We start from the raw sequence: 72,089 nt of genomic DNA on the forward strand, positions 1-72,089 counted from the left end.
AGTACTGGGAAATGCATTAAAACCTAAGAACTTGATAGAGCAGGCTAGAGAACTGTATGTCTAGGGACAGAGTGCAGTGATTTAGTTTATATTATGCTGTAATCTTAATGCACTTCGTTTAAACTAAGTTTGTTGAGGGATCAAGGACGAAGTTTAAATAGAGTTAGGCCCATTCAATTGAGGGATCTTGGTTTGGGTAGTTGTTTTCAGCATAAGAACACTAAAACAACATTAAATAGAGAAAAATATTTAGCAACATCAAAGTAGGATCAGTAGAATGACCCAACGCTTTTACTTGATTGTTTTTACCTCTTGCTTTTTGACATTTTTAATTTGTAGTTAATTAGAACTGTAGACAAAATCCCTTCTTAATATTTACTGGCTTTAAACAAATGTTTGCTCATTTGAATGCATATTTTCTGAATGAAACAAGTTCCATGTGATTCGATACTCGGTTCTTACTGTTTTATATTACTTGTGTGACTCAGTACACTTGCTGATTAGCATCACAGATTATTACCACAAACAAAGTTTTAATCTGACAAACAATGTGCAATTTCTGGAATTTGCCATAGTCAACCATCTTTCATCTAGCTTGACTGTGAAATCTCTAGTGGGTCAAACCTCTCTCGAGTTTATTGTCTCCTAGACCAAGAATAGTGTGTCACGTCGATCAAACTGAAGAACAGTGTGAGCATTTGCCTTTCTTTGTGCGTCTTCCTGACCTTGTTTAGTACTTGTGCATAAACTTGGCCAGATGCAAGCATTACAACTACTTCTCTCTCTTTTTTGTTGAACAATGCATTACACCTTAGATATGTTAATTTTACTAGCACATCTATTGGTAGATTTCTTGATTTCTTGAGTACTGAATTAATTTACTCAACAAGATTAGTGGTCATGTGTCCCCATCGTCGGCCACCATTCTAAGCGAGAGTTCATTTTTTTAGCGGAATCTCATCGACCGAATTAATTGCTCGGTCAACATCTGGTTCCTCCCTCAAAATGTTGTAGTAGTGATTGTACATAGGCTCTGTCCTTGCATATGCTGAGTAGTTATAAACATACAATTTCAATATTGTCAATAATACAAAGTGAAGTGATATTTAATAAGAAGAGAAAGAAGTTTGGCACTAACCCATGTTTATAATTTTTTTTATGGCATTATTCTTATACCTCCTCATGTAATTACGTGCAATGTGTTGAATGCATAACACATGCACAAAATTCTGTGTCATCCACCCACTATCATGTCTTGAGTAGAAAATTTTTATTGATGCGTGCCTATCTAAAATCAAACATAGACCATGTTGTAGGGGTGACATGCCTTTTTAAATTTTGGAGGAAGAAGAGCCATGCTCCCACTGATTCACTCTTGACAACAACAAAGGCTATTAGAAAGATTTTATTGTTGTCATGTTGTGCAATTGCCACAAGGAAGGTCCCCTTGTACTTACCTTACAACCATGTTCTATCAACCTGAACCACGAGCTTGCAATATTGAAACCTATCGATACACGTTCTGAAACTCCAAAAAAGACAATGGAACATGATGAAACCCTCTACTGCTTGACCTTCTTGTTGTGGCATTGGCAGTGTTTCCTTCTCCATGACCATATGAGGAAGAAATTGTTGCATAGCTTGCAACAATCTAAGTAAATCATGATACGATCTTTCCTAGTTGCTATAGATGTTTTCAATAAAAAATTTCTTTGCCAACCATGTTTTGAGGTACGTGGTGATGTATCCTTCAGTGTTTTTGATGTGTGCTATCAAGGCTAGCACTGAAATTGATGGATCATTTTCAATCAAGTTATGGATGCTTTTATTGATGAGCAAATACGACAGTTTTACATGATCTTGTGAGATTGATAGATTTGAACATGTATGGGGTTCACGGAGTTTTCTTATTTCCCACTGCTTACTTGCAAGGACTTATGATGTCCTATACCTCCAAGCACAACTATTGTCATCACAAATTACAATTAGCTTTGTTGGGTTCGATAGTTGTGTCTTATAGTTAGCTTCTTTGCTCACATGATACTACTGCAAAGCATGTTGTACTTCTTGTTTAGTCAAGAAACATATCCCTTCAAAGAAAGTCCCCATCGAATGTTGGACTTCTTCATGATCCAAGCTATGGCAGTATTCAGAATCTTGAAAATTGGATTCTTCTAAATTTTGCATTTGTTGTGGTATGTAGTATAATGGTACGGTTGTGATTAGTGAAACATGCTTATCTTCTTCCTCATCATCTTCCTCCTAGGGTTGATGGTATAGAACTTTGTCTTTGTCTTCACTAAAGGGACTAAGTTCTTCATTAGGTAAGTCAAGCTTTGTTGTAAACTCAGGCTCGTTTGGTTTGGTTGATGAGGTAAGCTCTACTACATGGGTACTCAAGTATGGGTGAAGTTGATCCTCAGTAGCATCAAATGCTTGTGAGTCTAAAAAATTGGTGGACAATGGTGCAGAAAGAAGTTGGGTAAAAGAAGATGTGTTTGGTTCAAATAAATTTTGTTGTGGTTGGGTTAAAGCAAAAGTGTCTTGGGTTGCATTGGATGTGTGTAAATAATGGGACTGAGGATAATATTGTGGTTGATGAGGTACTGGTTGAGGGTTTGGGGTGGGAAGTACATTCCTCTCCAGATCCCAAAATTGAACCTTTGTTTGTTCAAGTTGAGTTTTCAGATGTTGCAATGCTGGGACAATTTAAAATCGACCATGATTTAGTGACTACTTTGGTTGAAAGGTGGAGACCTAAGTTATGCATGTTTCATCTTCTTGTTGGTGAATGCACAATCACTTTAGAAAATAATGCTCTTCAACAAGGTTTACGTGTTGATGGTAGACCAGTTACTGGCCCAAGATATTATGATTGAGAACAAATGTGCATATAATATATAGATGTTGTTTCCCCAAAGAATGCATTGGTGGGATCAACACTTAAACTAAAATGGTTAAAAGAACACATGCTGACTCTCCCAGCAGAACCCACACCACTACAACTAGTAGCCCATTGTAGGGGATGCATTTTAGGACTGATTGGTGGGGTGTTGATGCTAGACAAGTCATGGAACAGAGTTCACCTGATGTATCTACCCTTGTTAGCAGATCTTGATCGGGATGGCCGATACAACTGGGGTCGACATTTTTAGCATATTTGTATAGAGAAATGTATAGGGTTATTTATCCCACATCCAAAAAATGGAAGGATTACAATGTTGTTACAGTCTTGGGCATGGTACCATATACCGTTCATTCAACCAAAGGTCAAACACCAACCGTCATATCCACTTGCAAATAGGTAAACAAAAAATTTCCACTCAAACAAAGTCCATTTTTGGTAATGTATTTGACAAACATATCACATTCACTAGATGGAGCGATAAAGGCCTACGATTTTCTGGAATCCTAAGCGGTGATGTGATAGGCTACAGGTCAAGATTTGACAACATGCATAACAAGGAGGTTGAATCCTTTGTTTTTTGTTTTATTTATTAAAACATCAATTACATTGTTTTCAAAATTACTAATGCTAATTATTTTCTATTTCATTGGATGCCTTACAGAGGTTTTGAGTCATTTCTTCTAGAAAATGCATACAAAGATTCCAAATGTAGCTTTAATCTATTTCCCAGTGGTAGTATGATATCAAACTGATAGGGTCATGCTCCAATTTGGACTTTGTCAAGACATACCAAATCCATCGCATAATCTTGACCAAGTCTATTATATTGACATGAGAGGACATAGTGGCACAAATTGGGCAGAGAAATATCAATGATGGATTGCAATTTGGAATGAAAGACACAAACATGTGTTAATCGGCCAACCAATTCTAGGAAAGATTGAACATATGAGTCACTACATGAATTGGTATCGAGCAAATTCAAAAATTTTCCAAACACGGTTTGCGACTTATCCAAACGTTGTTGCCACATCTGGTTCAACTTCAAACATGGAAATTGAACAACATCTTCCACATCAAAGTCCATCAGTCATTGTCAGCATGCATGATGAAGGACTACAATCACATGCTCAATCATATGAATTCACGCCACAACCTCATCATCATTAAGAAGATTATGGGTACAATCCTCAGTTCTTTAGTGCTAGAAGAGAAGACTTTATGAGCAATCTCATGGGTACAAATCTTCGAACACTGGAGTATGCTTATGCGTACACGCAAAGCATGTCCATACCTTCGTTTGTATCCTTTCACCAAAGTATTGCTGACAGTTCTTCCACTAATGACTTCGTCCAAGAAGAACAACTTGTTATTCCTGATGAACAACTTGAACCACAAGAACATGGATGAGTAGGTCGACAGCCGACAAGAAATAGGCAAACTCCCAAATGTGGGACTAGTGAACATATACGACATTAATTGCTTGCCCTTATTAATTATGTCTTATTTTGCTGATTGTCAGTTTGCCCTTGTTGATTAAATGAACACTGAACAATGCATTAATTAACTGAACACTGCATTTTTCCAACACAAATTGATTGAACATTCTTTTCTTCAAGACAATGTGATCCCATGTTTCTTTTCCCTATACGATTTAATCTCACATTGCTTGTTTCGAAATGATGTGACTGCGCAATGCTTTCTACAAGACGAGTTGACTAAACACTAATTTTTTTAATAGCGCAACCCAAATGTAATTAATTAAGACTCAATCTAAACTATTTATATTATTGGTGCGATCTCAACCGTTGGTATGAGTCACGTGAAAACAATAGATCACCTAATATATATAGCAATAGGGGGTTAGATGCAACTCAACACCTTTGTGTGATACTCATCTTATCCCATCATTTTCAAATGAGTTGTGAATCATGCAGGTTTTGATGATGCCAAAAAGAATTTACTTGATAATGGTTGTCATCATCAAAAAAGGGGGAGAATGTGAATGTATGAATACAGGTTTTTGTAGACAAAGGATCAAGCTGAATGTTTTGATGATGCCAAAGGTTCACATGCGTCTCAAAGCTTTATTCAAGACAAAGAAATTAAAGATATTCAAGATGGATGATCAAGACAGTCTCTAGAGTCTTAAAAAGGGTATATTAAATAGGAAGGGAATTCCAATTGAAGTAGCAAAAGGTTTGGCCAAAGAAATTTAAGTTAAAAAGTCTTTTTCAACAAATTTACTCTCTGGTAATCGATTACCAGTGGCCAAAATTGATTTACAACAGCTACTAAATATTTGAATTCAAATTTTAGACTGTGTAATCGATTACACAATATTGGTAATCGATTACCAACAATTAATAAACGTTTTAATTCAAATATTAAAACCTATAATCGATTACAAAAATCCTGTAATCGATTACCAGAGGAGATTTTCAGGAAATAACTTCCAAGAGTCACATCTATTCAAATGGTTTTATGAATGGCCATCAAAGGTCTATTTTTTATATGTGACTTGGAAACACGAATTGTTAGAGAATTTTGATTGCTCAAAAAGTTTTATCCTCTCAAAAGATTAAAGAGAGTTTTTCTGAATTAAAATGTCTTATCCTCTCGAAGATTCCTTGGTCAAACACTTGCATATTCAATAAGGAATTGTGATTGATCTTCATTGTACAATCTATCTCTTTCAAGAGAGATTTCTTCTTCTCTTCTTCTTACTTCTAAAAAGGGATTAAGAGACCGAGGGTCTCTTGTTGTAAAGGAATTCTGAACACAAAGGAAGGATTGTCCTTGTGTGTTCAGAACTTGTAAAAGGATTTTACAAGAGAGTGGAAAATCTCAAGTAGGTTGCTTGAGGACTGGACGTAGGCACGGGAAGTGGCCGAACCTGTATAAATCAAGTTTGCATTTCTCTCTTCCCTTAAACTTCTTTTATTTATTACTATTTATCTTTGGTTTGAAAGAAGTTTATTTTGAATTGTCTTTTGAGTAATTCATATTAAGGGTGCATTGTTAATCTAAAAAGAGAGAGTAAAATTTTAATTGGGGAATAGTTCTTGTTATCTTAATTCAACCCCCCCCCCCCCCTTCTTAAGATAATTGAGGCCATTTGTCTAACAGTTTTTTATGATGCCAAAGTATAATCAAACAAGATTGCTTCAAGAAACATTTAAGGTTAAGCAAACAGAGATTGCTTCAAGATTAAATCAAGACCAAGAAAACAAAGATCAAGAAGAAAGCTAAGTCTTAGTCTATCTTTGTTAAAAGAGTCTCTTACTGATTGCAAAGATTTGACGTGACAACATAGTTTTTAAATTGATTATAAAAGGGTTTCAAAATATTTTTAACATTTTCTGAAAAGAAAAAAACATTTTTCCATTGGCAATCGATTATCAGAAGCAAAATTATTTTAAAAAGCTTTTTCAGAAAGTTTGAAATTTTGAAATTTGAAATTTGAATTCAAATTTCAAACTTTCTGAAAAAACTATTTAAAATAATTTTGCTTCTAGTAATCGATTTCAAGTGGAAAAATGTCTTTTTTAGAAAATTTTAAAAATATTTTAAATCCTTTTTATAATCAATTTAAAAACTATGTTGTGAGGTTAAACCTTTGCAATCACTAAGAGACTCTTTTAACAAAGATAAACTAAGACTTAGTTTTCTTTTTTATCTTTGTTTTCTTGGTCTTGATTTAATCTTGAAGCAATCTTTGTTTGCTTAACCTTGAATGTTTCTTGAAGCAATCTTGTTTGATTATACTTTGGCATCATCAAAAACCTGTATTCATACATTCACATTCTTTCCCTTTTTTGATGATGACAATCATTATCAAGTAAATTCTTTTTGGCATCATCAAAACCTGCATGATTCACATTCTCTCCCTTTTTGATGATGATAACCATTATCATGTAAATTCTTTTTGGCATCATCAAAGCCTGCATGATTCACACGATTTATTTTTTTTACAAAGACTCGTTCATCATGGACAGTAATCCATGAGAGTTTCTCGACATTGATGATTAAGACCTCCCATATTTGTCATTCTCTAGTTCTAACCTAAATCTATCATTCTCCAGTTCAACAACACTTATTCCTGGTCCCACTGGGGTCGTACAAGTAGCCATGATGAATCGACAATCTAGGGAGCCACTCTCAACTCAAGAATTCATAATGTGTGCCCACCAAGTAACCCAACGTGAATTTAACAGGAATCCATGGTTATATGCTTTAGATTTCGTTCAATCACAAGGTAAGGTTAACTACCATAAAACATTTGTTGTATTTGATACACCTAAACATTCAATTAATTGTTGAATTTGTATAATTGTAGGATTGGTAAATGTTGATGACACACCTCACGGGACACTGTTAGGGTTTATTGTCAAAACTTGTACTCCAACGGTTTTGGTGACATGAGAGTTACGCTCAAGGTAGTCAAGTTTAATTCGGTCTCTAATGATTACATTGTTATTTTTTGAATATTCATTCATAAGAGTTTTAATTTTAGGATCATATAGGGACTATTCGAGGGCGAGCCCTGGTGCAGCGGTAAAGTTGTGCCTTGGTGACTTGTTGGTCATGGGTTCGAATCCGGAAACAGCCTCTTTGCATATGGAAGGGTAAGGCTGCGTACAACATCCCTCCCCCATACCTTCGCATAGCGAAGAGCCTCTGGGCAATGGGGTACGAAGTTTTATAGGGACTATTGGTTCCACTTTAAAACAAACAATCATAGATTATAAAGATTTTAGCCCGTATATGACGGACATTCACATTGGTTCTAACTTAGTTCTACGAGAGGTAAGTTTCTTACTCTTGTTGTTAATTTCTTACTTTCTATGTCGTATAAAGTTTATTTTTTATTGAACTAAATGGTATACTCTACAGGCGGTTGTGTTTTGTTCCTTTCCTCCTCACTCCAAATGTTATTTGAATATTACACTGCACAATGTTGTCAAGGTAACATTTTTGCATTTTAGGTTACGAATAATTTTGGTATTCACAAATTTGCATTGTATGCCCATATGTTGTTAATATTTAACATAGGTTTTTCTAAAAAAGAATTGACCTCTTGTAAAAAAGTATGTATTTTGTGCGTGCAACATGTCATGAAGTATGTTTCAACAATGACTTGATTGTTTATGTTTGTTTTCTAAGGAACTGATTATGTATGTTTTAGGAATTTAATGTGTAATTTTTTTTTTATGTGTAATCTTGTTTTATTTTATGGATTATCATTTAAGTTCAATCGCAATGTCTTTTTTAATAATAGTAGTAATTCCAATTTACATTAAGTTTTACTATTTAATATGACATATTAACTAATAATTAGCTAGTCACATTATAAAAGGAGATTACTAAGGATTTGGAAAAATAAATATTGAGAGGGATGACACATCAGTAAAATTGTCTGGTTTCACTTAAGGATTAATTATTTTTTTTAAAATACTATTGTAGATTAATTCATATTTTAAGTACTCATAATTTTACATCAATCATCAATGAAAATTATTAAAATTGAACATGTCTTATTTATTTAATTTGTTTAGGTAAAATAATTAGATCGCTTAAATATATGCATTTATTTTTATAAATATTTAATTAAATTATATTTATATTGAGTATTTAAATATGTGAATTTTTCTTAAATGCTATTATAGATAAATTATATTTTTTTATAAAATATATATAAATTAGTAAACTAAAAAAATTAAAACAAAAAAATTTAAAAAAGCTGTAAGATTTTTTTTTTTTAAAAAAAAATAAAATACCAAAAAAAGACACATTATGAAATGTGTTTTTTTTGTAAAAAAAAAACACCTTACAATAACGGTTCTTTGGGAACCAATTAGGAACTCATTTCATGTAAAAAAGCAAGGTGAAAAATCGGTTTGGAGAACCGATTTCTCATCATGAATAGTATTTTGTGTAATTTGTGTAAACCATTTTTGGGTTATATTATTTGGATAATTTTTTTTTTGAAAAATTTCAAATACTTATGCAACACTAGTTTGGTATATAATAATTTTTAAAATATCACTTTTGTAAAAAAAAAAAAAGAAGTCCTAATAACAGGTCATGGGTCAATGTATAATACAAACGGTCAATGAATGAAATTTAACAGCAAAATCAAAATTATAATTTTTTTTAAAATTGGTAAAGTAAAATCACTAAATTGAGGAACCAAAATTACAGATTAAAAATTATAAAAAGACTAAAAATACAATTTAGCCTTCTTGTTTTTAAAGAATTGTCAATATAGTTTTTTTTTCGTTTTTTAAGGCCGAAAACTGTTTTAAAATAGTATGCAAACATGTCCTAGTTGAGTATTCCATATAGTAACTTAAATGTTAATACATTGTAAGTGTAAACATGTTTACAGTCAATTAATTAAATATTAACATATCACTTTTAAATGTAGTTATTATAAAACTTTTTAATTATATATAAATTTATGATTAGATCACAATTAGAAGGAAAAGATTTATGTTGTGCATTTCAATCAAATTCATATTGAATACTGGCTTATGTACTAAAAAATTTTCTCTACTCGTGATTTTTTATTTGAAACATAATGAAGAATATCTCTTGGTTCATACCACGCGCTCGGTAATGACGGGAACTACAATTAGCTAAATGCTTATTCGCTGTTTTCAAGCGGCATTTATTCAGATTTGATTTTGCTTTTTTATCTTTCGCTGTTCGTCCATACATAATATTCATTATTCAGAGGGAAGAGTTTCATATTTTCATAAATCATAATTGGTGTGTGATTGGGCGACAGTAAAGCATGAAAGATTCAAGGCCATTTAAGTAGTGGACATGTGTGATTGTGCGACAGTAAAGCATGAAAGATTCAAGGCCATTTAAGGGGACATGCTAGGTGCACCCAGCAACATTGCTGGTGCACCCAACAATTAAGTGAATGGACAAAATTGTTATTGCGTTAAATAAAATAATTCTTCTTCCAGAAGAACAATTTGTGTTCGACCGGAAGAACCTTCTTTCGGAAGAACAATTTGTGTTACTGGAAGAACTTTCTTCCGGAAGAACAATTTGTGATACCGGAAGAACCTTTCTATCGAAAGAACCTTCTTCCGAAAAGCTTTCCGAAAAAAGTTCTTCCGGTAACACAAATTGTTCTTCCGGTAGAACACAAATTGTTCTTCCGAAAGAAGATTCTTCCGGAAAGCTTCCGGAAGAACTTTCTTCCAAAAGCTTTCCGGAAGAACTTTCTTCTGGAAGAAGAATTATTTTTTTTAACGCAAGGACAATTTTGTCCATTCACTTAATTGCTGGGTGCACCTAACATGTCCCCCATTTGAGTAGTGGACATTTGGGTCAGTTGCTCCGAACGAAAATAGAACAAAACCCTATTAATTTCCTAACTTACACAAGCTTAAATATAGAGGTCAAAATCAAGAAAGTCTAACTCAATTGACTGAACATGATATGTAAGTGTTATAAATTCTATAGTATCATGTTCAATTCCTACATATTAAAAAAATAGAGGTAAAAAATGGCTAGTCTTGCCCTAGCTCATTCTTGATTCTCCATTTACAACAGTGTTGTCTTCGCACCAAGCAACGAATTGAAGCACTAATTGAACTGTGAGAGGAGAAAATGCTCACAACCATACCCATATTGCCAAAGCAGAAACAGTTGGGTTATATTGCACAGAAGCTGTATAATGGAATAAATTCTATTTCAAGAATTATGCAACTGCATAATGGAGAGTCAAAAAATGCATTAAGTTGACTGTTGAGTACAATTTGTACAATATGAAATAAACATACATATGATATACACCTCAAAATCTGGGACTACAAACATGTGAGTAATGAATATAAATGAGCCAACTGCCAATATTTGTTTTAGCTGCCTTCAAATCTCCACACTAGGTCAGCAAGCCAATTTTCCTATCTCCACAGCTTCAATTCTTTCACCCCCTCTGTTTATTAACATCAATACATGTATGGCCAAACTGCATTCCAACCTTCATAAAGGAGTTATGGTTCAGAGCACATCAAGCTTTCCACTTTGCACAAGCTCAGCCCAGAAAAACATAGGCTAAAGAGCTGAATGAGAAAATTTAGTTATGATACAACCTTCCATGTTCCTAAAACAGCATCAGTCCTCATCAAGGGCAAGATCAGCAGGGTCTCCTATCCAGGGCCTCCCTTCCCTCCACCGGAATTTTATTCTTAGTTTGCCATTTGCATCTACACCTACAACCTGTCCCTTGCTGGCATGTGTCTCCATTCCCCATCCCCATCGCGGGGTCACCAGTCCATCTCTGATCCTTACCTTGTCCCCAACTTTAAATGGCCTAACCCTTTCCATTTCCCACGCCTTACAAAGCCATAGCCTCTCCGTAAAACAGAACGCCACCCACAAATCCTCGTCTGCCATCCGATGCACCACCCCAATGCTTGAATGACTCACTTCCCCCCAATGGTGGGTTGGGGTTGAAATTGATGCTTTAACCCTAACCCAGTCTCCAATACAGAGCTCCTTCTCTTCTACCACCTTCACTTCTGATGGGTCCAACATCCATGTTTTGGATCCTGCTGGTGTGTATATCCGAAGCTTTCCATCAGCATCAATTGCTTGTATCGTCCCAATACTAGCATGGGTATGCCCTGACCATCCAAATCTCGGTTGCTTTACATATTGTTTTACTCTAACCTTCTGTCCAACAGAGAGTTTGTCAAATCTTTCAAGATGGGAACTTGGTCCTACCCACTTTTCTTGCTCCCCACAAAATCCAACAAAAATGCTTCTGTCCAATTCATCTCCTTCATACCCTATTCCTTGAACGACACCAACACTACCTGGTCCAATTGATTTCCAATTATTTGCATTGTCGTTCAACCTCACCCACTCTCCCACTTCAAACATTTGTTCAATCTCAAGGTCTGAAGGATCTCCTCTCCACAGTCCTGGCAGACCGAAAAATGCGACCCTGACTTCTCCATCAGCATGAATACTGGTTATAACCCCTTGAGATTCAGGCTGAGCTCCTCTCCAACCCCACCTTGGTTCAACCAAACCAGTTCGGAACCTAACATACTGCCCAACTTTAAAGCTAGGAACCTTTTCAACATCTGTATAATGAGTGATCCACTTCCCTTTGCGAAAACAGCAAGCCAACTCCAAGTATCCAGAATCCTGTACACTATGCACAACAGCTAAACTTTCTCTCCCAACACTATTCCAGTCATAGCTTGGTCTGGTTCCCAGGCTTGGTTTTGACCGTACCCAATCCCCAACTTCAAATCCTGGAAGCCGTTCTGCATCTCCAGGTGAAACTTTCCACAAGCTCTGCCTACCAGTGACCCTCACCTACAAAGAAACCAGCAAAATCACTTATTTGTAATATCAGGATGAAATCACTAATAACATTGTTGATGAAATGCTTTATATCAAGTTTATCTAATCCCATAGTTACAATGGTCAAATATTTTAGTCTAATTTTCTCATATAGTTTAGGCAGGGATTCCAGCAAAGCTAAATATGAGGTGGTTTTCTTACTCTGTTAAGTAGTGAAAGACTCAGTTTGGTATGGAAGACACTTCAGATGTTATAGTTACCTTAAAGTCATTAAAGGTGTAGAATCACGCATAAAACTAGAAGAAAAAACTAAGCTTACATTGAGAGCACCATCCATGTCAATTCTCACTATTTTTCCAACAGTAGCTGCTGATTCATTTGACCACCCAAGCCGTGGCTGAGTAACAGATGGCATCAGATGAATTTCTTGGCCCACCTCAAATGGAGGAACCTTCTCCACATCAGTGACTGAGCAAGAAAAGGGCTTACTTCTGAAACAAAAAGCAACACCCATATCGCCATCCTCCTCCAAGCTATGAATTACCCCAATACTAGTCCTTGTAATATCCTCCCATCCATATTTTGGAGAAGACACTGAAGCTTTCACTCTCACCCAATCTCCCACCTGCTTTGGACAAATCAACAATTAAATAGAGCCAACCAATAATAAGGCATCTGATATTAAATATATAGAACGAACAAACTAAAAAGGTAGCAAATGATCAACTTTAACAGAATGAATTGCTACCTTGAAATCTTCCACCTTCTCCATATCTGATGGATCAGCTTGCCATGGTATGGGTCTATTTGGTATCTCTATTATTAAGAGACCGTCATTCTCAATCTCACTTATTCTTCCGACACTATGATGTGTCTCACCACCCCATGCATATCTAGGTTCTGCAACAGATCGTTTCACACATACCCGGTCCCCAATCTGTAAGACAAATTTTGTTAATACAAGTCATGTAAAGACAGGAAACAAATAAACGTCATAGAATGAAAATTATCTGCATTTTTCTTACCCTAAAAGGAGCAACATGCTCAACCTCCTCTGGTTCACAATGCCATGGATTTGGAAGATAGCTCAGTTCTATTAACAGACTACTGTCTGGTCGGATACAATATACGATGCCAATGCTTCCTGGTGTCACAGATCCTAGTCCATGCTTTGCAGATGTAAGAGTTGGACGAATACGAACCCAGTCTCCAACCTTGAATTCCTCAACACGTTCCATCTCTGCTGGGTCAGCTTTCCATCCTCTTGATGCTCCAGGAAATCCAACACGGAGGATTCCATCATCGTCAACGCATAATACTGTCCCAATGCTGTCACGTGACTGCCCACGCCAACCAAATCTAACATAGACAAACAGTCATCAATATTGAAGGCAAATGCAAAAACATCAAGGATTGCAAGCATGCCATGCACAAGGTTCTAATTAACATAATTTGATAGTAAAGCATATTGTCTTCTACATTATCATTCCGTTATCTTGTATACTTTCTTTAAACAAAAACCTTGAGTAGAGAATATATAACAGCATAATAAATCCATCAAACAAAAAGATTTAAAAAATAGCAGGATGCCACCAAACTAATTAGGCCCGCCAGTCTCCAGCCACATGATATCCCGAAGCAATTGTAATAAGACCTATATGGAAGAAGCATCAGAAGTGGGTGATACCACTAAGCCACCAGAGTCCTCTGGCATTTAATTTCAATATCTTGCTTCCAGAATCTTATTAGTCTCCTTTTAGCCAGATTTTACTACTCAACCTCCTTCACGAAGGACGAGACTGCCTCTACCTCATCATGAATTAAGACAAATGAGCTGTTACAAGTTCAAAGACCAAATAAATTGCAGTTTAATTTTTATCAGTACTTAACCTAATTCCTAGTATAAATAGGGGTTAGTATAGTCTTTTGCATCGCAACACATTAAACCATATTAATCTAATAACCTATTATTTTGATTCTTTGTTTTCCCTTTTTTTCCTTCCTTATCTATAGGCCCTATATTTTAACGATGATAATACAGCAGTATCATCCTCTGCAACTAGTCCTGTCACTATTCTCATGTCAAGTTTCTTTGGAACTCTTGTTTGACATACTCTGTTCTGTTAATCCACAGAGAAATTTAGTTTACCCAATGTTCTAGTCAAAAGAAATAATAAACCAAAAGAATTGTTATTAACAAAGATCAAAGAAACTCCCCAACATTAGACATATAACATAAATAAGCCATTACATAAAAATAAAAAGGTGTAGCAGTTATGTAAAATTTTACCTTGGCTCTTTTACATCTTCTTTCAGTTGTACATGTTGTCCCCTGTCCAATGGAATGACTTTTATAACTTCATTTGCAAGAACATGAACCTCTCCAGAACAAAATGAAACAATGAGATTATCTCTGTCTGGAACACTTTGCACAAAACCAACACTCTTTGGTTTAGCACCTTGCCATCCATGTTTTGGTTTTGTGACAGATCTTTTAAACTTCACCCAGTCTCCCACTTCAAATCTATATAGTCATCAATAAACAAATTTTTAAACATATCAGTCACATGTCGGTAGACAATAAATATCACAAACAAGAAACTAGTAGAAAATAATGTCTCCCACTCACACAGTAGGAAACAAATGAACTCCCCTATTCATGAGTGCTTCCATTAGATCTTCAGATAACCATTCTCGGGGGAGAGCTTCTAAAATGTCACGTAGTGTCTTCCCACTGTCATAAAAACATAACCCCATCAGTCATATTAGTTATTGGAGTTCAATGTGATTAATAGGTGAAATAGGACCAACATGCAACAACTAAATGCAGTTTCAAAGTTATGACAATAATGTTTTAGATAAGTATACGATGCTCAAAAATAATAATTAGAACTTAATGAAAATACTGCCTTTAGCTGGGGCTTACCAGTGGTTTCTGACTTCAATGTCAGCATTAGGATTCCTTAGCATAACAATAAGCCAGTCAAGATTTTCACGAATCATTTTTGCTGTATCTGCTGCTATATGGAAAGCATTGTCACCATCATCATCCTGACACGAAGTTACATTAGAACCTTAAATGACAAGGACAATATAGCGAAGCTTCCTTCCACAAGACAGGGAACATGTCAACTTCCATTTATTTCTACTATTCAACCTCAAACTCATTTGAATGTAGCTGATAATAGCTGAGCAAGTAAATACAATTCAAGCTAAACATAAGTGGCACACACTTATTATGGGTCGTACATATAACAATATAACCATTGCAAAAGGTTCGAATATATATAAAAAAAATAAAGAGCACAACAAATCAAAAAGATATACAAATACTGTTTCAATGTCATGGAAACAAGCATATGTCCACAACTAAATCAATAGATCACAACTCATTTCAGAATAAAAGTCAATTATATAAACTTACTAAAATAGTTTTAATATTCATTCTGTCTTCTCCAGCTTACTCAACCTATTGAATATTTGAATTTTTATAGAAATCATGTTCCTTAGATTTGTTAGTCCCCCCCCCCCCCCCAACCACCTTTAATGGTATTAAACTATCATTAAGCTTAAATTACTCAAATAATAAAGAATGGCTACATCAGATACTGAACTCAGCAATCCATATGTCATATAATAACGATCTAATGTAGTAAATAGAAAGTTTTATAAACCATACAAGAAATCAGGGAAAAAGAAGAAATCACAAAGCAAAATAGCATTCAATATGCTGCCAGAGATTGAAATTTCTATGTCATCTATAAGACTATAACAATATATAAAAGTGATACTAACTTTTAATGTAGACATTTCTTGAGCCATTTTAACCTTAAACTGCTACTAATGCAATTGTACTATAATTACACTCTCCACTTTCAGTTTTCTTTTTGGACTAGTGCTACATTATAAATTAATTACTCTCATTTCCTCATCTTAACCAAAAAATGCGGACAGACAAGCATAACAAGGGCTACCTTTCTGCTAGTCATACGTATAATTATATTTATATGTGATCAAATAGGGAAATGGGGACTCAGATGAAAACCTGCAAATTATAATCTGCTCCAGCAGCAAGAAGCAGTCCAACACATGCCTTTGCACCCCTAGCTAAGGCCAAGTGAAGAGGTATACTGTTGTGCACATTGCGAATGTTCACATCAACCCCGGCACCTAGAATAACCTACTCAAAATACCCAAACGTGCATATTTTAGCAACATAAAATTATTTTTATAATCATTTTAATCAAGAAGCTCATTCACCTACCTTAACCAAGTCCACATCATTAGTCATAGCAGCTGTATGCAAAGCTGTCCTCCCATTCTGGGAATCTTGAGCAGATGGATCAGCTCCTGCTGCAAGCAATATCTGCACCAGTTCTCTCCCCTCTATATTTAGCATGAACAAACAAGATTAGACAAATCAACTATTTCGCTAAAGAGATTAAATAGCATAAATGATATTATAAATATTCATGTATTAACTCTCAAATTTGAAGTACTAATTTGAAGCAGTGTTCTTGATGGTGGGTGGTGGACTATAACGGCCAGCTGAAAATCCGCCATATAAATGTGTGTGTGTGTTTGTGTGTGCACGCGCATATAATTGCAGAGATAAAATTGCAATGCAGAGGTATTGTTGAACAGTCATAGGTCAAAGGGAAAAAAGGAACAGGTTGAGGGCTGGCTGAGTCGAGGGAAAAAAGGGCAAGGTTGAGACAGAGAGACAAGAGCAGGGCCACTGAAATAAAGGCTGAGTCGGAGAAACCAGGAGAAATAGCAAGGTCAAGGGTGCTGGAGAAGGGCGGACGCAGAAGATCACCACCGCCACCAGTGACGGTCATCACTGGGTGGTCACCAGAAGAACACACTGCAGGATGTGCGACCTGTGGCCCACACCTCCTATTTGTTCAGGGCAGGCGGCGTGAACTCTGACTTGATCCGGGTATTCAATCACCCCCACAAAGGTTAAGGAGTCAACTGAACATCTCAGCCATTGGCGGGAATTTCACCCGCATCCGACCCCCAATTCTTGTTCACCCATGGAGTAGGTTGCTGCTTGCAGCTTGTGCTTATTGTTTGAGAAAAGATGACTTGTTTGGGTTTTTAGGTGGGATGTCATTTTTTTAATGTTCGGGACATGGATTGGTTCAGTCGGGTTTTTAGGGTATTCTAAATCTGGGTCTGGGTCGGGTTTTTAGGTTTTCTAATTTAAGACTGGGTTGGGTCGGGTTAGACAACCCAAAACCCATTTTCTTCTCTAATCAGATTTCCGCCACTCATCACTCGCTTTTCATCTTTGTCTTCTTCGCTACCGCCATGGCTGCTACAATAAAAGCAGCCACCAAATGCAGGTGAACAGAGTCATCATGTTACAGTTACAAATAAATCCTTCTAGGTACAACACTTTAGCTTTTAAATTAGAAAGTAAGGATTTATTTGTCACTGGAGCAGCACTACAACTTCTAAATTATAAAGAATTTGAACTTTTAAAGTCTTGCTTATTTTTTTATATAAAATGATAATGATTTGACATGACGCGTAAATACAAAGAGCTAACATTGATTTATGCAGATTTAGAACAAGCACATTAGTAATGCTACAACAGTACAACTACAGACCAAATATCACTATTACAACAAGACTCCTATCATATCCCTATATTAAATAAGGATGTAAAATGAAATTAGGAAATAAGCCCTTGTATTGATCATTGATTAGCAGATGGATTGATTTCATAATATATTATAAAAATATTCTAAACACTTTATATCATTAATATTAATTACTCTTCAATGAAAATGTATGGGGGCAGGTAAGATTAGGATATCTACTTAAGCTAGCTGGTTAAATAATGACTCCAACATCCCATCCATATGGCTCTAGACAATCATCTGATCTTGCGAAAATTATGCAATTTGGCAGAAAAGTGTAAGCTAGTTTTAAAATAAGCAGTTATGATTTCTGAGTAGCAAGCATGGGGTCAAGTCAAACAATCTTTTTTTTTTTTTGGAAAGTGGTAATTAATCCAATTAATAGAGATGATATTTTGTAGTACTTAGGCCTCATTTAGCTCCGGCATCAGATGTGTCTTATGCACAGTTCCAGTTCAGATCCAAAAGAACACCAGCACTATAAGGCACCCATCACATGGAATAATATGCTAGGGTTCATTGGAGAGCAAAGGTCCTGACCTTTACTCTGGAAAAATTTCTGCCGATCAAAGCATTGTCAATAAGGAAGTATAAATTTTGTGGCATTAGCAGATTCGAGAGTAGAATGCATGCATTAGTCTCACTGCTTCTCAACTTGTGGGATAGAATATATTTGTGGTGTCCCTTTGATGCTTAGCCAGTGACTACTTTAAGGTTGCCACTAGAGATTGGGCAGGTTTGCTAACTTTTTTAAAAACATTTTTGAATTTTGTTCTTAGTTATCTTAGATCTATTAGACCTTCGGCATTCAATGTAAACTCGCCAATAATGAACATGAAAATTTTCTCAGATCTGGAGTGGAGGATTCCTTATCTTCCTACAGTTGTGATTCTCTTTGTTAGAATATATGAAAATATAGGATCATATTTTAAATTATCCTCTAGGATTACTTTCACTATTTTCTCATTATCTCTAAGGATTGGTTACCATATTTCATCTTATCATGATTTGTTTCCCTAATTAGATAGGATCACAAATTCATAGTTAGTGAAAAATAAGGGTTAGTGCTCTAGGTTTGGAAAAACATTAATACATTGTAATACAACTTGGCTAATATCAATTCAGTGTTTCATTCTTTTTTATATCTCTTCCTCTATACCCAAAACTTACAATTTCAACACTCCTTTCTATCTAAACCATTTGAAATTGATATATGACCAATATTGAAGCATTTCTAGATGCACTAAATTTAGAAAAAATAAATAAATAAACCACAATAAGAAAAATAGCCAAATGTTCAAATCATTATCAAACAATGAAGTTTTGGATACCATTTTCATGGTCTTTCTTAGAAGCAGCTGCCATGCACAAGGCAGTGCCAATAGGGCTTGGTATGTCAATTGATTCAGCAATCTCATCAGAAGTTGCAACTTCCACCCATCTCTTCACAACAGCAACATTCCATGTTGCCACACACAAGTGCAGCGGTCTGCAACACCAGAGTAAAACTGTATGATTAATGGATTATATATGCATGTGATACAAAATATCAATTTAACATAAATGACATAGTTTACAATATGTGGGGTTCAATTATATAGACGATGATACATTAAAGAATTCCCTTTATACTATTGTAACTGTAGAACAGAACCGCCCTAGATTTTAAAATCAGAAATTCCAAGAATGATGATAACCAACGTGAAAATTAAAATTGATGACAAAATGAAAACTTCAGCAAAACTGTCTTTCCTCTGTGTAATAATACATAAGGTATTGTTGCATTTCCTAACAGTTAATTAAGATCAGTTATCGTAGTTCTATATACCAATTGACACACATGACAAACGAATTCCAAGTTATAAAGAAAACTTAAGCCAATACTCACGTCAGGTTCTTTGGATTCAAGATGGCCATTGATCTACAGCCTCCATTTTCCAATATCACAAGAGCACAGTCTGTGTACTTCTTGGCAATTGCTCTATGCAGAACAGATTCACCTTCATCATCCACTGCATTGGGATCAGCTCCAGCTAATAGTAATTCCTGTTATTTCTCCACATAAACTCAGATGAATATAGTTTTAATGAAGAACAAGAAGAAACATCCAAGTATAATTTAAGAAAAACATACTCGCATACAATCTGGTTGGCCATGATAGGCACAAACGTGAGCTACTGATGGGCCAAAACCATCTCTCAATCGTGACTGCACATTAGCATTTCTTTTGATAAGGCTACGAACACATTCTGGGGACCCAGCTGCTAATGCAAAAACAAGAGGAGGATCTCCATCTTTGTCCAATACATCAACATTTGCTTCTCTACACTCCAGAATTGTCTCAACAAGTTCTGCACTACCACGTCTACAAGCTAAGTGAAGAGCCGTTTGCCCATCAGCATTTTGGGCTTCCAATAGCATTGATAGGTAGTTGCTGCCACTTTCTGATGCAGCCTTTGCAAGAAGATCTCTGAGCAAGAAATATACAGCAAATGAATGAAATGATAAAGTTTAAGTAATAGCAAGCTCGGAGAAGAGGTGCATGACACCAACTAACCTAACACCTGCAGTATCTCCTTCAGACACAAGTCGATGAAGATGATTTGGGTTTTCCTGAGGAACTTCCAATTCAGGTACTGGGGAAGGCTCCATCACATTTGACACAGAGCCCTTATCTAAGCCACTGTATCCACACAAATGTATAACATTGTATAAGACAATTGAGCAAATGAAGAACATCAATGACAATTGTGCATTTGGCTCATTCCTATTGAAGCTCACATTTTCATACTAAAAACCATAAGTAGCCTTAACTTCTCAATCAAGTGATATCAAAACCAACACAGGAGATGCAGTCACAGTTATAATAACTTGCTTAACAGACTTACTTATCAGGGCTAGCAGGAGGGCTGCGTGGTATTTCCTGCAAATGGCGGAGAAATATTGCCAGCATTGCACTAAAAGTAGGCCTTTTAGATGGCTTGAATTGCAAGCACTCTCCAATCATCTTCCACAATTCCCTCGGAATTCCACCACCAACCACACTAGCATACTGCGGAGGCAATTTCTTAGCTTTAATGACAGCTCGATAGATTTCCTCTGCACTTAAACCTGCCCAACTGCACAAACAGATTTTGCAGTAAGAAATTTGAAAAAGAGGGAAGAACATAAGAAAGAAAAGTTGAGTAAAGAATGAATTTCTCCACGTACGGAATGGCACCAGTGCACATCTCCACCAATGTACAACCAAAACTCCACGCATCTGATTCGGAAGATATACCTATTCCATCATCCCAAAACAAATTCAATGATTTCTTCACAGGTTCCCAAGCCTCCGGTGCTGTATAATGTGGGCTGAGCATTATGCATTCCATACAGGAATGGATCTTCGCAGAGTCACACTCCGGTCGAGCCTTCCAACAGGAAGGCTTCTTCAGAATTGTAGCAAGTCCATAGTCAGAAACCACAGCGTGACCATTTGCATCAAGAAGAAGATTGGAAGGTTTCAAATTCATGCAAACAACTCCTGCAGCATGAAGCTCAACAACACCTCGTGCAATGTCTGCCCCATATCTACATTGGGAAAATTTTAAAATCATTATTTATAGCATCATGGAAAATTGAAATGCAGTATGGGATCATTCATTCAACTATTTCTCTATCTGCTTAACCAACAGGAAAGCACATAGGCAGCCTAGAAAAACGCATAGATAGACAGTGTCTCCCTCCAAACATTGATTAGTCAATGACTGGCAGAGACATAATAACATTGCATTTTCTCCAAATTTTAACCATAATGCATTGCATCCTACGTATAACAGTGAGATGGCTACAACACAAACACACATAAGCAGGAGTAAAATGATAGATTTTAGACATTGAATAAACCAACCTAATTTAGTCCAACCTACTTAGACATTGCATTATCTCCAAATTTTAACCATTATGTAGTGTTTCCTACGTATCAGTGAAATTGCAATAACACCAAAATTATCAATGGCGAATGGTGGAACATGGTAGAAGGCCAAAATTCCACCTTATAAACACACAATTGCGGCCTAAGACTGCCATAGTGGTCCACACTTCAAAAATTGCCTATGGTTGTTTGCAAAAAATCTGCCACATCATTCTGCCATTGTGCCGCCATTTAACAACATTGGATAATACTGATCAAGTTTTCAAATTGCAGCCATCACTTGAAAAATTGTAGTGCTGAGGTTGCAACAACCCACATCATGAGAAATTCAACTAATGGACCAAAACCGTAACTTAAAACCACAATTACTCATCAAACAAATCAAGAAAAACTGAACTAATCAAACACAATAATCACACAACTGCAACCACAACAATCACTCATCAATCAAACCAAAAGAAACTAAACTAATCAAACGCAACAATCACTCATCAATCAAACCAAAAGAAACTAAACTAATCAAACGCAACAATCACCACACTTGTATCAGTCTACTCACTGCATAGTCACTAACAAGTCAAATAAACTTCTCACAACAAGATTAATCACAAGAAGAAACAAAAGAAATCCTAAATCTAATAAAGAAAAGGAAAAAAAATTAAAAAATCAAAGACCTTAGAACTTGTTCCAAAGTGAGCCTCCCCTCATTACGCTGCATCTCAGACTGAACCGATCCATAACACTTATCCATCACAAGACACAAACTGTCTTCCACCCTCATTGTGCCATGGAAAGTGCACACATTCCTGCACCACATCGAAGCCCTACGCAAATCCTCCAACTTCCCCTGCACCCAATCCAAATCCATCCCCTCCGCCACCGCCACCTTCTTCACCGCCACGTTGTGCCGGCACCGCTGCCGTCCTACCTCGCCGCCACCGCCACTGATCACTGCCATCCACATCTCCACCCCCGCCCTCCTCCCCTCCCCAATCCGCTGCACCAGCTTCAGGTCATTGTGCGCGCCGCCGCCGCCGCCGCCGAGCTCGATCACCGGCGCGCAACCACCGCCGGAGCTCGACGCCTGCGACTCGCGGCTATTCCGCCGCCGCTTCTCGTCGTCCTCCTCCTCATCCTCTCCACCGCCGTCACCGTCCTCGTCGTCGGTGCAGTCGCAGTCGAAACTCGACCGCCCTCCGCCACCGCCGTTGGCGGCCGCGGCGGAGTTGAGGAGCGCGAGCACCGCGTAGTTCTTCCTCAACGCCTGAACCGAGTTTCCTACTGTGGACACGTGGCGGCACCTGGGACACGCCAGCGTGGCGTCCGAAGACGCCGAGAACATTCTCGAGAGACACTCTCTGCAGAACCCGTGCCCGCATTGGAGCAGAAGCGGAACTCGCTCCTCCTCGTTGTACCGCGTTTGGCAAACCGAACAACAAGGGATTTTCATTCTCTCTCTCTCTCTCTCTCAATTTTAATTTATCAGTGGCGGAACGGAACCGCTTTGATCCGAAATTGAACTTTGAAGGATCTCTTTTAAGGTGTGAATGGTAGATCCATGGGGTGAAGCAAACGAAAGGACTTAAGCTTGATCAATTAAGCTAATGATGAAGGAAATCTAGACAGAAAAAGGGTTTCAGAGAGAGAGAAAGAAGCGAAGAAGAAGTTGTTGCTGCTGAACAAAGGTAAAGAAGTGAATTGTTAGGGGGATTTTGGTATTTAGATTATTTTTTTTTCTTCTTTTATTACTTTCTTCTTTCTTTCGTTACGATTTTTCCATTTGTGAGAAATGGGTTTGGCCTTAGGTGGGTAGGAAGGAAACAAAAGGAGAGAGAAAGCTGATGTAGGTGGCTTTGGACTTTGAAGAAGTACTAGTACTACACTACACCTCACCACCCCCAAAACCAAATTCACTTTGCTTCACAGAAGTGGAATAATTTTGAGGGATTCTTGTTGTTTTAGGTTTTCTTTTGGTTTAATATTTCTATTATTGTTACTACGTGGGTGCTTTTTTATCTCTAGATTTTTCTTTTAAACTAGGTTGTGTTTGGGTTTTGATCGGCAAGCTAAAGGGGAGGGGTTCTTGGAGTTCTGTGCTTGCCAAATTTGGGGTTGCTCCTTTACCTATACGGATGCATTGCCCACTTTTATTTTTTTTCTGCTTTTTTGCACGGTGTGAAAGTTCTTCCTAAATTGACCCCTTTTTCGAAAAATAATGCTCCTTTATTCCATGAAGGAAATGGAAAAAGGAAGTGATCATCGTGGTGAGATGCCATCATTGTACGAATGGGTGTGTGGTTTTTGATTGAAATAAATATTTTCTAAAACAATGGTGATATGAAATATTTTTATACTATATTAATATTCATTTGTATATTTGAATGCTTTTTTCTTTTAAGATTGTATTTATAGAGAATATTTACTCTCCATTTTTTCAAGGGAGAGTAGAATTGTTAAGAAGATTCAAAAATTAATAGTTTATTTATAGGTATACTTTATTATAAAATATTATAACTTGCTTTAATTCACGTAATTCAATTTGCTAATAGGGAAATGTTTAGTTTTTATTGTGTATAAAGAAAGAATATAGAGTAAAATATATACTTTAAAATAATGAAAAGATTTAGAAATTTTGTTAGAAAATAAAGAAGAATGCCATGCTTTCTTAGGGCTAGGGCTAGTTGTTTTCCTAGGATTTCTCTTATTCGCTAACATGGGCAGAGGCATGTCAGTTCATCAAGTGGATGAAGAAAGTGAAGGTCAACACAAATCGGTCCTCTTAAAGGGACAAAACTATAGATAATGTCAAACTTGCTTGAGCCTCAACCACTTTGAAGACAAAGGAGGAAACTTTAGTGAAAAGTTCATTCCCAACGACTATGAATATGAAGTTAGAAAGAAAATAAATATCATGTAAGGATATTTACCTAGGGTAAATGCCAAACCAAATTTTGACTCACAGAGACTCTAAATAGAATAGAAGTTATCTACCACCAAAGAAGTTGCAAGAAGATATTTTATGTCATTATTAGGGTCTCCAAAGAAGAGAAAAACAAAGGCTTATGAAACATGGCAAAAGGATGTGATAGTCAATGTGCTTAGCAAGAAGATTAGCCTCAAGTTCTTACATAATAGATTTGATAAGATGTGGAAGCCAAATGGAGTAATGGAAGGCATAGACTTGGATAACAAATACTTCTTGATTAGGTTGTAAGATTGGAAAGACTTGTGTCATGTCTTTGAAGTTGGTTCATGGCTTGTAGCATATCATTATGTTCTTGTCCAAAGATGGAAGGTTATTTTTTTCCTTTCTGAAAATGATTTTAGAAGAGTGGTTATTCATATTCACAACCTTATTTGTCCTATTGAATTGCATAGTTGTAATATGCTATATAAGATTGGAAACACTATTTTTCTCTTGAGTTTGTGTTGAAGTGGAACTCCTCAAGACATTGATTTAAAATTTTCACCTTAATCATTAGGTTTATAATGTTGAATAAGAAGGCACGCTCTTGTGTGGTTTTTGTGTGATAGGTTTTATCATAAAGAAGTGTGCCCAATGATTTAGCAAAAGGTAAAGGACATTAAAAATAAGCAAAAACAAAACCTACAACCCGTATTTTGGTTTTAGGGCATATAGAGGTTAGGAGGATGTTTTTGGACTTTGAATATCAATGTAGTAGAAACCTTGAATATTGTAGACTATTGTGAGAAGCAAGGTAGCTGATTTATCTCTTCAGTGGGAGAGAAAGAATAAAGAAGGTGACATGTAAGGAAAGGGGTAGCTTCGACCTTGTAGATGAAAAGCATGCTAACAAGGATGAAAGAAAAGATAATGAAATGGCATAAGTTCCATGTCCCTCCCATGATAACAAAATAGACAATGGTGAACAAAATAGAAAAACAAGGAGTTGTATAGCTAGATAGGACCCATATGTCACATCTAAGCTAAAGTTAACAATAAGATAACCATGCAAAATATCTCACATTAGACTTTAAATGAGCTCCTTAAAGCATGTGAATTTGGAAGTAAATAATAAGCAAAATATCTCACATCAATAGAAATGTCTTATCTCTCCTTATCTTTTTATCCTTTTCCCCGAACAATTGGCTCTCCCTAATTAATTTGGCAGTAAATAATAAGCATTGAAAGCCTATAAAATTGAGTGTTGATGGTCTTTTTATCTCAAACTCACCATTATGTAGGATCATATCCAACTAATAGTAATTCATGTTATCTGTTTAGTTCTGATGATGATGATGCAACATTTAAGTATAATTTAAGCAAACATGCATGCTTGCTTGGTTGGCCATGGTAAGCATAAATATGAGCTACCGATAGGCCAAAATCATCTCTTAGTCATGACCACACATTTGCATTTCTTTTGATAATGATATGAACACATTCTAGGGACCCAACAACTCATGCAAAAACATGAGAGGGATCTCCATTTTTGTCCATTACATCAATATTTGCCTTTCTATATTCTAGAATTGTCTTTACTTGTTTTGTACTACCATGTCTAAAAGATAATACTATTTTATCTCTAAAACAATGGTAGCACAAACACATTTTTATAATAGATTAATATTCATTTGTATATTTAGTTGTTTTTCTTTTAGGATTGTATTTGTAGAGAATATTTACTCTCTATGCATATTACACATGGGAGAGTACGATATTAAGAAGGATTAAAAGATTAATACTTTATATAATTTACTACAAAATATACATTCATTTAATTTGTGTAACTAAATCTTGGTAGCAAAAAATGTTTAGTTTTTATGGTAATAATGTTATAAATATTAATAGAAAATAGGGAATGATGTTATGTTCTCCTGGCATTTCTTGCTCCCTTAGGATTTATTTATTGTTATCATAAGAAAAAGGCAAACCAACTTGGTAGGCACTTAAAGAAAGTAAAGATCAACATAGGCTAACCCTTTAAGGGGTAGACTCACTTGAGCCCCAACCACTTATGAAGGCAAAGGAAGGAACTCTTATAAAAGGTCCCTGCCCAAGGGCTACAAATATAAAGTTGGAAAGAAAGAAAATATCATAAAAAAGATTTTTTTTTTTTGGGGTGAATGGAAAATCAAATCTTGACTCTCATGGATTGTGAATGGAAGTAGAAGAATTATCTAGCTCAAATGAGGAGTTGTGCCATAAAACTTAAAAGAAGATGATTTATTATGCCCTATTATTATGGTTTCTAAAGAAAGAAAGAAAAGCTTATGAACCATAGCAAAAATTGTGATAGGTAAGGTATTTGGCAAAAAGCTTAGCCTGAAGTTCTTGTAAAATATTTTATTGAAAAAAATATGGTAATACAAAATATTTTTGCTATTCATTTCTATATTTCAATGTTTTTGTTTTAAGATTGTATCGATAGAGAATATTTATTCTCCATTACGCAAGGGGAAAGTAGAATTATTAGGAAGGATTAAAATATTAATAGATTTTTTATGATTTCAAATATTAATAGTTTATTTATAGATGTAATTTACTACAAAATATTATACTTTTCTTTTATTCAAGTAATACAATTTGCTAACAAGAAAACTGTAGTTATTATTGTATAAAGAAAGAATATTTGGTTAGGGTGAATGGTGAACTAAATCCCAACTCCCATTGACTACAAGTCAAGATTACACAAGGACCTACTGCTAGAGACACTGCAGGAAGAAGAGTGTGTTTTATGCTTTATTGTTAAGGTCTCCAAAGAAGAGAGAAACAAAAGGCTTAAAATCATTACAGATGGTTATTATGATCAAGGTGTTGGACAAGAACTTTAGTCTCAAGTCCCTGTAGAATATACTTGGTAAGATGTGGAAGTTGGACGGAGTAATGGAAGTCATGGACTTGGAGAATGAATACTTCTTAGTTAGGTTCCAAGATTGGAAAGGTTTATGCCATGTATTTGAAGTTAGTCCATGGTTTATAACGGATCATTATGTTATTATCAAAATATATAAGCTTTTTTTCTTCCTTTTGAAGGTGATTTTAGAATAGTGGTTATTTGGATTTGCATCCCTAGACTTTCAATGGAATTTTATAATCATAGCATACAATAAAGATTAGAAACACCATTAAGATTAATGAAAATTTTCTTGTACATAAGAAATGTTTGATATTTTGGATGAACTTTCTCCATCTAAAGAAAAATTTGTTCTAATTTATATTGAAGTGGATCTCCTTAAGATGATAATTTCAAAATTCTGCATTTATCATAGGATTTTTGAAGGGATGCATCATATTTGTTTTACTTATGATAGGTTTGGTCAGCATAAAGAAGTGTGGCCAATGTTTCAACTAAAGGTAAATGACGTGCAAACCAAATAAGAAATGAAACATACCCCGATTGTGGTTTTAGGGTGGCTAAAGGATGAGGCAAAGTAGGAAGATGCTTTCTTTTGGTCCTTAGATGTTGGTGCAACAATAACCTTGGATGTTGTCAACAATGAGTAAGGTGACTTACCATAATGACAAAAACACTAAATAAGGTGACATGATAAGAAATTTCTTTAAGAGTAGGTTTGACACTATTAATATTGTAGATGAACAACAAGTTAGAAACAGGATGCATGTCCTTCCCATGGACAATAATAAAAACGCATAATGGTGAATTAGATATAAAAAAAGAAACGAGAGGTAAAGCTCAATAAAAGCCCACAACTTCACATCTAAGTTAAAGCTAATAATAAGAATAGAGGTATTCACATATTGGGTTTATTTTGAAGAGAAAATTTATTTGATTTAATCACTTAGACATTGTTAATTAATCATCCAACTAATATTGTTTAAAATTTAAATATAATTTGATCAAATCTAATTTAAAGTTGTTTAGATTGGATCAACTTTTTTTGAAGTAGGAACTGAATTTCATTCAACCAAAACACGGTTACTTACATCCGAAAGAAGCAAATCAGCCAACTTAGTTGGAGTTTCTTCGATCAAGTAATTTTTCTAGTGAGAAAAGGCCAAATTAGCTAGAGTATGAGAAACTTGGTTGTCTTGTCTTTTTACAAAAAGTAAAAAGGATGAATCCCTCTACTCAAAATATTATGCAATCTTCAAGGATATCAGATAAATCTTATGTAACCTTGAAGGCCTATCTCATAGAAAAAACTTTAGCAATCTTGGGGGACACAACACAAGGGATTATTTTTATGGCACAATAAGACAAAACCTGTGAGGGTCCCTACAAATTAACCTCATACATACTCCTTTACTTTCCTTCACCCCAACATCAAAATTTATTTTAATACCCACTTTTGTTGTTGGAGGGCTCCACAACTGAGGGTGAGAGAGGGCTCTTGTTCAACTTCTCTCAGTACCCTTACAAGTTACCCAAAAGGCTAGATTGATGACCATTTCTCCTTCTAAAAAATCCAATAATTTTTCCTTCTTCGTATGGACCAAATAAGCCCGAAAGTTGGAGAAAAGTCATGCCCTTAAACTCGAAACATGATGCTATCTAGTGGTTGAAAGAAATATTGTACTCCCCCATTCTCCCATAATTATTTGATTATAGGAATTAATAACAATTATGAACATAATTATTTGTCAAAAAATTATTGAGAGACTAATAGTGAATTTTGTGAAAAGATGGGGAATTAAACATAATTTACCAAAAAAAATTATACATGGATGTCATGTTAGACAAGTTGATGATAAGATAACACATTTGACTACCATGTCTTCACTTAATGATGACATTGACGATAAGGACCAAAAATGTTATTGGAGAAAAAATTCAGGGATAAGCCCAATCAAAATTTTGATTAGGGTCTAAAAGCAAAAATTGGAAATTTAGGAACAAAAAAAGATATTAAACCCAATACATATTTATATACATTTACTTAAATAGTTACTAAAAAGTTATCTTTAATTAATTGTATTTTTCATAAAAATACAAACAAGGTTGTTATAATAAAATTATAAATAAAAAATAGATATGTATGAAATAAGTTCGATTTGGATTTGATTGGTTTTGAAAATAAAATATTAAATATGATCCCATCTAATCCATATTTTTTTATTATATTAATTCTATAAAAAATTCTAAAAAAATATTAATAAAGATTGAATTAATGATCCTTGGACATGTATATGATGATGGATTGGGACCCTTAATGTTCAAGAGATGTTGGGTTAAAGATTGAGATATAAAAAGTCGTATAGCCTAAGACATGTGGATGTGTTATATGTATGTTAGCACAATATTCATGATTTGGTATTCACACAATATCATTCCACATTTGAATTATACAAGGACCATTAATTCATTGGAAGACCTAAGAAACTTGTAGACATGATATTCCATAAGAGGTCGGGTTAATGCATCCTTGTGTCATAGTGAGTTCACTACACTTGTATAAATGTCTTGATGGGTCATTGTTACACCATGATCAATTTTAATACACCCACTACATAATTTTTAGCACGTGACGTGGTGAGAATGACAAATTATATATATATATATATATATATATATATATATTGCTATGTTTGGGAACACAATTGACTCTATCACTCAATGATGAATTAACTTCACAAAGTAATGTCTAGTCTCATTCATGAGCATATAATTGTCACACATACACTTGATTGTCGCACACATGTGTTTGTATGTTTGATACTGATATATGATATTAATCTTTGATATTAATGCTTGGTGAATATGTGTGTACAATTTGTGTGTTTTGTATCATCCATTTCATTCTCCTATAGTACTTGTGTATTGATTTTTACTTTTTTTTGTATATTGTATTTTTGTTTTTCTTGCATTTTACGTTGGACAAGTAGATGACACGATAAGGTATTCATCTTGTCATAGTGATGGTTGTAACACCCTCATTTTATTATATTAATTATTTGTTTTTTTAGTATTCATTTCTAGGCAATTGGATGAAAAAACTCAATTTTTTTAGAAATATAATTCAAAATAAAATAGTGAGTGCTACTCAATTATAATTTTAATAATTTAACTAGAACACGACCAAACAATTGTAAAAATATTCAGAATATCCTAAAAGGATAATTAAACAATCATTAAAGTATACAAATTAAAATTATAAGTTTAAAATGTTAATCATAACAACAATATAATTTTTGAAGTTTTATATGAATTTATTAAACTTGTATGTAACTCACAAAAATATGCTTAGTTCACCTTGAAAATTTAACAAGAGACATTTAAACCCAAATAAATTATGTATGATAATTTTGAACATAAAAATTTATTTGGGGTTAAAAACTTAAAAAAATTGGAAATTTCATATTGTTAAGGAGTAAAATGATTTATTTAATATTTTAATTGAAATATATAAAATTATGCAGGTAATTATATAATTAAAAAATTTAAATTTTGATATAAATTGGACCTAGACGTGTGTTTATAGCCAAAGACTCATTTATTTAACATAAAAGTCAAACTAGGATAGTTTTAATATTTTACAATTCAAAATATTAATAAATAATAAATGCTAACAAAAATAATTAAATAGAAATATTAATTTATAAAATAGCATTGAATGTGCTTCGACCACATTAATTGCCCAAACCAACTATCATAAATTAGTCAGCCAAAAGATAAGGTCAAGCAATTTTCATTTAAATAAAATTACCTTCGTAATTAATAACTAAATTAAATACAAAAATTATTCAAGAAAATTAAATGAACCAAGAAGAAGTCATATTGCCTTTAATTCTTAGCAAGAATGTTTAGATAATATCACATTATTATTTACACATTTCACCCTTATTTTCTCTGTAGATAATTAACTTTCCAACAACTCTCCCTCCCCTTTTGGTGATATTGGGAAAAAAAATTCAAATCTCACATTGACTAAAGATAGGACTAATATATAATATATAAAGTGAGGAATAACTCTCACCCTATAAGTTAACTTTTGGGATTGAGTTGGACACAAACTCACATTCTAAGAAGTCATAACACCTATAATGTTGTGTTTTCCTAATTGTCCCACTAAGTAATTTAATTAAAATGCAGAAAAAAATTAATTTAATTTATGCTATTGAGTAATAAGAACATATCATCTTCTATGGAAAACAATATGACCAAATAATGTTCACAAATCTCAACCCTCCATTTTTTAAAAACAATTAAAGGCTAAAATTTAAAATAAAAAGTTATGTCGTTTTAGGATTGTGACATTTTAAAATTCCCCAAATTTTCATATTCCATCTCTTTACATTAGCAACCATCGCAACAATGAACTTGTGATCACAATAATGTAATGTTTTGTCTCTGTTCATGAACAATGTGGAACATCATTACTAGAAAAAGCTAATGCAGAGACAATAAGTTTTCCTCTAACCTAAAACACCTCAAGTTTACGTTTCCTTCTACAATGTTTCATCTCTATCTATAATTTTTCATATATCTCTGACTAATACAAGTAAAATTTAAACACTTCTTACCCCTCCCCCCAATTCTTGCTCTTATCCTCTCTACAAGGTACTTTGCTATGCTCTCTTGGTCTATTTCTCCCTTACAATGCAACGCGCTTCTTCAAAGTAATGACTTTGTCTCTCTCTTTCTTTCTCTATGCCTCTTTACATGAACACCGGTAGTGTATACACCAATGGTGTGTTGTTTTTTATTTGCTTTGCTTATTGTTTGATTTTGATGTTGATTGATATTATTAAAGTGCAATACTTGGGATGACCAATAAAAAGTTAATTTTAGGTTTAATTGCAAATTTTACCACTCAACTTTCATTATTTTGCAAATTTTACCATCCAAGTTTTATTTTCACAAATTTTACCACCAAAGTTTTCAATTTTTGCACATTTACTACTGCAAACATACTTTTTTGTATCAAACTAGGTGGTTTTGTAGAATTATATACCAAATTTGGTGGTTTTGAAAGCTATTTACCAAAGATGGATGATTTTGACTTGACATTGGTTGTAATTATAACTGATATACTTTTTACATTGGTTATAACCACAACCAATGTTGAAGGTCACTTTTCTACATCGATTATAATTAGAATCGATGTACAAAAATAAAAAATGTCTTTTTACATTGTTTTGTTATCAACGTGATAGTAAAATACACAAAAATAAAAAATTTGGAGGGTAAAATTTGCAAAATGTTGAAAGTTGGATGATAAAATTTATAAAAAAACATAAGTAATAAATCCATGAAATTATGAAAGTTAGGTGATAAAATTCACAAAAATAAAACTTCAGTGTTAAAATTCGCAAAATAACGAAATTTTGGTGGTAAAATATGCAAGTAAGAGTTAATTTTATTTAAATGTGACTGATTTTGACCCTACTTTGATCAAGGTACAATGATAGATAATTATGGGATTGTTGAAGTTAAATAATTTAGGAGATATAAACCTTATGATCCATCTATATTTGCCTAATAGGCAAAACAAGTATATTATGTACATTATCTAGAAAGGCCAAATGATTGGTTGGTTGTGATCAAGACCAAGGCACAAAGCATAAATGGAAGTTTAGAAAGTAGAAACCTTGAGAAATATGTCTCTTACCAAGATGAATCAATCACACAATTTCCAATAACAATTATGGATGACAATCTTGAAGAAAGTCTTGTTGATATAAGGGGACAAGTTGAAGAAGCATTTGTTGATTCCTTGGATGAGGTTGACTTTGAAGACAATGGAGAAGTTGAAATAGAAGAAGTAATAGTACTACAAGAGGTGGAAGACATGGAGGAAGATGATGATGAATAAGAAGAGATCAAATCATGATAATGAAGAAACATAGTCTTACTACATCAGTATTTTTTTTGTTTGCAAGCATTTATTAAACCGTGGATATGTAATTCTGGATTTGGTTATATAATTATACTTATATGCTTGTGAATTTCTTTAACTATGCACATGTGTGAATTTGTTCTTATAAATGATCTTAGAAAATGTAAGCAATCTATTGGTGGTGCCAATGTGTTTGATGCATGCAATCTCTTCATTGTTTCTCCTACCATATGCATTGCCAACATGCTTGATTATATTTAAGTAAAAGAAACATTAGTGTGTATTGGTGTTACATGTAAGGACTTGATTATAAGTATTTATTGTTCAAGTTAACAAAATTTCATTATTATTTGTTGTGTATAGTTAGATGGCAAGTAGAGGTAGGGAAAGAGGAAAAGAAAGAGAGAAAGGCTACCTCTAAACCATCTCAGCCTATTCCATCTATGCATATCCCATCTTCTCTTACTACAGATACACATATCACATTTCCTTCCCATGGTAAACCTACACTTGACATACACATTCTTATTGCATCTTTGCATGTCCCATCTAAAAGAATGGTAATTGATGTGACAAAATCAACATGTCATTTTTTCTTTACTTACTGGTCTATTAGATTTATTTTTTTGCTCTCATTATCCAACTTTGTTAATTAACATTTAAGGCACTTCCTTTATAATAGATCATTACAAGTTTAAATTTAAAATTGTTCTACCTTAGTTGATGGTTTCTAAGTTCATGGTTTCATATTAGGTACTTCATGAGGTGCTGGTTTGTTCTCTAAACAAGCCTTAATTGGCTAAATCAATATGTTGCAATGGTGTTGATTTGTCTATGTTTATTTTTCCTGACCAACACAATTATCTTGCTTTGGTAACATTGTTAGGGGGATTTCTTCAACAAAGCAAATGAATGACTTAATGACAAATTAGAAAAGATAGTTGTATGTAAATGTCAACCTTACAGTTTTTTCTTTTGTTAAATATAAATTATAACTAATAGTGTTATTTTTCAGGAAACATACCAAGCACAAATAGCTGAAAGATAATTCCAAATTAGGAAAGGTACTAGTCAACAACCTAACCTACAATTTGTGATGACATATTTTATGATGTTGTGGGGATGCCACAACAAAATAAAATGCATATTTAGGTTGGAATCTCAAGCAACATTTGTCAAGGCATCTACTTCATGTGCTATTTCTATTGGTGAAGCATCATCAAGAGAGGTAATTGGATTGAAGGTTGAAGTTGAGACTTTAAAGACTACACTTCAACAAAAAAAAATTGAGCATAAAAAGTTGAGGCAAGAGATGAATCAATGGGCACAAGAAATTAAGAGACTTGTGCTACATAGTAATCTAAATGATTCATCAATTCAAGTTGAAGGAGAGAACAACAATGGAGTGAAGAAATGAATGATTTCCATGATCGTTGATTTTCTTTCCTATCATAATTTTTTTAAAACAATATAACTTGTGTCAGGTAAATTACTTTTAGAACATAATACTGTGGACGATTTATTTCATTTTGATTTATGTCTACAAACTTAACATTATCGTTTGACTTTTTACTAATGATATTTTGTTACTTATTAATGTGTTATTATTTTCAATTTCATCTCTATTAAATGTTTGTCTATTAGATAATTTATTACTTAACATGTATTAAAAGCTTAATGACAAATTGGGGAGGTATATAATTAAAAAGGGAGGTGAAAATAACAATGGCCAAATTTGGGGGCAAGTGTTATGGGCTAACATTTAAGGTCCACAATACTGATGGTAAGGGAGTTACTATTGGTCCCATGCAAATTGCTCATGCTAAGGGCTGATTTTTTTATTTATTTCAAAATTAACCTTCCCATGGAATCATGATTCCATTGAATAAAATGTACAATGAAATCATGATTCTGTTGTTATATGATTTTTGCACCCCCTTATTACAACAAAACCATGATTCTGTTGTATACTTTTTTTCACCCCAGATATATCAATGAAATCATGATTTTATAAGGTTGCTCACAAAATTTCAAGTCATTTGGATATCATTTGAGGGTAGCTATAGTTCAAACCTGCACCTTTATTTACATGACAAAACAACTAGTTGTGCATGCTGAATGTAGTGTATGACTAGAGGCAATCCATCTGACTTACAACCCTTTGATCTTGAGATAGATAGGACATTTCATAGATTAGTTAGGCATCATTTTATACCTTTTGATCATCCTGAGCATTCCATTACTGGTGAATTTGTGCATTTTGTTATTGGTGATTTTGAACATCCTGATTTGAGCATTATAATTTTGAGCATTCTGATTCTGAGCATTCTGATTTTGAACATTCTGAGAACATGGCACAACCTCCACCCCGTGAGAGGACTCTAAGGGAAATGGCTGCACCTGATTTCACCTACGAAAGCTTGTGCATCCAATACCCTGATGAGGATGTCCCATATGTTCTTAAAACTGGACTGATTCATTTGCTTCCAAAGTTTCATGGCCTTGCAGGTGAAGACCCGCACAAACATTTGAAGGAATTTCATATTGTCTGCTCCACCATGAAACCCCCAGATGTCCAAGAGGATCATATATTTCTGAAGGCCTTTCCTCATTCTTTAGAGGGAGTGGCAAAGGATTGGCTGTATTACCTTGCTCCAAGGTCCATCATGAGCTGGGATGACCTGAAGAGAGTATTCTTAGAAAACATTTTCCCTGCTTCCAGGACCACAGCCATCAGGAAGGATATCTCAGGTATTAGACAACTTAGTGGAGAGAGCCTGTATGAATACTGGGAGAGATTTAAAAAACTATGTGCCAGTTGCCCTCACCATCAAATTTCAGAGCAGCTGCTTCTCCAATATTTTTATGAAGGACTCAGTAATATGGAGAGAAGTATGATAGATGCTGCCAGTGGTGGAGCCCTTGGAGACATGACTCCTGCTGAAGCCAGAAATTTAATTGAGAAGATGGCTTCCAACTCCCAGCAGTTTAGCGCCAGAAATGATGCTATAGTCATTAGAGGAGTGCATGAGGTAGCTACAAACTCAACTGCATCATCTGAAACTAAGAAGCTTGAAGGCAAACTGGATGCACTGGTTAACTTGGTAACCCAGCTGGCCTTGAACCAAAAATCTGTTCCTGTTGCAAGGGTCTGTGGTTTGTGCTCCTCTGCTGACCACCATACAGACCTTTGCCCTTCCATGCAGCAACTTGGAGCAATTGAGCAGCCCGAAGCTTATGCTGCAAATATTTACAATAGACCTCCTTAACCTCAGCAGCAAAATCAACCACAGTAGAACAATTATGACCTTTCCAGCAACAGATACAACCCTGGATGGAGGAATCACCCTAATCTCAGATGGTCTAGCCCTCAGCAACAACAACAGCAGCCTGCTCCTTCCTTCCAAAATGGTGCTGGCCCAAGCAGACCATACATTCCTCCACCAATCCAACAACAGCAACAGCCCCAGAAACAACCAACAGTTGAGGCTCCTCCATAACCTTCCCTCGAAGAACTTGTGAGGCAAATGACTATGCAGAACATGCAGTTTCAACAAGAGACCAGAGCCTCCATTCAGAGCTTAACCAATCAGATGAGACAATTGGCTACACAATTAAATCAACAACAGTCCCAGAATTCTGACAAGCTGCCTTCCCAAGCTGTCCAAAATTCCAAAAATGTCAGTGCCATTTCATTGAGGTCGGGAAAGCAGTGTCAAGGACCTCAACCCATAGCACCTTCCTCATCTGCAAATGAACCTGCCAAACTTCACTCTACTCCAGAAAAAGGTGATGACAAAAATTTTCCTAACAATTTTTGTGCAAGTGAATCTTTCACTGGTAATTCTGATTTGCAGAAGCAGCACATTCCCCCTCTTCCATTCCCTCCAAGAGCAGCTTCCAACAAAAAAATGGAAGAGGCAGAGAAAGAGATCTTGGAAACATTCAGAAAAGTAGAGGTAAACATACCTCTACTGGATGCAATAAAGCAAATTCCAAGATATGCCAAATTCTTGAATGAGCTGTGCACTAATAAGAGGAAGCTTAAAGGAAGTGAACGAATTAGCATGGGCAGAAATGTCTCCGCACTGATTGGTAAATCTGTTCCCTAAATTCCTGAAAAATGTAAAGATCCAGGTACATTCAGCATACCTTGTATTATAGGGAACAATAAATTCGAGAATGCCATGCTAGATTTAGGAGCTTCTGTTAGTGTTATGCCTTTGTCTATTTTTAATTCTCTATCTCTAGGTCCCTTGCAGTCAACTGATGTGGTAATTCATTTAGCTAATAAAAGTGTTGCCTATCCTGTTGGTTTTATAGAAGATGTCTTAGTTAGAGCTGGTGAACTGATTTTCCCTGTTGATTTTTATATTTTGAATATGGAAGATGGATTTTCTCAAGGATCAGTTCCCATCATTCTAGGGAGACCCTTTATGAAAACTGCTAGAACTAAGATAGATGTTTATGCAGGCACACTATCCATGGAGTTTGGTGATATAACTGTTCATTTTAATATTCTGGATGCTATGAAATACCCATCTGAAGATCTTTCTGTATTTCATTCTGAAATAATTGACCATGTTGTTGATGAATACATGACTGATCTTTACTCTAATCTGCATGCCTCTCACTCTTCATGCATTGAGTCTGAAATTGTACTTGATCATATGTCTGAATTTGATGCTGAGAGTGAATCTGAAAGTGATATTGATTGCATGTCTGGTGGTGGTGTTTTACCTCTTGAGATTGATTTTATAGAGTCAGATAGGACTAACCATGTTTTAGGAAGTACACATACCTCTGACTTTCTTTATGAGGTATAGGCTGAGAAACCATCTCCTTCTACCACTATCCAGCCAACCACACCAGAATTGAAGCCTCTGCCATCAAATTTAAAATACGCTTACTTGGATGATAGCAAAAGTTTTCCAGTGATTATATCTGCCTCCCTTACTGATGAGCAAGAGGAGAAGTTGTTGTCTGTTCTCAAGAAGCATAAGAAGGCTATAGGCTGGACCCTGGCGGACATTCTTGGTATTAGCCCATCCACATGTATGCATCGAATAAATTTAGAGGATGGAGCTAAACCAGTAAGACAGCCACAGAGAAGACTCAACCCGGTGATTCTTGATGTAGTGAAGAAGGAGATAACCAAGCTTTTGCAAGCTGAAATCATTTATCCTATCTCCGATAGCCAATGGGTGAGTCCCGTCCAGGTAGTCCCGAAGAAGACCGGCCTCACAGTGATAAAAAATGAGAAGGAGGAGCTGATTCCTACTTGGGTGCAGAACAGTTGGAGAGTCTGCATTGACTCTAGGAGGTTGAACCAAGTTACCAAAAAGGACCATTTTCCCCTGCCATTCATTGACCAGATGCTTGAGCGCCTGGCAGGTAAATCTCACTACTGTTTCCTTGATGGTTTTTCTGGTTATATGCAAATTACTATTGCTCCTAAGGATCAGGAAAAGACCACATTCACCTGCCCCTTCGACACTTTTGCCTATAGGAGGATGCCTTTCGGCCTGTGCAATGCCCCTGGTACCTTCCAGCGGTGCATGATTAGTATTTTCAGTGACTTCTTAGAAAATTGCATAGAGGTATTCATGGATGATTTCACTGTGTATGGATCCTCTTTTGATGGTTGTTTGGATAGTTTGTAAAAAGTTTTGAATAGATGCATTGAAACTAACCTTGTTCTAAATTTTGAAAAATGTCATTTTATGGTTGAGCAAGGTATAGTTTTAGGCCACATTATTTCCAATAAGGGTATTGAAGTAGATCCTGTAAAAATTTCTGTTATTTCACAATTGCCTTACCCTTCATGTGTGCAAGAGGTGCGATCTTTTCTTGGTCATGCAGGATTCTACAGGCGCTTTATAAGGGATTTTAACAAAGTAGCCCTTCCACTGTCCAACTTGTTGCAAAAGGAGGTGGAGTTTGACTTTAATGGCAGATGCAAAGAGGCTTTTGATTGCCTCAAAAGAGCGCTGACTACCACCCCCATCATCCAGGCACCCGATTGGACAGCCCCTTTTGAGCTTATGTGTGATGCATCAAATTATGCATTGGGGGCTGTCCTTGCTCAGAAAATTGATAAATTGCCCAGGGTGATATACTATGCTTCTAGGACTTTAGATGCTGCCCAAGCGAATTATACTACTACTGAGAAGGAGCTTCTAGCCATAGTTTTTGCTCTTGAAAAATTTCGATCTTATTTGCTTGGTACCCGCATTATTGTTTACACTGACCATGCAGCTCTAAAGTACTTGTTGAAGAAGGCTGATTCTAAGCCTAGGTTGATCCGATGGATGCTCTGGCTTCAAGAGTTTGACTTGGAGATCCGTGATAGGAGCGGAGCACAAAATTTAGTTGTTGATCATTTTAGTCGGATCGAACGTGTATCGGATGCGAATTCACCCATTCGGGATGATTTCCCGGATGATCATTTGTATATACTGTATAGTATTTCTGACTCTCTTTCTACTCCCTGGTTTGCTAACATTGTCAATTATTTAGTTGCTTCTGTTTTTCCTCCCTTAGCATCTAAAGCCCAAAAAGATAAAATTAAAAGTGATGCTAAGCATTTTATTTGGGATGACCCCTACTTGTGGAAATTGTGCAGTGATCATGTCATTAGACGATGCATTCTAGATCATGAGACTGACTCAGTCCTGCAGTTTTGTCATTCTTCCGCATCGGGAGGTCATCTGGGTGTTCAAAGGACAGCTCGCAAAGTGCTGGATTGTGGTTTTTATTGGCCCACCATCTTTAAAGATGCGTGGAAGATCTGCAGCACTTGTGAGCAGTGTCAGAGAGCAGGAAATACACTTACATGGCGACAGCAAATGCCTCAGCAACCTATGCTATTCTGTGAGGTGTTTGATGTCTGGGGTACAAATTTCATGGGCCCTTTTCCTGTCTCTTTTGGTTATGTTTACATTCTCCTTGCAGTTGATTATGTTTCAAAATGGGTGGAAGCCAAGCCCACTAGAACTAATGATGCTAAAGTTGTTGCAGATTTTGTCAGGTCTAATCTGTTTTGCAGGTTTGGAGTACCTAAAGCAATTGTTAGTGATCAAGGAACCCATTTTTGCAACAGAACAATGCATGCCCTGCTTAAGAAGTACGGGGTGGTACACAGGGTATCCACACCATACCACCCCCAGACCAATGGACAGGGAGAAATTTCTAACAGGGAGATCAAGAGAATTTTAGAGAAGATTGTGCAGCCAAGCAGGAAAGATTGGAGTACCAGGCTTGATGATGCTCTCTGGGCACATCGGACTGCCGACAAAGCACCCATAGGAATGTCTCCTTATCGGGTTGTCTTTGGAAAGGCATGTCATCTTCCAGTGGAAATTGAGCACAAAGCATACTGGGCAGTGAAGACTTGCAACTTCTCTATGGATCAAGCTGGTGAGGAAAGAAAGTTGCAACTGAGTGAGTTAGATGAAATCCGCCTAGAAGCCTACGAGAATGCCAAGTTCTACAAAGAAAAGACCAAGAAGTTCCATGATAGCATGATAGTTAAGAAGGACTTCATGGTTGGACAAAAAGTGCTATTGTATAATTCTAGGCTTGGACTCATGAGTGGTAAGTTGAGGTGTAAGTGGATTGGTCCTTTTGTTGTTACTAATGTTTTTCCTTATGGTACAGTTGAGATCAAAAGTGACTCCACAAACAAGAGCTTCAAGGTCAACGGACATCGACTTAAGCCATTCCTCACGAACCCTTCTTTAGTGGACGTAGTGGTGGAAGAGACTTCCTTACTCCACCCTACTCTTCCTCCACCATGACTTAGGGAGTTCTTCTTTTCCTATCTCCTTCTTTGCTTTTATTACACTTGTCCAATTCTATTTGATGGTTTAATTGTTTTAATCTCTTAATTGTGCTACATTGAGGACAATGTGTTGTTTAAGTATGGGGGGAGTGTTCTTTGGTTTTTGTTAGTTTTGTTGGTTTTGTTAATTTGTTAGTTGTGTTAATTTGTTAATGTTGATTAGTTTCGTCGGATTTTTAGTTTTATATTTTGGGTCAATTCTGTGCGCATGTATGACTTTGCATGTTTTTCTTTGAATCATAGGATATGTTCAAGAAATGGGTAATTTTTTTGAAAATAAAAGTTTTTGACATTTTGTGACTTGAAATCCTTGATTCTCCTCTACATGTCATGATAGTTTTGAAAGCTCAATTTGAAAGTGATGAGTTTACCTTTGTGAGAATTTGAGCCATCCATCATCATAATCATTTGGTGTGTTTTGCCCCATTGATTGCTTGCACAATAGCCTTGGCTTGATTCTTGTTGATGCTTCCTAATTCACATGCATATTTGGATATGATTGAGGCAATTTTGTTCTTATATGTAACATCCCATTTTTTTCGTATATAAAATTTTAGAGAATAATGATGTTTTATAATTAAATAAATAAAGAAAAATAGTTATAATAAAATAATGGTTTGAGAGAAAATAAGAAGGGTATTTTATTATTCATTTGATGGAGAATAAAATAGAGTTTCTTTTTTTATAAAATAATAAAAATAAATAAAAAAGTAAATAATTGGTCATGAATACCCCTAGTTATAAATAGTGACATGCTAGGTCAGTTTTCAGACTGACTTCTCAGCCTCCTCTACCTACCAATTTCGTTTTTTCTCTCTTCCTCTCCCAAAACTCTCTCTTTTTCCCGCAGGCCACCAAACCTGTCTCAGAAAAATGACGATCTCGGACTCATTCACCGTTGGATCGTATGAAATTTAAACAGCATGTTCGCAACCCATTTCCGAGTATTCTCACCGTTGGGAATTTCGATATCACGTCTGAGCTAAGAGAAATATCCCTCGCATTGTAGCATTTTTCTTTCCCGCAGAAATCGAGAGCCGTCTTGGTAAAATTATGATCTCGGTTTCGTTAACCGTTGGATTGTCGTAAACTTTGTATATGTTGTTCGAAATTCAGTTTCGCACGCTTTGATCGTTGGGATTTGCGAGATAATGTTCGTGGAGGGAGAAAAAGGAATCGCATGAAGATAGTCTAAATGGAGGCTTTAATCCTTTCTCCGTTTCTCTGATGTTTGAGAACTCTATCAAAGCAGTCGGAGGAAAAACTGGAGGAATCTTAGGGAACCGTTAGAGATGACGCTATCACTGTGGGAAGACACGTGAGTCCGCTTAGAGGTAAGGGATGAGTTATTTACAGTTGGGGATTAGTGGAAACATGTGTAGGGATCCTTAGAGGATTAAATTGAGATTTTATTTTTGGATGTTTGTTAAATTGCAATTTTTCCTTTATGATTATAAATAAAATATTGATGTCCTAATGAAAATTGCTTGATAAATTGTGCTCTTGATATTTGTATATTTCGACCTATGATTTTGATATAATTGTGTAATATTATTTGAGGGGTTTTAGTCCTCATGTTGTGATAGTCTTTTATATAAATTGTTATATTGAGGATATGAAATGATGATTCAACTTGTGAGTATGTGATGAATTGTAGAATAACATGTTGCTTTGAGATTATAATATTGTTATTGAGATTGAGTATAAGTGTAAAGTTGAACATGTGTTAATTTGTGAGATACGTGTAAACATGTGATGATGGATTGTGACACTATGAGATGTGAAATTATGAATGAGTTCTAGTTGTGGATAAGTGTGTAGTTAACACTTGATGTGAAATTACTTGTGTTGTAAGCTATGAATTGTATAATAACCCGACCAGCGTTATCTTGAGAAAAACGTTGATGTGCAGTGTTAAAGAGAAAATGTAGGTTTCCTATTTAGGAACCAATGTTAAATCGTAGCGCAATTGTGTTGAACGTGTTTAAAACACGAGTGTAAGGTCGTGGGTATTGTATAATTCATGAGCAGTGTCTGCATGCAAAAATTATTTTAGGGGTTGGACCTGAATCAAGAGGGAGAGGCCATGACGGACTCTTCGGAGTGTAGGCCTTGGGGGTCACCGGGTTTGAGTGCTCCTTTAAGCCTATGCTGATCCCATATGGTTGGAGCATTCTCGCAAAACATCGTGACCCTGACTGGTCTCCCTACGATCTTACTTAGTGAGAGTGACCTGACAAACCCATGGTATGGTGTGTCTTGTTATGTACTCCTAAGCGCCCCAGGGTGGTTTTTCACTGACATGGTACCACATTGCATATAGGATTGAGTCTTAACATAACTGTTGCATATGCTTGCTAATTGATGTGTTATTATATCTTGATCGAAGTGTGGGATTCTTGTGTAATGTGATTGATGATTGAAAAATGAATTTTGAATGTCGAAGTGGTGAAGTTACGTGAGCTATGTTTAAGCAAGTGATATCTCATTTATATAATATGTATATTTAATTGTCTTGTTTCTCTATTAGCTAGGAATGTGATAACTCACTCCCTGTGTGTTGTTGTGTTTGAATCCTGTGATGATCTTGAACTTGTGTTCGGGGGAGCAGATGAATAGGTGGATGACTATGAAGAACCTCATGCTAGAGGACACGGGAACACAACGCTCTGATAGGATGTGACATTAGGATATAGGTTCTATATTAATTGTATGAAGCTTAAACGACTTTGTTTGACTCGAGAATACTTTATTATTTATTTGGACAAGTTTGAATATGATGTAGAAGAAAATGAATGTGAGCCTTTTTCCCCTTTGAAAGACTTGTAAAAAAAATGTTTTAAAAATACTTTTAATTAATATTTGAATTTTTTTTTCTTATTAGTATATATGTGAGGGGTAGAGGGTGTCACATTATAAGCTTCTAGCCAAATGGACTTACCTTGACTTAATTCCTTTGATAGCCCTTTTGAGCCTTGTTTCCCTTTCCTTGTTTTGAAGCTCACTACAAGCCTTAAGTGAAAAACCATGATATCACCATATCCTTAAGGAATTTTGGAGCTTTGGAATTGTTTTGGGAATAAGTGTGGGGGTTTTTGTTTCATTGGATAACATGTTTTGTTGGCCATGCTTCATGATATATTTTGAGCCATACTTGATGTACATTGCATATTGGTTAAATGTTGGACATGCTGAATATGATGCTGTTTCTCAAAGGCTACATCCTAAAAAAAAAATCGAAAAAGAAAAAGAAAAAGCAGTAAAGTTAAGTGAATAAGATCTTAAATGACAAAAGAATGATGAGACTCTTGGTTCTACTCTTTATGTTTAAATTTTATCTTTACTTCTTTTTATTTTCTTATGTTTACTTAATATGCACTTATTCCCCATTGCTCCTCTATTCCTTTGGGATTCAGCCACTTATTCCATATTTTTCCATACCTTATCCTTGGCCCCATTACAACCTTAAAAGACCTTTTGATCCTCATGTGCTTGTGTTTATGGGTTGATTGTCAATTTTAGAATCTTGTCAAGTTTATGTGGTGTTTGTTTTCATGGGTGCTTTGAGGGTAAATAGTAGCCTAGACACTTGAGAGATAGAGTGTATATCTTGTGAGGCTTTATCACTTTTCATTCTTGAGCTGATTAACTATTTTGCCATGATTGGGTTGCTTGGATGATTTTCATGAATGTCTTGACTTTTTGGATCTTCTTATGTTAGATGTTACCCATTCCTTTCATTCCTTGATGTTCATTGAGAAATATGTGAATGTTTTCGTTTGCCTCTCTTTGATATCCTTGGATTTTGTTCTTTGTTTCATTTTGTCCATGAGCGCAAAAGGCTAAGTATGGGGGGTTTTGATGTGCCATCATTTTCTTCTATTTTCTAAACCTTTTTTGCACCATTTTAATTACTGATTGGTCTTAATTGTCAATTAATTAGGTAGTTTTATTATTTGGGCTCATTTAGCTAATTTGATGTTTTTAATCTAATTTCAGGAATTAATGAAACATCGGGCTTAATCTGGATTTCGGTTGTGGACTTGAAGAGGGCAAATAAAGCAGCGCTTACCTTAGTTAAATTCTGATTAGGAAACTTCACAATTTTATTTTATGTGGTTCAGTGTTTATTTCGTTTTGGGCCAGAGTATTGTAATAGGGGCCCAGTGACTTTGAGTGACTCTTTTTAAATAGCAGCCTTGAGATTCGTGCAGAAGAGGCTGTGAGACTATTATTCAGAGCTTAGGGTTTATGGTTTTGAAGTTTTTCTGTTCTAATGCTACTGTTTCATTCTTAATGCAATTTTCAATTTCTTGCTCCTAATTATAATTTCGTTCTTGTTTCTTCTTCTACTTTCATTTACGTTTCTGTTTTCATTTTTTTGTTTCCGTCTCATTTACGTTTCTATTCATCTACGTTTTTGTTTCTTTACGTTTCTGCTCCATGTTTCATTTACGTTTTCTGTTTGAATCTATGGAAGGCTAAATATTCTGGTGTTGTTTCCTTCTGAGGATGAAGCCCAACTCTCTTTGAGGTTTCGTTTATAATGTGGTTCCCTGGCAGTTTTCCCTTCACCAGTTAACCCAAATTCGTGAACATTAATCAGTGCACGCTTCGTGTTCGATTAATTGCCTCTGAGCCTAACTTGTGTTCATGCTTAATGGACGAAGGGCTAACTGGTGTATGTGGTGCCTAATCACGTATTGACAACCCTAAGTTGATTTTCGCTTAGTAAATTGAAATAGGGTTGGATTAAGTGGTTAACTGTTAGGGACGAATTCTCCATAACCCAGGATAAGAGAATGACTTCTGAATCATAGGAAACAACCCATTTTTAATATTATTAGTTTCGTATTCCAGTTTACTTGTTCTGCTCCTTAAATCACAAAACAAACAAACCCCCCAATCGTTACTGTTACTGCAAGTATATTATGAACATTTGGTTTATCATTGCTCATTGGGAAACGGCCTAGGATCACTTCCTAGTTACTGCATTATCATGTTTATTTGATTCGGGTACGGCCTCGATCAACGTTGTTATATTTTTTGGCACCCCCCTTAACATAACCGAATCAAGATTCCTTTGCGTAACTTTTTCACATCACAATCTTGATTCCATTGTGGTGTTTTTTAAAAAATGAAAAAAAGAAGAAAATATTTTTTATTGATTGAACATTGCATTTATTGACCATTTATTGGTCGAAACACTTTTTTCTGATAGCAAAAAGTAAAAACCATTAAAATATTAATAAAAATAATAACAAAAATAAAAAACATTAATTTATAAAATAATAACAAAAAGGTCAAACTATTAATAAAAATAATAACAAAAATAAAATAAAAAACATTAAAACCACCACGGAATCATGATTCCGTTATGTGTCTTGCCAAAACACACAATGGTCTTCAAAACCAAAAAAAAAAAGAGTAATGGAATCGCAACTATGTTATAGAGAAATCTACAAAGGAATCACAATTTTGTTACTCTTTTTTGGAAACAAAAAAAAAAGAACGAAATTATTATTCCATTGTGGATAAATCTATAACGGAATTGTGATTCTGTTGGATGAAACAAACCAGAAAAAATAATTACTAGAGGGTTGAGGAAGTGAAGGGTTGCGCGAAGAAGGGAGCAAGAAGAGTAGGGAGGAGGAGGAGGGAGGGTTCGTTGGGGTTGGGGAGGAGGAGGGAAGGTTCATTGGAGATGAGGTTGGAGCAGGGGGAAAGGACTTTTCCCCTTTAAGTAGGGACCAATAATAATCTCCTCATGGTAAATATGTTGGCACACATATGATTAAGTGACTAGAGAAACTTCTTGAACCATGGAAGATTCTCCTTTTGAACCAGTACTAAACAATAACTACAATCAAAGTAACACTATATATTACTACTATAATTTAATTGTGACTTAGCTAAGAATATCCCTCAAATGGAGAACCCATTGAAGTCCATCTTAAATATGAAAGACTTGGCCCATTTTGTTACATTTGTGAGCTTATGAGGCACATGGAATGATAGTTGTAAGTAACTCCTTCGAATGGGTCAAGATGACGAGGTTTGAAAATGGGGCCGAAAATACATGCAGATCCCAGAAATTACACGTATACAAATCCATCACCATACCTTTGCCAAGGCAACAATGGCGGTCTAGAACAAGCACCAAACAATGCAAGAGGCATTTCTAAATAGGGGGAAAGAGCTAATAATTGTGGGGGAGACAACATTAAAGACAATAATCAAAAGCTAGACAAGCGAGCAAATTTTGTGGCAACTATATTTCAAAACCCGATACTGTTGAGTGGCCAATCATTACTGCATTTAAGTGTCAATAACGACCTCACAATGAAGCAATGATTGTTGACAATGATAACATCTAGGAAATCCTTGTCGAATAGAAAAATAGGTGGTTTGGCTCTTCTGAAATGCACACCACTCATACCAACCCTAATCCTACTCTCTCATCTATGCCTACACCAAATAACTCCCTAGTCGCAACCTTTCTCTCACCTACCCAATGCAATTTCCCTCAGAATATTCCTTCATTAATGGCAATCAATATGTCAAACCCCATAAACCACGTGCAGCCTAATAATCTTTCCTTACCTAAACATAACCATCTTGACCATATTAACCAACCTAACAACAATATTCCCAACCCTGCTATCCAAAACATCGCAACCTTACATGTCCGAAATAGTCACAACCATACCATCCATCCTAACCAAGCCTCTTCAACTTCTAACCTAAACTATACCTTATGAACCATCCATGACCAACCTTCCCAAAATGAACCTTTTTTTTTATTGATAGGCCCTAACAAAAAGGCCTACCAGGGTCAATGAGTCTTCTAAGCTGGTTGAGGCCTGGGCAACCTGAGTGCAATTCCGACCCTAAAGGACCTAATCCATGCTTACCATCCAAATGTAATTTTCCTTTGTGAAACATTTGTGTATTCTCAACATATAGAAGAGATAAAAATGCAAATAGGCTTCATTCTTGTTTCTCTGTTGATGCGAATGAAAGAAGTGGCGGTCTCACATTATTCCGGAAACATCCTTTCACTTGTCATCTCATCAACTTCTCCTCCAATTTTATTAATGTTGAAGAACACGTCCCTGGAAAACCAATCTAACAATTAAATGGTTTCTAGGATTTCCTAAATATGAAAGAAGGCCTTATTCCTAGAACCTATTTCGTTCAATTGTTGTTTCTTCTCCCCCCCCCCCCGTTAGTGCATTCTTGGTGATTTTAATGATCTCATGTCAAATGAGGAAAAGCCAGGCCTCTTGGACCACTAAACCTAACTTATCAATGACTTTAAGGAAGCTATTACTGATTGTAATCTCCATGATCTCCCAATGGAAGGTTACAAATACATATGAGCCCTAGAAAAGGAAAACATGATTTTGTGGAGGAAAAGTTAGATAGGTGTTGCTACACTAGAGTTGATTCGTATTTTCCTTCTATTCAAGCTCTCCAATATGATTTCTTTGAAATTTCATCACTCCTCTCTCTTACTGAAGTTGAATTCAGGTGACATAAGAAGGAACAATTTTTTTTTAGATTTGAAAACTCATGGCTATTTGAATTCGATATGCAAAAATTTGTTGAGACTGGATGAATTAATTTTGGCTTTAATGATATCATGGAAAAAATTAACTCATGCACAAATGACGTGAATTCTTTGGGAAGGAAATTAAGGCTAAAATTTCGAACCCACATTGATGATTGCAAACAATAGTTAGAGTTCGTCAGGTACTTTTGTGATGAGACATTTGCAACAAAATACATGGAGATTAGTGACAAACTCTCAAACCTGATTGCCCAAGAAGAAGCATACTTGAAGCAACGAGCCAAAACCTTTTGGTTAACGGAAGGAGACATCAACTCAAAATTTTCCACTCAACTATGCATGGAAAAATTGAACACCATCACTTCTATGGAGGAAAATGGAACAATTTTCCATAGGCTGAATTGCTCAAAGTTATTTTCATTCTCTCTGTTTTCCGATGATAATCCTCATTATTTTGTTAATGTTGATCATATCCCTACTTGTATTTCTGAAGAGGATAATCTTCTCTTGTTAGCACCTTTCACTATGGATGAATTAAAAGTGTCTATTTTCCAAATGCACTCTGACGAATCCCCTGACCCAAATGGTTTAAATGTTTCTTTTTATAAAATATTTTGGTATCTTTGTGGCCTTAAAGATTTTTGCATCAACCACTACTTTGCTTGAAAGTGGTCTTTTTCCTCCAGAAGTATATAAAGCATCCATTGCACTTATTCCAAAGAACCAAAATCCATAGACCATGAAAGACTATTGTCCTATTTCCTTTTGCAACGCCCTTTACAAATTATCTCCAAATCTCTAGCAAACAAAATCAAACCTTTCCTGTCCAAATGTATTTATGTGGAGCAACCTGCCTTTGTTGAAAACCGTTCCATCACTGATAATGTCCTCATTGCTTCTGAGTTGATCCATCATATGAGGTACAAAACTTGAGGTAAAGCTTGTGGGATGGCTTTGAAGATTGATATCAATAAGGCCTTTGATAGGGTTGATTGGAATTATTTGTTGGCTGTTATGATCAAGATGTGGTTTCATCAGAAATGGGTGGATTGGATGAAACTTTGCCTTGGGTCTGCGCAATTCTCAGTAATGGTTAATGAGGATTCTTTGGGACCTATTTCTCCTAGGAGAGGGCTAAGGCAGGGTGACCAATTGTCACCTTACCTGTTCATTATTTGCACTGAAGGTCTTTCTTCCCTTCTAAAAAAATCTGAGAGGAGTGGTGAGTTACATGGTATCAAGGTGTGTAAAGGAGTCCCTGTCCTCTCACACCTTTTACTTGTTGATGATTGTTTTTGTTTTGCAGGGTAAATGATATTGAGCATATTGCTTTGAAAGCTATTCTAGATTCCTATGGTGAAAATTCTGATCAAGCAATAAATAACTTGAAATCAAAGATCTTTTTCAATTCAAATACACCACCAAATCTCCATATTTCATCTTACATGGGGTTTTAGAAAACATTGGAGTAGGCAACTATCTGGGCATTCCATCAATTATTGGGAGGAAACAAGTCTCTGGGTTTCTTAAGGACAGAATGTGGAAGCGGAACAACCATTGGAGTGGGAAGCATATATCTATCTAAAGCGGGTAAAGAAATTATTATAAAATCTTGTGCACAAGTTGTTCCTACCTACTGCATGAGTGTTTTTTTTACCCTTAACTTTAGAGGACGAACTTCAGAAAATGATGAACTTCTTTTGGTGGGGTTCAAAAGGCAACACGAGAGGTATAAAATAGATGAGTTGGAATAGACTAATAATGAAAAGAGCGTTTGGAGGTATGAGTTTCAGAAATCTCTACACCTTTAACATGTCTATGCTAGGGAAGCAAGGCTGAAGATTCATCTCAAACCAAGATACTATTGTTTCTAAAGTTTTGAAAGCCAAATGTTTTCCTAATGTTGACTTCTTAGATGCCAATCTTGGACATAATCCAAGTTTTGTATGACGTAGTATCTTTGCTTCATAGGATGTGATAAAGGAAGGCGTGAGATGGAAAATTAGGAGAGGTGACAAAATCAATGTATGGAATCAACTATGGCTTTGCTCTAATGAGAACTCCTTTGTTACCACACCACCACCTCGTGGACTAGAGAATATGATGGTCCAATCTCTCATACATCATGAAAACAAAAGTTGGCATTTAGACTTCATGGAACAAATATTCAATCACAGTAATATCCAACAAATTCAAAATATCTTACTCCTCAACTCAAACGATAAAGATTGAACAATTTGGAAGCTCTCAACCTCTGGCCATTATTCGGTGAGTTCATCTTATAATCATATTGTTGACTCATTGCTTCATGATGCAAATGCAAGGATTGATGGAATTTAGAAGCAACTTTGGTCTTTGAAGATCCAACCAAAAATAAAACATCTCATTTGGCGGATAGAAAGAGATTGTTTACCCACCAAACTTAGGCTACAAACAAAAGGAGTTCAATGTCCTTCAATGTGCCCCTTTTGCACCAACAACCTTGATAATAGCTGGTACATTTTCTTTGGGTGTGAGAAAGCTATTTATGTATGATAACTGTTGGATTATGGACGAAACAACAACCATTGGTAGATACTGTAGAAGGCATAGTAGAACTGATCTTCAAAATTGTTGATTCTTGGCAACACAATCAGGATCTCACAAGGTAGGCTATCATTTTATGGACCATTTGGCAGTGTAGGAATGAGAAAATTTGGGAATATAACAAACTTGCACCATCCATTTCAATTTCCCTTGCTTTTCAACACCTTCACCCATGGTCTCAGGCTTAAGACAGACCACCTGAGCCTATACAAGAAAATGCACGCATTGCTCAATGGCACCCTCCATCCCTAGGCTGGTTGAAATGTAACATAGACGCATTAATTTTCAGATATCAACAAGCTTTCAACATGGGACTTTGCATCTGGAACGAATGTGGTCACTACCTCCTAGCTAAAGCAGCTTGATCTTTTGGCACTCCGAATCCAACAGAAGCTGAGGCATAGGGCTTACTGCATGCGCTTTCATGGCTAAAAGACAAGAATTATGATAATTTGGATGTGTTGATGGATGCTAAATTGGTAGTAGATAGACTTTACATTAGCTTAGATGACTCCTCTGAATTACATGATTTTATAAATAAATGTAAAGTGCTTCTATCCGATTTTAAAAACTCTATGGTGAGTTATGTATGCAATCATGTTTTCCAACAAGTTCCCCATTGTATTTCCTCTTTTATTATGAATGAAATATCTTAAGTGTCTTTTTTTTTATTAAAAGAAGAATATCCCTCAAATTAGAAATCAATCACATCGTCAGTCTAACAATTAATTCCCTGATGGAACCTAAATAGATCAATCTATAACGAATATACAACTTTCTTTGTTTTACATTTCTCCCTCGGTCCAAACAATAAAAGACTTGCATTATTTTCATCAATAAACTTTGCGTTTTGTGTGAAGTAGACAATGGAATTAGTAATTGTAAGCTAATTACAATGATGTACCTGTGGTTTTAACAATATAAATCTCATTACCATAGTTAGCATATTTGATATAAAAGCTACAAAGAAGCATGCATTAGTTCCACACTGCTTTTGTTGTTTATGTTATTCTTCATTGTAGCATTATATTGAATCCAAAGGAACACATGGTTGTAGCTCTAGTGGGAGAAGCATTCCTCTCATCTGCTGTGGAGGTGCTACTAGACAGGATCATTTCCCATGATTTTGTAGACTTATTTTGTAGCAAGAAGCTTAACATTTTGCTCCTGAAAAGGTATAGAACAACATTGATAAGTTTTGAAATTATGCTGAATGATGCTGAGGAGAAACAAATCACCAATCCCACAATCAAGGAATGGCTAGATGAGCTTAGCATGTTGTCTTTGATGTTGATGATTTGTTGGATGAAATAAACACCAAGGCTTTGCGATGGAAACTAGAAGCCAATTATCTGAGTTAATCCACTAGTTATCAGATGCTGAACTTCCTTTCTTCTCCTTTCAACTAGTTTCAAAAAGGTATCCAATTGAAAATGCAAGCATTGTTTCGAAGATTAGAACAATTTTCCCTATTGAAAGACATCCTTCAACTGAAAAAAGGTGTTTCCAACTGTGTTTGGAGTGGAATTCCTATAAGTTTTGTGGTAGATGAAAAAAATATTTATGGCAGAGAGGGTGGCAAAAAGGAACTTAAAAAATATTTGATGTTAGAAAATGCTAGTGGTTGTAAAATAAGAGTGATTTCCATTGTGGGCCTGGGAGGGCTTGGTAAAAAAACTCTTGCTAAACTCCTTTACAATGATCAAGAAGTAAGAGAGAAATTTGATCTGAAAGCATAGGCATATATTTCAAAGGATTTTGATGTTTGTAGGGTTACTAAAACCATTCTTGAATTTGTCACTTTCAAACTAATTGATACAAATAACCTAAATATTCTACAAGTGGAGTTGAAACAAAGCTTAAGCCATAAAAGATTCTTGCTTGTATTAGATGACATATAGGATGGAAGCTATAATGATTGAAATAATCTAATGAACATTTTTAGTACTGGGAAAGTGGGGAGTAAAATCATCATCACAACTCGAGATGAGAGTGTTGAAAGAACCATGCAAACCTTTTTACCTATCTACCATATGACATCTCTAGCCAGTGAAGACTGCTGGTCTTTACTTGCTAAGCATGCATTTAGAGAAATTAATTGTAGCAAACAATCCAACCTAGAAGTAATTGGTAAAGAAATTGCAAAACAATGTGATGGCTTACCATTAGCTGCAATAACACTTGGGGGTCTTCTTCGCACCAAATTATCAGAGAATTACTGGAACAAGGTGTTAAAAAGTAACATTTGGAGTTTGCCAAGTGTTAAGGTGCTACCAGCTCTACTGTTGAGCTATCATTATCTTCTTGCTCCTTTAAAATGATGCTTCACATACCTATCAATATTTCCAAAGAACTCTAAGTTAGAAAAGGACATGGTAGTTTAACTATGGATTGCAGAGAAGGCTTGGTATGTCAGTTCAAAAGTGACAAAACTATGGAAGAAGTAGGTGATGAATAGTTTGATGAACTAGTATCAAGGTCACTATTAAATCGAGGATGAGTGTCACTTAGCCAGAAAAAAAAACTTTAAAATGCATGAACTCATCAATGATTTAGCCACAATGATTTCATCTTCATATTGTATCAGGTATGAGGATCCAATGTCACATACAAGTGAGGAAAGAGTCTGACATGCATCATACAATAGAGGGAAGTATGACTCTTTCAATAAATTTGATTGCCTTTACGGATGAAAAGGTCTGTGTATGTTCATAGCCTTACCATTAAGACTATGGTGGGTATTTAGTCATTGTTTTGTCTACCATTACTTGCCAAACAATGTAGTACATGACTTGTTACCAGCAATGAGACAACTTAGGGTGTTGTCCTTGTCACACTATGTTAATATCACCAAGCTACTTGATTGTCTTGGAAATTTAATTTACCTGTGATACTTAGATCTTTCTAACATTGGAATTGAGAGATTTCCTAATACAACACGCAAGCTGTACAATTTGCAGACCTTGTTGTTGTCCAAATTTTGGTTACTTTATGACACCTAAACATCAGTGCGACTAAATTGAAGAAGATGCAAGCACAAATAGCCACACTACAAAATCTTCAAACCTTGTTCACCTTTGTCATTAGCAAACTGCAGGATGGATTGAAGGTTGGACAGCTGAAAAAATTTCCCCATCTACAAGGGAAACTTTCCATTTTAAAGCTACAAAATGTAGTTGACCCCTCCAAAGCTTTTCAAGCCAATTTGAAGAAGAAAGAACAAATAGATGAGTAAGCATTACAATGTGTTAGGAAGTCCCACATCGCCTGCCTCAATTCTCGGGGTGCAACTTATATATCTGTTGGGCAACTTCACTTAATACCAATTGGTTTTAAATTGAAATCTACCATGGTATCAAAGCCTATAGCCTATCTTGGTTCTCGCCTATTCTATGGAAGTGTTTCACCTTCATTTCAATTGTTTCCCTCTTTGAAGATTTTGAGCTTTAAGGGTATAGTAGAGTGGGAGGAAAGTACTTTGATTAGAGGTACATCTATAGAGTTTCCTAGCCTATCATATCTATCTCTCAAGGATTGTCTTAAACTCAAAGGAACTTTACCCAACAATCTTCCTTCAATTGATTTTAAGTTATCTGGTTGTCCTCTATTGGTTCCAATGGTTTGTCTAGAACTCAGAAAAAGCTTGTCAACCAATGTCCTTTCTTTAATTGCACTCGAGTCCACCAATTTCATCCTAGACTTAACTATCTCTGGCACTAATTCCCTAGCATCCTTAAGAGATGGTCTGCCGAATGCATTGCAATATCTCATTCTACTTAATTGTGAGAAATTGGAGTTCCTACCTTATGAATCCTTACACAATTACACATCATTAAAGAATTTGACAATATTTAATAGATGTTATTCACTGACTTCCTTCACCTTAGGTTGTTTCTCTGTGCTTAAAAGTCTTAGAATTTCTAATTGTAAGAATTTGAAATCCATTTCTATATATTGTAGAACATGCTTACTAGAGTCTCTCACTTCTTCATGATTTGATCATAACTCATTGTCCTGATGACTCATTTTCTGCGGGTGGATTGCCTACTCCTAATCTTATTCATCTGCACATGTCATACTATGACAAGCTTAGTTTACTCTCAAAACCAATTAACACTCTTGCTTCCCTTCAAGGATTGAACATTGGTGGTCTTCCAAATCTCTAGGTTTTTGCAAAAGAGGGTTTGCCTATCAAGCTACAAAGTTTTATTGTTTGAAGTCTTGGGAGTTTCTTGACAACAACTATCAGTGATTGGGGTTTGCAAAGGCTCACTTGTCTTTCAACATTGTGTATTGGAGGTGATGGAATTTTGAATGCACTTATGAAAATCAAAGTGCCATTGTTGCCCACTTCTCTTGTGTCCTTATGCATAGATAATATTTATGATATAAAATGCTTGGACGGGAAGTGGCTTCAACATCTTAAATCTCTTGAAAACCATGAGATTTCAAGTTCTCACCAACTTAAATCCTTACCTAAAGAGGGATTGGTTTCTTCTCTTTTAGTATTGACCATCAGGGATTGTCCATTATTAGAAGCAAGTTGTAGCAACGGAGGGAAATAATGGCCTATGATTTCTTGCATTCCATGCATAATTATTAACTGGAAAGTGATCATATAAGTGTTCAGGTGAGTAACTAAATAGCTCCTTGCTAGCCTTTTGCCATCAAATGTTGGAGTTTTTAGTTTCCTTACAATGTTAGCTTTATTATGGATTTATGTAGGAAAGCGTTTATTATTTCTTCCCATCCTTGAGAAGTAGTCTACTATGTTGATGCAAACTCTGAAGCAAACTCCTCAAGCTTAATATACATAGGAACTACATGACTTCAAAGTTCAATCTGAAGATCCTTGTTGCCAAGCTGAAGATTCTGCCACCATTCTTCTACTGTAGGATCATGCTCTTGGTGGGTCACTGTTCAATGGAGACAAATGTTGTGTTTTCTTTCCTTTCTTCTGTAAACATTTGTTGCAGCTTCCATTTGCGAGAAGCAATTGTTCCATTTGCATGCGTTGTGTGCCAACCTTTTTTGTCATATAAACATTTTTTTGTCTGAATAAAGCTTCTTGGGAATTTAATTAAGTAATAAATTTTTTGTCGGAATAACTTTAAATCTAAACAAACACAAAAATCAAGTTATAATTTGTTTACCTCAACTGAGACACCAAAAAGAAAATATTGTAAGCACTAAGTAAGGGAAAATTCTAATTTCATATCCTGATAATAATTTATTTTCATTATTTCCTTTCACTTTCCTTTATTTCTTTCTCCTTCTATATTTTCCTTAAGAAATTTATGATTTGTTGGTACGAGCATGCTTCATGGTCCATAGACCCGGACAGCGAACACGATACAAAAACTTCAACACGACTAATGTCTAAAATCAAGGACACTGGGACACCACAAGCACACACAAACATAAAGACTCTACTGAAAAGAAATATGAGTAACATATAACAAAATATCTAAATTGATGGTATATTAATCTTCTTAAACCAACCTTCTACATTTTTTTAAGTATATAAGTTGTATAAAGGTGACAACTTAAGTATTCAAACCAAAAAAAATAATTTTTAAATTAGACACCTAATAAGAAGCGTCGAATGAGTGTTAGTGTCAAAAGCATGTCTGACATAGCGACACGATGAACAAGAGAGGTGTTCGTGCTTCATAGTATATAAGGGATGTCCGTAATGATTTGCAAATGTATAAACTTTCATGTTAAACTTCTCAGATCGCAGGTTATGATGAAATGGAAGCCTGTTGACCTTGGATGTGTTACTCTCAATACAAATGGGTTTGTTTCTTCATACTCGGGTTTGGAAACTTGTGGGATGAAAGGGGCAGGTGAATATGTAGGTTTGCTAAGAAAATTGGAAGATCCTCAACATTCTTAGCAGAGCTGTCGGGTGTCTATATTGGTTTGTGTCAAGCTTAGGAGACAATTGAATTTAACTTTATTAATATCTAATTGTTACACTCTAGTTTATTGTATTGAAAAAGTTTTTGTTTTTCAAATCTCATATAAACAAGTGTTGTCATTGGATTAATTGGAAATTATTATAATTTCCAAATTATGGAAATGCACAATAGTATTCGTTGTAGTTGTGAGTTGCAACATTGACAAAAGACAAATGTATTTACTTAATGTTTTTGTCACAAGACTACACTCGGTAATAAGATGAAAGATGATTTTTTTTTATTTACAATTTGTTGGTATACATTGAAAAGAAATGTGAGGGCTTACCATTAGCTGTAGTAGCACTTGAGGGTCTTTTTCACACAAAAATTATCAGAAGATTATTGGAACAAGTTATTAAAAGGTAACATTTGGGATTTGCCAAATGCTAAGGTGCTACCAACTCTACTATTGAGCTATCATTACCTTCCTTCTCCTTTAAAATGATGCTTCACGTACTTGTCAATATTTCCAAAGAACTCCAAGTTAGAAAAGGAGATGGTAGTTTGGCTATGGATTGTAGAAGGCTTGGTATGTCAGTCCAAAAGTGACAAAACTATGGAAGAAGTAGGTGATGAATACTTTGATGAACTAGTATCAAGGTCACTAATAGATCAAGGATGGGTGTCACTCAGTGGGAAAAAAAACTTTAAAATGCATGATCTCGTCAATGATTTAGCCATAATGTATCAGGTATGAGGATCCAATATCACATATAAATGTTGAAAGAGTTCATCATTTTTCATACAACAAAAGGAAGTATGACTCTTCCAATAGATTTGATTGTCTTTATGGATCACAAGGTCTGCGTAGGTTCATAGCCTTACCATTAAGACTATGGTGGTAAAGAAGTGGTTGGTTTACCTATCATAACTTCTCAAACAAGGTAGTACATGACTTGTTACTAACATTAAGATAGCTAAGGGTGTGTCCTTGTCACAGTATTCTAATATCATTGAGTTGCCTAATTGTCTTGGAAATTTAATTTACCTTCGATACTTAGATCTTTCTAACACTAGAATTGACAGATTGCTAGACATATCATGCAAGTTGTACAATATGCAGACCTTGTTATCCAATTGTTCGTTACTTACTAAATTGCGTGAGGACTTTGGAAATTTGATTAATCTACAACACCTAGACATCAGTGGGACAAAATTGAAGATGCCTGCACAAATAACCACACTACAAAATCTTCAAATCTTGTCCGCCTTTGTCATAAGCAAACTGCAATATGGATTGAAGGTTGGAGAGCTTAAAAAATTTCCCTATCTAAAAGGGAAACTTTCCATTTTGAAGCTACAAAATGTAGTTGACCCCTCCAAAGCTTTCCTTTCCAAGCCAATTTGAAGAAGAAAGAACAAATACATGAGTTAGCATTTGAATGGGATTACGGTATGACTGAAGACACACACATTGAGAGGCTTGTACTTGAATAGCTGCAACCTCCAATAAATTTGAAGAAAATGACCATCAAATTCTATGGTGGAACTAGCTTTCCAAATTGGTTGGGCGATTCTTCATTTGGTAACATGATGTGCTTATGCTTGAGTGGTCGTGATCGTTGTTGGTCACTACAAACCCTTGGGAAATTATTTAGTCTCAAAGAACTCTACATTTTTGGGATGAAATCAATCAAAACTGTTGGTACTGAATTCAATGGAAGTGGTTCACCTTCATTTCAACTGTTTCCCTGTTTGAGGATTTTGAGCTTTGAAGGAATGCTAGAGTGGGAGGAATGAGACTTGATTGGAGATAAATCTATAGAGTTTCCCAGCCTATCATATTTGTCTCTCAAGGATTGTCCTAAACTCAAAGGAACTTTACCTAGTAATCTTTCTTCAATTGATTTTGACTTATCTGGCTATCCTCTATTGGTTTCAATGGTCTGTCCAGAACTCAGAGAAAAATTGGCAACTAATCTCCCTTCCTCAATTGTGTTTAAGTGCACCAATTTCATCCTAGACTTAACTCTCTCAAGCATTACTTCCCCAACATCCGTAAGAGATAGTCTTCCCATAACATTGTGATCTCTCACTTTACGTTATTGACTACGTCATCTGGGTGGTGTTGTGAGTTGAACATGCACTACTTGAAAAGCGCTTTTAACATTAGTTATTTTAGACATTCAATATCAGTTTTGAACCGATGTTGAAACTACCGACATTAAAAGTATCAACGTTAACATCAACTATGAAAAAATCGATGTTAAAATACACAATACAACATCAATTTTTATGAAAACTGATGTTATATAGTAAGAAATATACAAAAAATATAAAAATAATACCAGTTTTCATAAAAATCGATGTTGTTATGCATATTACAACATCAATTTTGGTCAGGTGCATAACAACATCAGTTTTGGAAGAACCGATTTTGTAATGTAGCTTACAACATTAGTTTTGGCCAAAATCGTTGTTGTAATGCACCTTACAACATCGATTCTTCTAGAACCGATGTTGTTTTTGTATTTTTTTAAAATATTCTTTTTGTTTTGTTAATTAACCCAAACATGCAAATTTAAAGCATAACCAATTCAGGCAGTACAAAATATTATATTCAAATTATTATTGAATCATTACTATCAAATAAAAGAAATACTTAAAGTAATGAAATAATAATCTTAATACATAAAATCATCTATGACTTAAGCTAATTAAACATAACTCTACAATTGTAAAATCTCTTAAACACCTAATGCTTCATTTTTAACTCTTAGAAAACATCTTGCCCACTAAAATCACTTAAGTTTTTGAATACCTTAGCTAAGTTTACCTCCGATCAAGTTACAACTACTAGGACGCCAACTTGTTAGCAGATAGTGGGGTTTGCTTATCAAACAAAATTTGAAATAAAAAACGGTATGCATTAATAAACTTTTAGCATTTAAAAAACTACTAAAGTATTCTTCAATCTTAAAAATATAAATAATTGTTAATTATTAAATACATATACAAACCAATATAACATTTTCAAGTTCTTAATAACCCCACATACGAGACACCTTTGATATAATAAGTTTATTTTTTTATGTAGTCTTTTGTTTGATTGGAAACTATGAAAAAAAAATGAAGTTTGAGAGAGAGAGAAAGTGTTTCTCCCTAACAAATATGTAAATAGGCTGAACATATAAACATGTCTTCTCCCTGTCTTTTTTTGTCTGTCAATTTTTATCTTTGGATATCTCCCTGCTTATATATCCTTGCAATTTTTGCTCATCACAAAAAGTTGTAATTTATTAATCCAGGATGCTCTACTGTGTTGTTAAGTATAACAAATGTGAGCATATTTAAGGACGTGTCCTTTTCCTCTCTTCTATCAAACAATATTTGTTTATTTATTGTTGTTAAGCTATTTTTTAATCTACTATTTTTTCTCAAATAGTTTTCGTGTGCAGCGACGTCAGCTGAAGATATTTAATAAAGTAAGATGAAAATTAATAATTACTACGCAATACTTGATTATTGACTTTTTTTTATAACTTAGAATGGAGATTAATTACTTTATCTCATAAAGTGAAAGCAGAGTATCTTTCTTTCAACTGCCTTTTCCTCTACTGCTGTAAAAATAAGGAGAATCTAACACTATCAGTACTCAGTAGTATTTTATTTGGTTGTGTTAGATAACATCAAAGTAAGAGAATCTAACACATTATAGTTTTTGGGTAAATTCACAGATTGATGTAAGACTACTCACAAACTCTTGAGTGAAATGTGCTACCAAACACATTTTGAGGGAAACCGAACAATAGTCCCTGCAGGCCACAGTGGTGGTATTCTATAATATACTTCTCAAATACCTAAACCACTGTAGTACTAATTTTGGTTTAGTATTTTGAATCTCAAAGAGATCCTCTGCTCTTGCTAAGCCACCAAAAATTGGATCATCAAAGGATGTGTACTCTCAAGTCTCAACATATATGAAATTAATAATAATTCAGCTTTTTTTTCCAGTAGGATAACTGAGTTAAAAGTGTGATTGTGAACTCAACACCTACGTAAAGTGAGGAGGAGTAACTGGTATCTTCCATGTGTATATGCTCTTGGCCTACATTTTTAAGTGTATCAGACGAAGAGTGAATTCTTGCATCTTATTGGTGCTAGAAACATCATGCATTGCCACAAGGAAAAACTAATTGACTGCATAGTATTAAAGACTTACATGTAGTAGTAGTAGTTGTTGTATGTGCATTTGGTTTTCTGTTGTCTTATTTTCCACCAAGTTTATTTTGCATCCAGCTGAGGAACTGCAAGTGACAAAAATATTCAGATTATATGCACCACAAAATTCAAAGAAACCCAGAAGAGACTAGTCGAATAAAACTACGAATACATTATACAAAAAAGGTTAAATTATTCTAGAGTCTATATTATAGGTACTTATAAGCTCTATTTACATAAACTTCTCCGTAAGCACTTGCAGGAGGAAAAAAAATCAAACATGAAGCTGAGGAAAACTCACTCCAGCTTTGTGAAGGTACGCACGCAGAGCATTTATGAGATATCCCACAGACTTACAAGGGAATCAACACTTCCAACAGTAAAATATCTGCGGCAATAACAAGACATTATCTATTTATGTCCTTATAGATACTTTTCTATGAAAATTAAAGATATTCTATTGAAGGAAATGAAGACAATCAAATAAAATTTTAGAATAAGATATATGGTTGTGCATTTGTATGCTACCTTGCTAATTGAAGTGCAATTAATAAGATCAGAAAGAACAAATGCACCTTCCTACTAGATTAATTGCGATGCAATAACAACCAGCTGTATGGGCCATGAGAGTGTCAAGAGGTCGAAGAGATGGATAAGACAATACTTCCACAGTCCCTGAGAAGGTGAGCATGTAATAAAAATATAAGAAAGTTTTCCACTTTATCAGAGTCCAAGTTGATATTCATATTTTAGAAAGTACAAAGTCAAACAATGATCTTACCATTTCCTATTGTTAGAAAGAACATCTCACCCGTCATGTTCCAAGCAATCTCATTTACCTAGGAAAGCACAGGAATAATTGAGTTCAATGGAATCAATTTGTTTCAATGTAGTGAAACACATCTCCCATTGTGATAAACAAGTTTAGATTTACAAAGTCCCCTAATTATTACTAATGCCTTAAGTTTTTCTGTTTATCTTTTAAGTTGTCACTTGTCATTCACTATACATTAAATTTTTCATGGATTAAGACAGTTGATCCTTCTTTCTTAATTGATGGGGGAGTTGAAGGGATGGAGACAGATGTTTTTATTTTAGAAAACTCAAATATAACAACCAGTTTGCCAATTGTTTTGCTTGCTAATCCTTGTTAGTTGTGACTTGTGAGTGCATGAAACAACAATTTGGCACAAAACTGTGAGAAATTGTTTATATTGAAAAGGGTAGATACTGAAAAGTTTACATGTGCCTACATTTCTAGGGAAACAAATTAAGGCAAAACATGCTGCAGACATAAAAATGGAGCCCACAATTAGATGAGCATACAAAATACAAGTGTTATGGGGTTATTATTTGTGTAATGGAAGGTAATTCTAGGTAAGAACTTAATCAATAACTGATAGGTGAGGAAAGCAAGGGTGAATGGTGGATGAGTGTGCAGTGTGAGAGTCCATCATGCAGAGTTATGGTCTAATTAATTTAATTAAGATGGGCTTGAATTCTAAATTTGCAATTGAAGTGACAATATTGGACAAGAAAATAATTAAGATAAGCATAAGCTAGCTATCAGCACACATTGGTTGAAAGAGGAGATAAAGAAGGGAATATAAAAATAGTAATTCCGCTTGCATTTACATTCATACGGTTTTCCCAAGGTACATTTAAATATTTAATAGAAATGAATATGTATGTAACAAGGGAGCGCTAAATTTGATTCTATATGAGTGATTGATCACAACATTTTGTCTCAGCAGTGTATATGCGTGCTAGATCCTCTCTGAACATTCAACAAAAAACAGAAATAGAAGAAACAAAAAACCTGAAAGCTAAACTCATCTGAAAAGGCCTTGGTGATAAAGCTGGAAAAACAGATGGCCCCCATTTACAAAATCCAACACAAGATACAGTCTGTATTTTGTCTGAAAGAGCATATAGACATAATACATCACTTTTAATTTCTATTATTGCAGACCATTTTGTTTTATATGCTAATACTAATTAACAAGAGAAAGTACTTAACTTACAAAGAACACAATTCTGGATATAAAGTAATTAAAAAATATATCCATAACTTAAACTAACATACTGCTCATTTAGATTTTGGGTAACATACAAAGATAGATACTAAAGCGGGAAGAAATTGTTGACTTCTTGACAAGCATACAAAGTTACACAAGTAGTATAAAACAGTAAGACTGAATATCAAATTCCACAGGGACTATGTTTGTACTCAGAGTTATATATATATCTATATATCTATATATATATAGATAGATAGATAGATAGATAGATAGATAGTGATTAAGCAATTAGTGACTCAAATCAAATTTTGTTCATTGATTAACTACAAGTATAAACTAAAAGGAATTAACTACAAAGCAAGGAACATGAAGGTTGAGAAAACAAATGCTCGAAGTTATGAGATGGTGTTGTGATGAGTCAAGGAACATGTTTTTCTCTTTTAACATTAATATGAGTATTATCCGTCTATTTTAACCAAGATCCCTCGAGTGAAAGAACCTAAATCACTTAATATCACTCTCAATCCCTGTGATTGATTACTAAATGATTTGCATTCAGAGCAAAGATGCATGAACAGGCTAAAGAAGACCACTCTATCACCAGATATGACTCACTTTAGATATTCTTCCCAAGTTTTTAGTATACAAACATTTCCTAATATTTATATTCTAAAATAGTACAAAGATAGATGATCAAACCATAAATATTTGAATAATCACATGGATGAATAATAATAACAACATTATATTAAAAGATAGTTTAGAATCATTACATCAAAGAGAGTTTGGTTTGCAGAGCTCCCAACAATGGGCAGTCTTAGCCTCTCATTGTCATGAGAGAGTTACAAATATAAAAGTGGGATGAAAGGGAAGAAAATGGAAGAGAAATGGATTGAAACGGATTGGCCAGAGCTCCGAAACTGATTCCTTCAACAATGGCTTCTTTTTGCTTCCTCTATTCCTTTGTTCCCCTGTTCTTAGTTTGATTCGTAGTTTTCTTCATGCTCAAGGAAACAAATGTTTCTTTTCTTTTTATATGCTTCACCAACTGATTGGCTAATCAGAACTCTCTTATGCGCTTAGTGCGACACTCGTACTAAGTGCGCATGTCCAATTGGATCAAGTGGCCATGCACTAAGTGCAGGATCCGAGATTAGCGCGCTTGCTCGTGACAACTGTCTTCCAATGTGGCTTCTTGCGCTTAGCGGCTTGCTTGGGCTGAACGGTTTTGACTCACTGAGCGAGGAGGTCCCTTTGAGCGCGACACTTCAGTTCATCAATCCTCTTCCATGCCTCTGCTACAACTTTACACAAAATACAACAAAAATTACTCTAAAATCATTAACTTTAGCATCTTCTGGATAAAAACCCGGAAGAAGATAAGTTCCTATTGTTTTAACACAATACAAGCAATAAAAGAGAAGAAAATGAGATAATTTTTATGTGACTTCAGTATACAAATAACCTATGCATAACACTTATCAGAAATCAAATGAAAATGACATTGCATATTGAAAGCTACATCACAAAAGATAGATCATCGTAAAAAGACAAGCAACTTAAAAACCTTATTATAAATTTGAAATTAAGTATCTGAAAAGAGTATCTAAGTTGAACAACAAATGGGTGTTCTATCTTTGTCCAAATATCCCTCTCAATGTTCTATCTTTCAATGATTTGTCGAAAATTATGGAGCAAATTGGATAAAAGATACACACGGCTAATTAAGAATATCTTTAACAAACTCATCTTTAGTTTGTATGCTACACAGTACAAAGGCAGCAAAACTAGTTCACAAAGGAAAAGGTCAATAGCTAGGTGATTAGCATGTGATTATCATTGATCACTAAGCCGATTTGTGAAAAATATGATCCTCATTTTTCAGCATAATTAGGTAATTAAATGTTAGTAATCAGTACAACCAAGTTGTTTATGCATGTCTCGAAGCACATGTTGCTATAATAATTTTTACTCATTAAAGATAAAGCTCAAGCGTAAGTCCCCAAAGAGGAAAAAGACAGAGGATACCGAAACACGAAGACAGACTATTTTTCCTGGCATGCCACGGTGGCTAGAGGGAATGCATGAACTGACCTACGCATTCTTCCTTAGGAACGAGCTAAGCATCACTGTCAAAGGCGTGTTTGCCGCTGCGTTCATGTGCTGGGCAGAGGTGATGTCGCTAAATTTCTGTGAATCGGCATCATACTTCAGCGCCAACATTAGAATTGGATTTTTCAACGGTGACCACAACGACGGGGAGCTGTTTGACGTCAGCTTGGGGACGTTGGCATGTGCCTTCTCGCTGATGAACAGGAGGTTCTTCAGCGGTGGACGAGATTGGGCACTCATCAGTGGAAGAAGCGGTTATCTTTCTGATGATTTCTTCACGAAAGAAGAAGGTAGTGCTGGCAAGGGATGATATCGAAGGGAGGAGGTGGAGGAATAGGATGTGGTGGCAAACGATATCAAAGAGCCTCTTGTAATTTAGGGTTCCAAACTATAGGCAAAGAAAATGAAAAACTTTAGAATAACAACATCGGTTTTTCGTAAAACCGATGTTAAGGAATTAAACACAACAATGGTTTTTCAAAACTGATGTTAAGGGATAAAACACAACATTAGTTTTTTAAAAACCGATGTTAACATTCTGCTATCAACATCGGTTTTTTAAAATTCGATGCTTCCAGTGACATTTTATTTACAAAAAATGCTATCGTGTATTTTTTAAAATTGATTTTCATCACAATCGATGTTAATTGGGTGATGTTGAATCCCTTTTAGTAGTGACAGGTCTATTGGTAAAGGAATATTGTTTGCTAAGTTTCCTTTGACTTTGAGACAATCACATAGAGAAAGACACTTTAGCTTGCGGAACGCTACATATGCCCCTTCAATTAAGTTCCATTCCTCCCACTCTTGTATTTCTCAAAAGCTCAAAATCTCCAATGAGGGAAAGGGTTGAAATGAAAGGAAGCTGGAACTAGAACAACAACTTCCATAGATTTCAGTTCCATTAGTCCTAACTGATTTTAGTCCCGAAATGATGAGCTTCTTGAGACTAAGTAGTTGGCCTAGTGGAGGCAGTGACCAACAATGCTCAGTGTCACTGATGCGCAAATACACCATGTTGCCAAAAGAGGAATCTCCTAACCAATTTGGAAAGTTGGTTGCACCATAGGATTGAATGTTGAGTTTCTTTAAATTTGTTGAGGGATGCAACTGCTCAAGTATGAGCCTTTCAACTTGTGAGTCTTCTGAGTTATCGTAGTTCCATTTTAATTCCAACTCATCAATTTTCTCTTTCTTCTTTAAGTTGGCTTGAAAAGCTTCGGAGGGGTCAGTAACATTTTGTAGCATTGAGATTGAATGTTTCCCTTGTAATAGGAGAAATTTTCTCAGCTCTAAGACCTTTAATCCATCTTGCTCTTTGCTAACAACAAAGTTAGACAGTGTTTTGAGATTCTTCAGTTCTGCTATCTACACTGGCATATCTTTCAATTTGGTACCACTAATGTCAAGGTGGCATAGATTGACTAAATTTCCAATCTTTTCTGGCAATTCAACAAGTAGCCAGCATTTGGAGAGCAACAAGGTTTGTAAATTGTAGAGCTTCCATGTTGCATCTGGCAATCTTTCAATTTTAGTGTTAGAGAGATCTAAATATTTAAGGTGTGTTAATTTTCCAAGAGAATCTGGAACCTCGGTGATGTTGTTGTAGTGTGACATAGATAACACCCTTAACCGTGTCATTGCAGGTAGCAAGTCAAATAGTAACTTGTTTGATAGGTAATGGCTTCTCAGGTTAGGATATTTTGATGACCACCAATGTCTCAATGGTAAGGTGATGGGTTCTCGGCCTTGAGTTCGAGACCAAGGCTAGTCTCCGTGAGGAATAAGAAAGATAAGAACGAAGAGAATGGATAATTCTGCCTGCTTATTTCATTACACATAATAGCATTTATAGCCAATCATTGGCTGTACCTAGGATTAGGATCAGCCGACACATGGCTGTCACTGATGGGCTAAACACTAACAAAAAGATAATAGAATTTGCAGGCGCAAATCACTAATACAATCATGCAGCTACGCGTACTACCCACTAACAGAATCACCACTGTTGTGCAATGTATCACCTTTGCGTTAGTGGATGGTGTAGTCTTCCAAATAATGTGGTTTCTGCCTGTTCCTTCTTGGGCGCACATGGTGGGTTGTATCAATACTTGCGGCTTAAGGTGAAAAGTTGTGCGAAGAGTTGCCCATGGTTCCTAGGATGTGCCTTTTGGTGGGAGGTCGTGCCATTGAACAAGGAACAATAGTGATGAAGGGTCCTGAGTGTTATCCCACTTCGTGTCGAGTATGTTCATTGGTTCAACCAAGGGGTGATTGTCATTAGCACGGGGTGGGAGAGGGTTCGTGGTCTGAATGATGGGATTGTGATGGGGTTTGAGGATTGAACAGTGAAAAACATTGTGGATCTTGGAGGATGGTGGAAGAGCTAAACGGTAAGTGACAACGTTGATAGTCTCGGTGATTTGAAATGGACCATAATAGCGCTTGGATAGCTTGTGGTAGTGGGAATCAGATAGTGAGGTTTGGCGATAAGGTCTGAGCTTCACATATACCCAATCGCCGACACTGTAAGAGACGTCACGGCGTTTGTTGTCTGCCTGAGCCTTCATGGCCTACTAAGTTTTCTGAAGATGTGTGGTTAGTGAGGCCCAAAGGTCCTGGTGTGTGGTAAACAAGTGTGTTGGATCGAGTGGCCTCAGAATAATTAAGAAGTGGGGGTTGAATTAATTATTCCTAAGCCTTTACTAATTAAAAAATTACTCTTCTAAGGCTTTTACTAAATTGTTAAGAGAATGAGGAGTAGAAGAGAAACTTAACAAAAAGTAAAAGCGGAAATTAAATGCACAGCGGAAAGTAAAAGAGTAGGGAAGAAGGAGACAAACACACAAGAGTTTTTATACTGGTTCGGCAACAACCCGTGCCTACCTTAATCCCCAAGCGACCTGCGGTCCTTGAGATTTCTTTCAACCTGTTAAAAAACCTTTTACAAGCAAAGATCCACAAGGGATGTACCCTCCCTTGTTCTCTTTGAACCTAGTGGATGTACCCTCCACTAGAACTGATCCACAAGAGATGTACCCTCTCTTGTTCTTAGTCAAACCCAAGTAGATGTACCCTCTACTTGTGCCACAAAGGATGTACCCTCCAATGTGTTAAGACAAAGATCTCAGGCTATTAAACCTTTGATACTTTGTGAATGGGGATACAAAAGAATTCTCAGGCGGTTAAATCTTTCAACGCTTTTGTATTAGGGAATGGGAAGAATCAAAAGAATTCTCAGACTGTGTCATTTTGAATTCTTTGACAAGGGAGAAGGGAGACACAAAAGAATTCAGGCGGTTAGTCCCTTGTTCTTTTGGAAAAGAGAGAAGAGAGACACAAAAAGAATTCAGGCGGTTAGTCCTTGGCGAATTCTTTTTGGCAAAGGGAGAAGAGAATGAAAAGATGAATAGCACAAGTTTTCAAGGTTTAGAAAACCTGAAAACTTCAAAAAGCTTTTGGTACAAAGAAGAAGAAGTTCAAAGAAATTCAAAGAGATTCAAGGCTTGTAAAGGATTGTATGAGATTGATTAGAAAGACTTAATTAAAAATGTAAAACAAAGCCTTGCTTTTATAGACTCTTCATGTCTGGTCAAGAAGGCCATTCAGAAGAGTTATAACTTTTTAGAAAAACTTAAAACCCATTTTGAAAAAGTCAAAACCTTTTTGAAGAGTTACATCTTTAGATTTTTCAGAAACAAACACTGGTAATCGATTACCAAATATGTGTAATCGATTACACAAAGCTTTTGAGTGAAACAATGTGACTATTCACTTTTAAATTTGAATTTCAACGTTCAAGGACACTGGTAATTGATTACCAAAACATTGTAATCGATTACAGCCTTTTGAAAATATTTGGAACATTGTAAATTCAGTTTGAAAATATTTTCAAACTCATTTTGCTACTGGTAATCGATTACAACAATATGGTAATCGATTACCAGAGAGTAAAAACTCTTTGGTAAAGGTTTTGTCAAAAACTCATGTGCTATTCAAAGTTTTGAAAAAAACTTTTTAATACTTATCTTGATTGAGTCTTTTCTTCATTCTTGAATCTTGAGTCTTGAATCTTGATCTTGATTCTTGAGATCTTGAGTCTTGATTCTTGATTCTTGATTCTAGGCTTTCTTCTTGAGTCTTGAATTCTCCTTGATTCTTGAACTCTTGACCTGTTCTTGATTCACTTGAGATGTTCTTTGATTCACTTGAGTTGTTCTTTGATCTTTTGAGCTTTTTGTTCATCACCTTTGTCATCATCTTTTGTTGTCATCATTGTTATCATCAAAACACCTTTGAATCATTGTTGATTTATCATGAAGCTTTGCTTCCACAAAGTGATCAACAACTTCAACTAGTGATGAGCCCGAGATACAAGTGGTGAGTGAAGGGGGAGCCTTGCCATAGGTAGCATCGAAAGGAGTGACTCTCATAGCCGAGTGGATTGAGGTGTTATAGCACCATTCAGCTAAAGGTAAGTATGAAAACCACTTAGAAGGGCAATTAAGAACAAAGCAACGTAAGAATTGTTCCAAGGTCCGATTGAGGACTTTTGTCTGGCCATTCGTTTCTGGGTGGTATGAAGTGCTCATACGGAGTTTAGTGCCGGCAATGGTGAAGAGCTCCCACCAAAAACGCCCTATAAAAATAGGATCACGGTCGAAAACTAGGCTTCGAGGAAAGCCATGTAGTTTGCAGACCATGTTAAGGAACAGTGTGGCGACCTTGGGTGCAGTATAATTGGAGGGAAGAACATCGAGATGAGTCCCTTTAGAGAAGCGATCCACGACACCAAGGATGGTGGTGTGGCCCTGTGAGGAAGGAAGACCAGTTATGAAATCTAGAGACAGGTCCTCCCACAGTGAAGTTGGTATTGGTAGGGGTTGAAGGAGACCCGCGGGCCGTTTGGGCTTATACTTGACTTGCTGGCAAGTCGGACATTGGCGGACAAACTAGTGAACATTGCAGCACATATTGGACCAGTGAAAATTGGCCTAAAGGCAGTGCAAGGTTTTGGAAAATCCCATATGGCCTCCAATGGGGGTGGTATGAAACTCCTCGATGAGGGAAGAATGAAATGGGTGGTCTGGGTCCAACCAAATTTTGTTCTTGAAGAGTAGTAAGCCATCGTTGAGTATGAAGTCCGGGTGGGCACCAGAGTTAGAAGTTACTTGGTGAATGGTATCTTGAATAGCTTTATTGGTGCGCATGTAGTCACGGATGACATTGAGGAACATGGGGTAAGGCATGGAGAGAATGAAGCATTGGCCAGTGGAGTACTAAGGTATGCACGAGAGAGCGTATGCAACAACATTAGCCTTTCCGGACTTGTATTGGATGGAATAATCGTAACCCAAGAGCTTCGACAGATAAACTTGCTGCTCTGACGTTTGTATGACCTGGTTCATGAGTTCAGGTAAGCTCTTATGGTCAGTGAGGATGGTGAATTTATGCCCTAGCAAGTATTGACCCCACTTGCGTATAGCGGTGGTGATGGTGCGGAGTTCGCGGACATAAGTGGATGCACATTGTAACCTGGGGCAGAAGAGCTTGCTGAAGAAAGCCAGTGGGTGGTTATTTTGCATGAGGACGACACCCAAAGCCATGCCTGAAGCGCTTGTCTCGAGCGTGAATGGTATAGTGAAGTCGGGAAGGGCGAGAACCGGTGCCTAAGTCATAGCTTGTTTGAGGTTATCAAAAGCCAACTGTGCATCGTCGGACCAGTGGAAATTATCTTTTTGGAGTAGGGTAGTCAATGGGGCTATGATGGTGGCATACCCTCTTATGAACTTGCGGTAGAACCCCGTAAGACCTAGAAAACCGTGGAGGGTGGTGGTGGAGGACGGAGTGGGCCAGTGGACCATAGCCTGAATCTTCTCTGGGTCTAGTTCGATGCCAGCACCGGAAACTATATGACCCAAATACTCCAGCCGTTGTTGAGCGAAAGAACACTTCGACTCCTTGAGATAGAAGTGGTTCTGTGTCAAGCAGTCAAAGACTTCTTCGAGATGGTGAAGGTGGTCTGCGAAGCATGGGCTATAAACCAGGATATCATCGAAGAATACTATGACAAAACGATGGAGGAATGGTTTCAAGAGTTCGTTCATGGCTGACTGAAACGTAGAGGGGGTGTTGCAGAGGCCAAACGACATGACTTTGTATTCATAGTACCCAAGGTGTGTGCGGAAAATGGTTTTAGCTGTGTCGTGTTCCGCCATTAAAATTTGGTGGAAACCTTGTCGGAGATCAA

General features: G+C 35.7%; 1 protein-coding gene, 1 non-coding gene and 1 pseudogene across 2 annotated transcripts; 1 reads left to right on the forward strand and 2 right to left on the reverse strand.

The window, feature by feature from the left end:
• Positions 1-10,601: 10,601 nt before the first annotated feature.
• On the reverse strand, positions 10,602-23,801 carry LOC114376124 (E3 ubiquitin-protein ligase KEG-like). The gene is made up of 16 exons (XM_028334054.1): positions 22,492-23,801; positions 21,112-21,474; positions 20,790-21,020; positions 20,459-20,584; positions 20,035-20,371; positions 19,790-19,947; positions 19,233-19,390; positions 16,515-16,636; positions 16,296-16,430; positions 15,177-15,301; positions 14,880-14,984; positions 14,541-14,774; positions 13,276-13,609; positions 12,999-13,187; positions 12,570-12,875; positions 10,602-12,262 (listed from the first exon to the last, which is right to left on the reverse strand). Exons 1-16 carry the CDS (start codon positions 23,265-23,267, stop codon positions 11,048-11,050), a joined length of 4,914 nt encoding a protein of 1,637 aa, XP_028189855.1. The 5' UTR covers positions 23,268-23,801; the 3' UTR covers positions 10,602-11,047.
• Positions 23,802-36,309: 12,508 nt separating this feature from the next.
• Positions 36,310-36,416, reverse strand: LOC114377776. The gene has a single exon (XR_003659211.1). It is a non-coding gene; the product is annotated as a small nucleolar RNA R71 (small nucleolar RNA).
• A 16,213-nt stretch (positions 36,417-52,629) lies between these two features.
• On the forward strand, positions 52,630-56,204 carry LOC114373021 (annotated as a pseudogene).
• The last annotated feature ends 15,885 nt before the right edge of the window (positions 56,205-72,089 follow it).

Source organism: Glycine soja, chromosome 11, assembly GCF_004193775.1.
Source record: "Glycine soja cultivar W05 chromosome 11, ASM419377v2, whole genome shotgun sequence".
NCBI lineage: Eukaryota > Viridiplantae > Streptophyta > Magnoliopsida > Fabales > Fabaceae > Glycine > Glycine soja.

Coding starts and splice junctions, on each gene's coding strand:
- LOC114376124 (XM_028334054.1), bottom strand. CDS start 23,267: ATGAAAATCCCTTGTTGTTCGGTTTGCCAAACGCGGTACAACGAGGAG. Junction 21,021..21,111: donor ATGTGCACTGGTGCCATTCC/GTACGTGGAGAA, acceptor CTGTTTGTGCAG/TTGGGCAGGTTTAAGTGCAG. Junction 20,585..20,789: donor CCTCCTGCTAGCCCTGATAA/GTAAGTCTGTTA, acceptor GTGTGGATACAG/TGGCTTAGATAAGGGCTCTG.